The sequence below is a fragment of the Lolium perenne genome, chromosome 2 (assembly GCF_019359855.2).
Source record: "Lolium perenne isolate Kyuss_39 chromosome 2, Kyuss_2.0, whole genome shotgun sequence".
NCBI classification, from domain to species: Eukaryota; Viridiplantae; Streptophyta; class Magnoliopsida; order Poales; family Poaceae; genus Lolium; species Lolium perenne.
In genome coordinates, this window is record NC_067245.2 from 66,597,763 (window position 1) to 66,669,851 (window position 72,089).

A 72,089-nucleotide genomic window follows, 5' to 3' on the forward strand; every position below is an offset into this window, starting at 1 on the left:
TTGCCACTAGGGATAAAACATTAGTGCTATGTTCAAGGATGTAGTCACTAGTTACATTACGCACCATACTTAATGCAATTGTCTGTTGTTAGCAACTTAATACCGGAAGGGGTTCGGATGATAACCTCGAAGGTGGACTTTTAGGCATAGATGCAGCTTGGATGGCGGTCTATGTACTTTGTCGTAATGCCCAATTAAATCTCACTATACTCATCATGATATGTATGTGCATGGTCATGCTCTCTTTATTTGTCAATTGCCCAACCGTAATTTGTTCACCCAACATGCTGTTTGTCTTATGGGAGAGACACCTCTAGTGAACTGTGGACCCCGGTCCAATTCTCTTTACTGAAATACAAACCATCTGCAATACTTGTTCTACTCGTTTTCTGCAAACAATCATCTTCCACACAATACGGTTAATCCTTTGTTACAAAGCAAGTGGAGATTGACAACCTCACTGTTTCGTTGGGGCAAAGTACTTTGGTTGTGTTGTGCGGGTTCCACGTTGGCGCCGGAATCCCTGGTGTTGCGCCGCACTACATCCCGCCGCCATCAACCTTCAACGTGCTTCTTGGCTCCTCCTGGTTCGATAAACCTTGGTTTCTTTCGAGGGAAAACTTGCTTGCTGTGCGCATCATACCTTCCTCTTGGGGTTGCCCAACGAACGTGTGAAATACACGCCATCAAGCACATTTTCTCAAGGCGCCGTTGCTGGGAGATCAAGACACGCTGCAAGGGGAGTCTCCACTTCTCAATCTCTTTACTTTGTTTTTGTCTTGCTTAGTTTTATTTACTACTTTGTTTGCTGCACTAAATCAAAATACAAAAAAATTAGTTGCTAGTTTTACTTTATTTGCTATCTTGTTTGCTATATCTAAAACACAAAAAATTAGTTTACTTGCATTTACTTTATCTAGTTTGTTTTATTTACTGTTGCTAAAATGGCCAACGCTGAAAATACTAAGTTGTGTGACTTCACAACCACAAATAATAATGATTTCTTATGCACACCTATTGCTCCACCTGCTACTACAGCAGAATTCTTTGAAATTAAACCTGCTTTATCGAATCTTGTTATGCGAGAGCAATTTTCAGTGTTAGTTCCGATGATGCTGCTGCCCATCTTAATAATTTTGTTGAACTATGTGAAATGCAAAAATATAAAGATGTAGATGGTGATATTATTAAACTAAAATTGTTCCCTTTCTCATTAAGAGGAAGAGCTAAAGATTGGTTGCTATCTCTGCCTAAGAATAGTATTGATTCATGGACTAAATGCAAGGATGCTTTTATTGGTAGATATTATCCCCCTGCTAAAATTATATCTTTGAGGAGTAGCATAATGAATTTTAAACAATTAGATACTGAACACGTTGCTCAAGCTTGGGAAAGAATGAAATCTCTGGTTAAAAATTGCCCAACCCATGGACTGACTACTTGGATGATCATCCAAACCTTCTATGCAGGACTAAATTTTTCTTCACGGAATTTATTGGATTCAGCTGCTGGAGGTACCTTTATGTCCATCACTCTTGGTGAAGCAACAAAGCTTCTTGATAATATGATGATCAACTACTCTGAATGGCACACGGAAAGAGCTCCACAAGGTAAGAAGGTAAATTCTGTCGAAGAAACCTCTTCCTTGAGTGATAAGATTGATGCTATTATGTCTATGCTTGTGAATGATAGGACTAATATTGATCCTAATAATGTTCCATTAGCTTCATTGGTTGCACAAGAAGAACATGTTGATGTAAACTTCATTAAAAATAATAATTTCAACAACAATGCTTACCGGAACAATTCTAGTAACAACTATAGGCCATATCCTTATAATAATGGCAACGGCTATGGTAATTCTTATGGGAATTCTTACAACAATAATAGGAGTTCACCCCCTGGACTTGAAGCCATGCTTAAAGAATTTATTAGTACACAAACTGCTTTTAACAAATCTGTTGAAGAAAAGCTTGGGAAAATTGATATACTTGCTTCTAAAGTCGATAGTCTTGCTGCTGATGTTGATCTTTTGAAATCAAAAGTTTTGCCTAATGAGAATCATCATAATAAAATTACTACTACAGCAAATGCCATTCAAGTTAGAATTAATGAGAATATAAGATTAATGGCTGAACTGCGTGCTAGGTGGGATAGAGAAGAAAATGAAAAACTAGCTAAAGAAAAGAATATAGCTAAAGTTTGGACTATTACCACCACTAATAATGCTAATGCTACACATGTTGCTGCACCTCCCACTAATACTAATAAAAGAATTGGTGTTAGCAATGTTTCCACTTCTAATGCAAAGCGAAAAACTGCTGAAAGCTGCTAAAGCTACTTTGAAACTGCTGTGATAAAGCTGCTGAAATTTTTTCCAACATTGGGGATGATGATCCCATTGCTTTAGATTATAATGGTTTGAATTTTGATGATTGCCACATCTCTGAAGTTATAAAGTTCTTGCAAAAACTTGCTAAAAGTCCTAATGCTAGTGCTATAAATTTGGCTTTTACACATCATATTACAAATGCTCTTATAAAAGCTAGAGAAGAGAAACTAGAGCGCGAAGCCTCTATTCCTAAAAAGCTAGAGGATGGTTGGGAGCCCATCATTAAGATGAAAGTTAAAGATTTTGATTGTAATGCTTTATGTGATCTTGGTGCAAGTATTTCTGTTATGCCTAAGAAAATTTATAATATGCTTGACTTGCCACCGCTGAAAAATTGTTATTTGGATGTTAATCTTGCTGATCATTCTACAAAGAAACCTTTGGGTAAAGTTGATAATGTTCGCATTACCGTTAACAATAACCTTGTTCCCGTTGATTTTGTTGTCTTGGATATTGAATGCAATGCATCTTGTCCCATTATATTGGGAAGACCTTTTCTTGAATCTGTTGGTGCTATTATTGATATGAAGGAAGGTAATATAAAATATCAATTTCCTCTCAAGAAAGGTATGGAACACTTCCCTAGAAAGAGAATGAAGGTACCTTTTGATTCTATTATGAGAACAAATTATGATGTTGACACTTCGTCTCTTGATAATACTTGATACACACTTTCTGCGCCTAGCTGAAAGGCGTTAAAGAAAAGCGCTTATGGGAGACAACCCATGTTTTTACCTACAGTACTTTGTTTTTTATTTTGTGTCTTGGAAGTTGTTTACTACTGTAGCAACCTCTCCTTATCTTAGTTTTGTGTTTTGTTGTGCCAAGTTAAGCCGTTGATAGAAAAGTAAGTACTAGATTTGGATTACTGCACAGTTCCAGATTTCTTTGCTGTCATGAATCTGGGTCCACCTCCCTGTAGGTAGCTCAGAAAATTAAGCCAATTTACGTGCATGATCCTCAGATATGTACGCAACTTTCATTCAATTTGAGCATTTTCATTTGAGCAAGTCTGGTGCCATTTTAAAATTCATCAATACGAACTGTTCTGTTTTGACAGATTCTGCCTTTTATTTCGCATTGCCTCTTTCGCTATGTTGGATGAATTTCTTTGATCCACTAATGTCCAGTAGCATTATGCAATGTCCAGAAGTGTTAAGAATGATTGTGTCACCTCTGAATATGTCAATTTATATTGTGCACTAACCCTCTAATGAGTTGTTTCGAGTTTGGTGTGGAGGAAGTTTTCAAGGATCAAGAGAGGAGTATGATGCAACATGATCAAGGAGAGTGAAAGCTCTAAGCTTGGGGATGCCCCGGTGGTTCATCCCTGCATATATCAAGAAGACTCAAGCGTCTAAGCTTGGGGATGCCCAAGGCATCCCCTTCTTCATCGACAACATTATCAGGTTCCTCCCCTGAAACTATATTTTTATTCCATCACATCTTATGTGCTTTTTCTTGGAGCGTCGGTTTGTTTTTGTTTTTTGTTTTGTTTGAATAAAATGGATCCTAGCATTCACTTTATGGGAGAGAGACACGCTCCGCTGTAGCATATGGACAAGTATGTCCTTGGTTTCTACTCATAGTATTCATGGCGAAGTTTCTCCTTCGTTAAATTGTTATATGGTTGGAATTGGAAAATGATACATGTAGTAATTGCTATAAATGTCTTGGGTAATGTGATACTTGGCAATTGTTGTGCTCATGTTTAAGCTCTTGCATCATATGCTTTGCACCCATTAATGAAGAAATACATAGAGCATGCTAAAATTTGGTTTGCATATTTGGTTTCTCTAAGGTCTAGATAATTTCTAGTATTGAGTTTGAACAACAAGGAAGACGGTGTAGAGTCTTATAATGTTTTCAATATGTCTTTTATGTGAGTTTTGCTGCACCGGTTCATCCTTGTGTTTGTTTCAAATAAGCCTTGCTAGCCTAAACCTTGTATCGAGAGGGAATACTTCTCATGCATCCAAAATACCTGAGCCAACCACTATGCCATTTGTGTCCACCATACCTACCTATACTACATGGTATTTTTCCGCCATTCCAAAGTAAATTGCTTGAGTGCTACCTTTAAAATTCCATCATTCACCTTTGCAATATATAGCTCATGGGACAAATAGCTTAAAAACTATTGTGGTATTGAATATGTAATTATGCACTTTATCTCTTATTAAGTTGCTTGTTGTGCGATAACCATGTTCACTGGGGACGCCATCAACTTTTCATTGTTGAATTTCATGTGAGTTGCTATGCATGTTCGTCTTGTCTGAAGCAAGAGAGATCTACCACCATATGGTTAAGCATGCATATGTTAGAGAAGAACATCGGGCCGCTAACTAAAGCCATGCTCCATGGTGGAAGTTTCAGTTTTGGACAACAATCCTCAAATCTCAAATGAGAAAATTATTAATTGTTGGTATATGCTTATGCATAAAAGAGGAGTCCATTATCTGCTGTCTATGTTGTCCCGGTATGGATGTCTAAGTTGAAGAATAATCAATAGCGAGAAATCCAATGCGAGCTTTCTCCTTAGACCTTTGTACAGGCGGCATAGAGGTACCCCTTTGTGACACTTGGTAAAAACAATGCATTGTGATGACCCGGTAGTCCAAGCTAATTAGGACAAGGTGCGGGCACTATTAGTACACTATGCATGAGGCTTGCAACTTATAAGATATAATTTACATGATGCATATGCTTTATTACTACCGTTGACAAAATTGTTTCATGTTTTCAAAATCAAAGCTCTAGCACAAATATAGCAATCGATGCTTTTCCTCTATGGAGGACCATTCTTTTACTTTCAATGTTGAGTCAGTTCACCTATTTCTCTCCACCTCAAGAAGCAAACACTTGTGTGAACTGTGCATTGATTCCTACATACTTGCTTATTGCACTTATTATATTACTCTATGTTGACAATATCCATGAGATATACATGTTACAAGTTGAAAGCAACCGCTGAAACTTAATCTTCTTTTGTGTTGCTTCAATATCTCTACTTTGAATTATTGCTTTATGAGTTAACTCTTATGCAAGACTTATTGATGCTTGTCTTGAAGTGCTATTCATGAAAAGTCTTTGCTATATGATTCACTTGTTTACTCATGTCATATACATTGTTTTGATCGCTGCATTCACTACATATGCTTTACAAATAGTATGATCAAGATTATGATGGCATGTCACTCCAGAAATTATCTGTGTTATCGTTTTACCTGCTCGGGACGAGCAGAACTAAGCTTGGGGATGCTGATACGTCTCCGACGTATCGATAATTTCTTATGTTCCATGCCACATTATTGATGTTATCTACATGTTTTATGCACACTTTATGTCATATTCGTGCATTTTTTGGAACTAACCTATTAACAAGATGTCGAAGTGCCGATTCTTTGTTTCTGCTGTTTTGGTTTCAGAGAAATCCTAGTAAGGAAATATTCTCGGAATTGGACGAAATCAAAGCCCAGGGGCCTATTTTCTCACGAAGCTTCCAGAAGTCCGAAGGAGAGACGAAGAGGGGCCACGGAGGGGCCACACCATAGGGCGGCGCGGCCCCCCCTTGGCCGCGCCGGCCTGTAGTGTGGGGCCCCCGTGCCGCCTCTTGACCTGCCCTTCCGCCTATAAAAAGTCTCCGTGACGAAACCCCCAGTACCGAGAACCACGATACGGAAAACCTTCCAGAGACGCCGCCGCCGCCGATCCCATCTCGGGGGATCCAGGAGATCGCCTCCGGCACCCTGCCGGAGAGGGGAATCATCTCCCGGAGGACTCTACGCCGCCATGGTCGCCTCCGGAGTGATGTGTGAGTAGTCTACCCCTGGACTATGGGTCCATAGCAGTAGCTAGATGGTTGTCTTCTCCCCATTGTGCTATCATTGTCGGATCTTGTGATCTGCCTAACATGATCAAGATCATCTATCTGTAATTCTATATGTTGCGTTTGTTGGGATCCGATGAATAGAGAATACTTGTTATGTTGATTATCAAAGTTATGCTTATGTGTTGTTTATGATCTTGCATGCTCTCCGTTACTAGTAGATGCTCTGGCCAAGTAGATGCTTGTAACTCCAAGAGGGAGTACTTATGCTCGATAGTGGGTTCATGCCTGCATTGACACCTGGGACAGTGACAGAAAGTTCTAAGGTTGTGTTGTGCTGTTGCCACTAGGGATAAAACATTAGTGCTATGTTCAAGGATGTAGTCACTAGTTACATTACGCACCATACTTAATGCAATTGTCTGTTGTTAGCAACTTAATACTGGAAGGGGTTCGGATGATAACCTGAAGGTGGACTTTTTAGGCATAGATGCAGTTGGATGGCGGTCTATGTACTTTGTCGTAATGCCCAATTAAATCTCACTATACTCATCATGATATGTATGTGCATGGTCATGCTCTCTTTATTTGTCAATTGCCCAACTGTAATTTGTTCACCCAACATGCTGTTTGTCTTATGGGAGAGACACCTCTAGTGAACTGTGGACCCCGGTCCAATTCTCTTTACTGAAATACAAACTACTACAATACTTGTTCTACTGTTTTCTGCAAACAATCATCTTCCACACAATACGGTTAATCCTTTGTTACAGCAAGCCGGTGAGATTGACAACCTCACTGTTTCGTTGGGGCAAAGTACTTTGGTTGTGTTGTGCAGGTTCCACGTTGGCGCCGGAATCCCTGGTGTTGCGCCGCACTACATCCCGCCGCCATCAACCTTCAACGTGTTTCTTGGCTCCTCCTGGTTCGATAAACCTTGGTTTCTTTCTGAGGGAAAACTTGCTGCTGTGCGCATCATACCTTCCTCTTGGGGTTGCCCAACGAACGTGTGAAATACACGCCATCAGCGGCGTAGAGTCCTCCGGGAGATGATTCCCCTCTCCGGCAGGGTGCCGGAGGCGATCTCCTGGATCCCCCGAGATGGGATCGGCGTTGGCGGCGTCTCTGGAAGGTTTTCCGTATCGTGGCTCTCGGTACTGGGGGTTTCGTCACGGAGGCTTTAAGTAGGCGGAAGGGTAGGTCAAGAGGCGGCGCGAGGGGCCCAGACCATAGGGCCGCGCGGCCAGGGCAGGGGCCGCGCCGCCCTATACTCTGGCTGCCTCGTGGCCCCTCTTCGTTTCGTCTTCGGACTTCTGGAAGCTTCGTGGAAAAATAGGCCCCTGGGCTTTGATTTCGTCCAATTCCGAGAATATTTCCTTACTAGGATTTCTGAAACCGAAAACAGCAGAAAACAGCAACTGGCACTTCGGCATCTTGTTAATAGGTTAGTTCCAGAAAATGCACGAATATGACATAAAGTGTGCATAAAACATGTAGATAACATCAATAATGTGGCATAGAACATAAGAAATTATCGATACGTCGGAGACGTATCAGCATCCCCAAGCTTAGTTCTGCTCGTCCCGAGCAGGTAAAACGATAACACAGATAATTTCTGGAGTGACATGCCATCATAATCTTGATCATACTATTTGTAAAGCATATGTAGTGAATGCAGCGATCAAAACAATGTATATGACATGAGTAAACAAGTGAATCATAAATCAAAGACTTTTCATGAATAGCACTTCAAGACAAGCATTAATAAGTCTTGCATAAGAGTTAACTCATAAAGCAATAATTCATAGTAAAGGCATTGAAGCAACACAAAAGAAGATTAAGTTTCAGCGGTTGCTTTCAACTTGTAACATGTATATCTCATGGATATTGTCAACATAGAGTAGTATAATAAGTGCAATAAGCAAGTATGTAGGAATCAATGCATAGTTCACACAAGTGTTTGCTTCTTGAGGTGGAGAGAAATAGGTGAACTGACTCAACATTGAAAGTAAAAGAATGGTCCTCCATAGAGGAAAAGCATCGATTGCTATATTTGTGCTAGAGCTTTGATTTTGAAAACATGAAACAATTTTGTCAACGGTAGTAATAAAGCATATGCATCATGTAAATTATATCTTATAAGTTGCAAGCCTCATGCATAGTGTACTAATAGTGCCCGCACCTTGTCCTAATTAGCTTGGACTACCGGATCATCACAATGCACTGTTTTAACCAAGTGTCACAAAGGGGTACCTCTATGCCGCTTTGTACAAAGGTCTAAGGAGAAAGCTCGCATTGGATTTCTCGCTATTGATTATTCTTCAACTTAGACATCCATACCGGGACAACATAGACAACAGATAATGGACTCCTCTTTTATGCATAAGCATGTAACAACAATTAATAATTTTCTCATTTGAGATTGAGGATATATGTCCAAAACTGAAACTTCCACCATGGATCATGGCTTTAGTTAGCGGCCCAATGTTCTTCTCTAACATATGCATGCTTAACCATAAGGTGGTAGATCTCTCTTACTTCAGACAAGACGGACATGCATAGCAACTCACATGAAATTCAACAATGAATAGTTGATGGCGTCCCCAGTGAACATGGTTATCGCACAACAAGCAACTTAATAAGAGATAAAGTGCATAATTACATATTCAATACCACAATAGTTTTTAAGCTATTTGTCCCATGAGCTATATATTGCAAAGGTGAATGATGGAATTTTAAAGGTAGCACTCAAGCAATTTACTTTGGGATGGCGGAAAATACCATGTAGTAGGTAGGTATGGTGGACACAAATGGCATAGTGGTTGGCTCAAGTATTTGGATGCATGAGAAGTATTCCCTCTCGATACAAGGTTTAGGCTAGCAAGGTTATTTGAAACAAACACAAGGATGAACCGGTGCAGCAAAACTCACATAAAAGACATATTGAAAACATTATAAGACTCTACACCGTCTTCCTTGTTGTTCAAACTCAATACTAGAAATTATCTAGACCTTAGAGAAACCAAATATGCAAACCAAATTTTAGCATGCTCTATGTATTTCTTCATTAATGGGTGCAAAGCATATGATGCAAGAGCTTAAACATGAGCACAACAATTGCCAAGTATCACATTACCCAAGACATTTTTAGCAATTACTACATGTATCATTTTCCAATTCCAACCATATAACAATTTAAGGAAGGAGAAACTTCGCCATGAATACTATGAGTAGAAACTAAGGACATACTTGTCCATATGCTACAGCGGAGCGTGTCTCTCTCCCATAAAGTGAATGCTAGGATCCATTTTATTCAAACAAAACAAAAAACAAAAACAAACCGACGCTCCAAGAAAAGCACATAAGATGTGATGGAATAAAAATATAGTTTCACGGGAGGAACCTGATAATGTTGTCGATGAAGAAGGGGATGCCTTGGGCATCCCCAAGCTTAGACGCTTGAGTCTTCTTGATATATGCAGGGGTGAACCACCGGGGCATCCCCAAGCTTAGAGCTTTCACTCTCCTTGATCATGTTGCATCATACTCCTCTCTTGATCCTTGAAAACTTCCTCCACACCAAACTCGAAACAACTCATTAGAGGGTTAGTGCACAATAAAAATTAACATATTCAGAGGTGACACAATCATTCTTAACACTTCTGGACATTGCATAATGCTACTGGACATTAGTGGATCAAAGAAATTCATCCAACATAGCAAAAGAGGCAATGCGAAATAAAAGGCAGAATCTGTCAAAACAGAACAGTTCGTATTGACGAATTTTAAAATGGCACCAGACTTGCTCAAATGAAAATGCTCAAATTGAATGAAAGTTGCGTACATATCTGAGGATCATGCACGTAAATTTGCTTAATTTTCTGAGCTACCTACAGGGAGGTAGACCCAGATTCGTGACAGCAAAGAAATCTGGAACTGTGCAGTAATCCAAATCTAGTACTTACTTTTTCTATCAACGGCTTAACTTGGCACAACAAAACACTAAACTAAGATAAGGAGAGGTTGCTACAGTAGTAAACAACTTCCAAGACACAAAATAAAAACAAAGTACTGTAGGTAAAAACATGGGTTGTCTCCCATAAGCGCTTTTCTTTAACGCCTTTCAGCTAGGCGCAGAAAGTGTGTATCAAGTATTATCGAAGGATGGGGCTTCTACAGCGGGATGTGGAGTTTTCTCAATTATGCATATTATCTTTTCTATGTGAGTTTCAGAGGCTCTCTTTTCATTAGTCTTGGGCTTGCTACCCTCATCAAACAAATCTTCAGGAACAATCCAATCAAAATTCTTTTCTAATGCCTCACACATTCCCAAGAGCTTACAAGGTATTGATGTTTTAATATCCCCCTCACAATTAACTTTATTAGTGTACTTTTGTCTATCCTTTTCCATCTTCTCAAGGGTACTGGCAAAGTTGGTATGAGAGCCTAGCATATTATATTTAGTGAAAACTTTCCTAGCTTCTCTCGCTATTCCCCCAAATTCTTTAAGAAGGGTTTCTAATACAAAATCTTTCTTTTCTCCTTCTTCCATATCACTGAGTGTAAGAAACATATGTTGAATCACAGGATTAAGATTTTAACAAATCTAGCTTCTAACGCATGTACTAAAGAAGCAACAGCAATTTCATAAGTGGGGGCAAGTTCTACCAAGTGTCTATTGATACGTCTCCAACGTATCGATAATTTCTTATGTTCCATGCCACATTATTGATGTTATCTACATGTTTTATGCACACTTTATGTCATATTCGTGCATTTTCTGGAACTAACCTATTAACAAGATGCCGAAAGGCCAGTTCCTGTTTTCTGCTGTTTTTGGTTTCAGAAATCCTAGTAACGAAATATTCTCGGAATCGGACGAAATCAACGCCAAAGATCTTAGAATCCCCGGAAGCATCCAGAACACACGAGAGGGACCAGAGGGGGGGCACAGGCCCACCACACCATACCCTGGCGCGGCCTAGGGGGGGCCCGCGCCCCCCTATGGTTTGGCCAGCCCTTCAGCCTTCCTGCGCCGCCTCTTCGCCTATATAAAGCCCCTGGATCAGAAACCCTGATACGTTCGACGAAAACCACAGAAACCTTCCAGAGCCGCCGCCATCGCGACGCCAAGATCTGGGGGACAGGAGTCTCTGTTCCGGCACGCTGCCGGAGCGGGGAAGTGCCCCCGGAAGGCTTCTCCATCGACACCGCTGCCATCTCCACCGCCATCTTCATCACCGCTGCTGCTCCCATGAGGAGGGAGTAGTTCTCCATCGAGGCTCGGGGCTGTACCGGTAGCTATGTGGTTCATCTCTCCTATGTACCTCAATACAATAATCTCATGAGCTGCTTTACATGATTGAGATTCATATGAGTTTGTATCACAATTCATCTATGTGCTACTCTAGCAAAGTTATTAAAGTAGTTCTATTCCTCCTGCACGTGTGTAAAGGTGACAGTGTGTGCACCGTGTTAGTACTTGGTTTATGCTATGATCATGATCTCTTGTAGATTGCGAAGTTAACTATTGCTATGATAATATTGATGTGATCTATTCCTCCTACATATGCATGAAGGTGACAGTGTGCATGCTATGCTAGTACTTGGTTTAGTCCTTTGATCTATCTTACACTAAAGGTTACTAAAATATGAGCATTATTGTGGAGCTTGTTAACTCCGGCATTGAGGGTTCGTGTAATCCTACGCAATGTGTTCATCATCCAACAAAAGTGTAGAGTATGCATTTATCTATTCTGTTATGTGATCAATGTTGAGAGTGTCCACTAGTGAAAGTGTAATCCCTAGGCCTTGTTCCTAAATACTGCTGCGTTACTACTGCTTGTTTACTGTTTTACTGTGTTACTACTGCTGCAATACCACCACCATCAACTACACGCCAGCGAGCTATTTTCTGGCACCGTTGCTACTGCTCATACTTATTCATACCACCTGTATTTCACTATCTCTTCGCCGAACTAGTGCACCTATTTGGTGTGTTGGGGACACAAGAGACTTCTTGTTTTGTGGTTGCAGGGTTGCATGAGAGGGATATCTTTGACCTCTTCCTCCCTGAGTTCGATAAACCTTGGGTGATCCACTTAAGGGAAAACTTGCTGCTGTTCTACAAACCTCTGCTCTTGGAGGCCCAACACTGTCTACAGGAAAGGAGGGGGAACGTAGACATCAAGCACTTTTCTGGCGCCGTTGCCGGGGAGGAAAGGTAAAAGGTACTCACACTCCGGACCTCGGCTACCAAGCTATTTTTCGGCGCCGTAAGTACTCGAAGCTATTTCCTTTAGATCCTGCAATTGCATCTTTTTGTTTCTTGTTTACACTAGTTTGGCATAATGGACAACAATGAGCTTTTTATTCTATTTCCTGAGTTAAGACATGGATGGTTTGATTCAAAAATTAAAAAACCCATGGAACATGTTAGTATGAACACTTTGAATACCATTGTTGCTAATGATATGGAAAATTCTAAGCTTGGGGAAGCTGGTTTTCATGATCTTTTTAGTCCCCCAAGCATTGAGGAGAAAATTTTCTTTGATGATACTTTGCCTCCTATTTATGATGATTATAATGATATTGGTCTTTTAGTGCCGCCTACTATGGAGATTAATTTTTATGATGATAATACTATGCCTCCTACACTTGATGAGAATAATAATGATAGCTACTTTGTTGAATTTGCTCCCACTACAACTAATAAAATTGACTATGCCTATGTGGAGAGTAATAATTTTATGCATGAGACTCATGATAAGAATGCTTTATGTGATAGTTATATTGTTGAGTTTGCTCATGTTGCTACTGAAAGTTATTATGAGAGAGGAAAATATGGTTGTAGAAATTTTCATGTTACTAAAATGCCTCTCTATGTGCTGAAATTTTTGAAGCTATACTTGTTTTATCTTCCTATGCTTGTCGCTTTGCTCTTCATGAACTTGTTGATGTACAAGATTCCTTTTCATAGGAAGCATGTTAGACTTAAATGTATTTTGAATTTGCCTCTTGATGCTCTCTTTTGCTTCAACTACTATTTCTTGCGAGTGCATCATTAAAACTGCTGAGCCCATCTTAATGGCTATAAAGAAAAGAACTTCTTGGGAGATAACCCATGTGTTATTTTGCTACAGTACTTTGTTTTATATTTGTGTCTTGGAAGTTGTTTACTACTGTAGCAACATCTCCTTATCTTAGTTTTGTGTTTTATTGTGCCAAGTAAAGCCGTTGATAGAAAAGTAAGTACTAGATTTGGATTACTGCGCAGTTCCAGATTTCTTTGCTGTCACGAATCTGGATCTACCTCCCTGTAGGTAGCTCAGAAAATTAAGCCAATTTACGTGCATGATCCTCAGATATGTACGCAACTTTCATTAAATTTGAGCATTTTCATTTGAGCAAGTCTGGTGGCCTAATAAAATTCGTCAATACGAACTGTTCTGTTTTGACAGATTCTGCCTTTTATTTCGCATTGCCTCTTTTATTATGTTGGATGAATTTCTTTGATCCACTAATGTCCAGTAGCTTTATGCAATGTCCAGAAGTGTTAAGAATGATTGTGTCACCTCTGAATATGTTAATTTTTATTGTGCACTAACCCTCTAATGAGTTGTTTCGAGTTTGGTGTGGAGAAAGTTTTCAAGGATCAAGAGAGGAGTATGATGCAACATGATCAAGGAGAGTGAAAGCTCTAAGCTTGGGGATGCCCCGGTGGTTCACCCCTGCATATATCAAGAAAACTCAAGCGTCTAAGCTTGGGGATGCCCAAGGCATCCCCTTCTTCATCGACAAATTATCAGGTTCCTTCTCTTGAAACTATATTTTTATTCGGTCACATCTTATGTGCTTTACTTGGAGCGTCTGTTTGTTTTTGTTTTTTGTTTTGTTTGAATAAATTGGATTACATCATGCTTGTGTGGGAGAGAGACACGCTCCGCTGTTGCATATGGACAAGTATGTCCTTAGGCTCTACTCATAATATTCATGGCGAAGTTTCTTCTTCGTTAAATTGTTATATGGTTGGAATTGGAAAATGATACATGTAGTAATTTGCTATAATGTCTTGGGTAATGTGATACTTGGCAATTGTTGTGCTCATGTTTAAGCTCTTGCATCATATACTTTGCACCCATTAATGAAGAAATACATAGAGCTTGCTAAAATTTGGTTTGCATAATTGGTCTCTGTAAGGTCTAGATAATTTCTAGTATTGAGTTTGAACAACAAGGAAGACGGTGTAGAGTCTTATAATGTTTTCAATATGTCTTTTATGTGAGTTTTGCTGCACCGGTTCATCCTTGTGTTTGTTTCAAACAACCTTGCTAGCCTAAACCTTGTATCGAGAGGGAATACTTCTCATGCATCCAAAATACTTGAGCCAACCACTATGCCATTTGTGTCCACCATACCTACCTACTACATGGTATTTCCTGCCATTCCAAAGTAAATTGCTTGAGTGCTACCTTTAAACAATTCAAAATTTATCACCTCTGATTTGTGTCAATGTTTTATAGCTCATGAGGAAGTATGTGGTGTTTATCTTTCAATCTTGTTGGGCAACTTTCACCAATGGACTAGTGGCTTCATCCGCTTATCCAATAATTTTGCAAAAAGAGCTGGCAATGGGATTCCCAGTCCCAAACTAATTAACAAAAATAGACACTCCTCCATGGTATGTGATTGTTGGACGGCACCCGAAGGATTCGGTTAGCCATGGCTTGTGTAAGCAAAGGTTGGGAGGAGTGTCATCATAATAAAACTAAAATAAAAAGGCACTCCTTCATGGTATGAGATTGTTGGCAGGCACCCGAGGATTCGGTTAGCCATGGTTTGTGAAAGAAAGGTTGGAAGGAGTGCCACCCAAAAATAAAATAAAATGGGAGCCGCTCTTTGAAGGTTTGTCTGGCAAGGGGGTTAGAGTGCCCGCTACCATTCGTTGACAACAACATACACCTCTCAAAACTTTATTTTTATGCTCTCTTTATGTTTTCAAAATAAAAGCTCTAGCACAAATATAGCAATCAATGCTTTCCTCTTTGAAGGACCATTCTTTTACTTTTATTGTTGAGTCAGTTCACCTATCTCTCTCTACCTCAAGAAGCAAACATTTGTGTGAACTGTGCATTGATTCTGACATACTTGCTTATTGCATTTGTTATATTGCTTTGCATTGACAACTATCCATGAGATATACATGTTACAAGTTGAAAGCAACCGCTGAAACTTAATCTTCCATTGTGTTGCTTCAATACCTTTACTATGAATTATTGCTTTATGAGTTAACTCTTATGCAAGACTTATTGATGCTTGTCTTGAAGTGCTATTCATGAAAAGTCTTTGCTTTATGATTCACTTGTTTACTCATGTCATATACATTGTTTTGATCGCTGCATTCAGTACATATGCTTTACAAATAGTATGATCAAGATTATGATGGCATGTCACTCCAGAAATTATCTGTGTTATCGTTTTACCTGCTCGGGACGAGCAGAACTAAGCTTGGGGATGCTGATACGTCTCCAACGTATCGATAATTTCTTATGTTCCATGCCACATTATTGATGTTATCTACATGTTTTATGCACACTTTATGTCATATTCGTGCATTTTCTGGAACTAACCTATTAACAAGATGCCGAAAGGCCAGTTCCTGTTTTCTGCTGTTTTTGGTTTCAGAAATCCTAGTAACGAAATATTCTCGGAATCGGACGAAATCAACGCCAAAGATCTTAGAATCCCCGGAAGCATCCAGAACACACGAGAGGGATCAGAGGGGGGGCACAGGCCCACCACACCATACCCTGGCGCGGCCTAGGGGGGGCCCGCGCCCCCCTATGGTTTGGCCAGCCCTTCAGCCTTCCTGCGCCGCCTCTTCGCCTATATAAAGCCCCTGGATCAGAAACCCTGATACGTTCGACGAAAACCACAGAAACCTTCCAGAGCCGCCGCCATCGCGACGCCAAGATCTGGGGGACAGGAGTCTCTGTTCCGGCACGCTGCCGGAGCGGGGAAGTGCCCCCGGAAGGCTTCTCCATCGACACCGCTGCCATCTCCACCGCCATCTTCATCACCGCTGCTGCTCCCATGAGGAGGGAGTAGTTCTCCATCGAGGCTCGGGGCTGTACCGGTAGCTATGTGGTTCATCTCTCCTATGTACCTCAATACAATAATCTCATGAGCTGCTTTACATGATTGAGATTCATATGAGTTTGTATCACAATTCATCTATGTGCTACTCTAGCAAAGTTATTAAAGTAGTTCTATTCCTCCTGCACGTGTGTAAAGGTGACAGTGTGTGCACCGTGTTAGTACTTGGTTTATGCTATGATCATGATCTCTTGTAGATTGCGAAGTTAACTATTGCTATGATAATATTGATGTGATCTATTCCTCCTACATATGCATGAAGGTGACAGTGTGCATGCTATGCTAGTACTTGGTTTAGTCCTTTGATCTATCTTACACTAAAGGTTACTAAAATATGAGCATTATTGTGGAGCTTGTTAACTCCGGCATTGAGGGTTCGTGTAATCCTACGCAATGTGTTCATCATCCAACAAAAGTGTAGAGTATGCATTTATCTATTCTGTTATGTGATCAATGTTGAGAGTGTCCACTAGTGAAAGTGTAATCCCTAGGCCTTGTTCCTAAATACTGCTGCGTTACTACTGCTTGTTTACTGTTTTACTGTGTTACTACTGCTGCAATACCACCACCATCAACTACACGCCAGCGAGCTATTTTCTGGCACCGTTGCTACTGCTCATACTTATTCATACCACCTATATTTCACTATCTCTTCGCCGAACTAGTGCACCTATTTGGTGTGTTGGGGACACAAGAGACTTCTTGTTTTGTGGTTGCAGGGTTGCATGAGAGGGATATCTTTGACCTCTTCCTCCCTGAGTTCGATAAACCTTGGGTGATCCACTTAAGGGAAAACTTGCTGCTGTTCTACAAACCTCAGCTCTTGGAGGCCCAACACTGTCTACAGGAAAGGAGGGGGAACGTAGACATCATCTATCTTCAAAATCTTCGACCGTACTAATATGAGTGAAAAAATCTTCTATATTGTCTTTTCCAAGGATAGACCCTCGGCCTACCGGTACATCTTTAAGAACAAACTTAGGAGGAAACATGATGAAATAAGTAAAGTAAATGCAAGTAACTAATTTTTTTGTGTTTTTGATATAGCAAACTAGATAGCAAATAAAGTAAAACTAGCAACTAATTTTTTTGTATTTTGATTTAGTGCAGCAAACAAAGTAGTAAATAAAACTAAGCAAGACAAAAACAAAGTAAAGAGATTGAGAAGTGGAGACTCCCCTTGCAGCGTGTCTTGATCTCCCCGGCAACGGCGCCAGAAAATATGCTTGATGGCGTGTAACTCACACGTTCGTTGGGAACCCCAAGAGGAAGGTATGATGCGCACAGCAGCAAGTTTTCCCTCAGAAAGAAACCAAGGTTTATCGAACCAGGAGGAGCCAAGAAGCACGTTGAAGGTTGATGGCGGCGGGATGTAGTGCGGCGCAACACCAGGGATTCCGGCGCCAACGTGGAACCTGCACAACACAACCAAAGTACTTTGCCCCAACAAAACAGTGAGGTTGTCAATCTCACCGGCTTGCTGTAACAAAGGATTAACCGTATTGTGTGGAAGATGATTGTTTGCAGAAAACAGTAGAACAAGTATTGCAGTAGATTGTATTTCAGTAAAGAGAATTGGACCGGGGTCCACAGTTCACTAGAGGTGTCTCTCCCATAAGACAAACAGCATGTTGGGTGAACAAATTACAGTTGGGCAATTGACAAATAAAGAGGGCATGACCATGCACATACATATCATGATGAGTATAGTGAGATTTAATTGGGCATTACGACAAAGTACATAGACCGCCATCCAACTGCATCTATGCCTAAAAAGTCCACCTTCAGGTTATCATCCGAACCCCCTCCAGTATTAAGTTGCAAAGCAACAGACAATTGCATTAAGTATGGTGCGTAATGTAATCAACAACTACATCCTTAGACATAGCATCAATGTTTTATCCCTAGTGGCAACAGCACAACACAACCTTAGAACTTTCTCACATCGTCCTGTGTGTCAATGCAGGCATGAACCCACTATCGAGCATAAGTACTCCCTCTTGGAGTTACAAGCATCTACTTGGCCAGAGCATCTACTAGTAACGGAAAGCATGCAAGATCATAAACAACACGCAGATATAACTTTGATAATCAACATAACAAGTATTCTCTATTCATCGGATCCCAACAAACGCAACATATAGAATTACAGATAGATGATCTTGATCATGTTAGGCAGCTCACAAGATCCGACAATGATAGCACAATGGGGAGAAGACAACCATCTAGCTACTGCTATGGACCCATAGTCCAGGGGTAGACTACTCACACATCACACCGGAGGCGACCATGGCGGCGTAGAGTCCTCCGGGAGATGATTCCCCTCTCCGGCAGGGTGCCGGAGGCGATCTCCTGGATCCCCCGAGATGGGATCGGCGTTGGCGGCGTCTCTGGAAGGTTTTCCGTATCGTGGCTCTCGCACCGGGGGGTTTCGTCACGGAGGCTTTAAGTAGGCGGAAGGGTAGGTCAAGAGGCGGCGCGAGGGCCCAGACCATAGGGCCGCGCGGCCAGGGCAGGGGGCCGCGCCGCCTATGCTCTGGCTGCCTCGTGGCCCCTCTTCGCTTCGTCTTCGGACTTCTGGAAGCTTCGTGGAAAAATAGGCCCTGGGCTTTGATTTCGTCCAATTCCGAGAATATTTCCTTACTAGGATTTCTGAAACCAAAAACAGCAGAAAACAAAGAATCGGCACTTCGGCATCTTGTTAATAGGTTAGTTCCAGAAAATGCACGAATATGACATAAAGTGTGCATAAAACATGTAGATAACATCAATAATGTGGCATAGAACATAAGAAATTATCGATACGTCGGAGACGTATCAGCAAGCTCGAAGCAGTGCACGGTGGCGAAATCCTCAACAGAATCGGAGTACATAGCGGCTTCAGAGGCTTCATCAGAAGCGGTATGGATGAAGAGGTTCATTGTAGAGCTCGGTGTGGTTCTTAGTGCATTGGACCCACTAGTCATCTACTGTGACAACATGGGTGCCATCGCCAATGCACAAGAACCAAGGTCACACAAGAGGCTGAAGCATATCAAGCTGCGTTATCATTCGATTCGCGAGTACATCGAAGATGGAGAAGTAAAGATTTGCAAAGTACACACTGATCTGAATGTAGCAGATCCGTTGACTAAAGCTCTCCCTAGGGCAAAGCATGACCAACACCAGAATGCCATGGGTGTTAGGTACCTTACAATGTAATCTAGATTATTGACTCTAGTGCAAGTGGGAGACTGTTGGAGATATGCCCAAGAGGCAATAATAAAAGTGGTTATTATATATCTTTATGTTTATGATAAATGTTTATATACCATGCTATAATTGTATTAACCGAAACATTGATACATGTGTGTTATGTAAACCAACAAATGAGTCCCTAGTAAGCCTCTTAACTAGCTTGTTGATTAATAGATGATTAGTTTCATAATCATGAACATTGGATGTTATTAATGACAAGGTTATATCATTATATGAATGATGTAATGGACACACCCAATTAAGCGTAGCATAAGATCACGTCATTAAGTTATTTGCTATAAGCTTTCGATACATAGTTACCTAGTCCTTATGACCATGAGATCATGTAAATCACTTATGCCGGAAAGGTACTTTGATTACATCAAATGCCACTGCATAAATGGGTGGTTATAAAGGTGGGATTAAGTATCCGGAAAGTATGAGTTGAGGCATATGGATCAACAGTGGGATTTGTCCATCCCGATGACGGATAGATATACTCTGGGCCCTCTCGGTGGAATGTCGTCTAATGTCTTGCAAGCATATGAATAAGTTCATAAGAGACCACATACCACGGTACGAGTAAAGAGTACTTGTCAGGAGACGAGGTTGAACAAGGTATAGAGTGATACCGATGATCAAACCTCGGACAAGTAAAATATCGCGTGACAAAGGGAATTGGTATCGTATGTGAATGGTTCATTCGATCACTAAGTCATCGTTGAATATGTGGGAGCCATTATGGATCTCCAGATCCCGCTATTGGTTATTGGTCGGAGTGAGTACTCAACGATGTCCGCATAGTTCGCGAACCGTAGGGTGACACACTTAAAGTTGGATGTTGAAATGGTAGAACTTGAATATTGAATGGAATTCAAATATTTGTTCGAAGTCCCGGATGAGATCCCGGACATCACGAGGAGTTCCGGAATGGTCCGGAGAATAAGATTCATATATAGGAAGTATTTTATGTGATTTAAAATGATCCGGAAGGTTCTATGGAAGGTTCTAGAAGGTTCTAGAAAAGTCCGGAAGAAACCACTAAGGAAGGCGGAGTCCCGGAGGGACTCCACCTCCCATGGCCGGCCAACCCTAAGGGGGAGGAGTCCCAAGTGGACTCCCCTATGGGGGCCAGCCACCCCCCACATGGAAGGGGGGAATCCCACCCCAAGTGGGATTCCCACCTTGGGTAGGTTTCCCTATCACATGGAAGGTTTTGGGTTCGGGTCTTATTCGGAGACTTGTAGTCCAACACTTGGGGCTTCCACCTATATAATGAGGGGCCAAGGGGAGGGGGCCGGCCACCCAAAGACCACAAGGTGGCCGCACCCCTAGATGGCCGGCGCCCCCCTCTCCCCAAACCCTAGCCGCCCCACTCCTCCTTCTTCCCCGCACGCTTAGCGAAGCTCCGCCGGGATTCTCCACCGCCACCGACACCACGCCGTCGTGCTGTCGGATTCAAGAGGAGCTACTACTTCCGCTGCCCGCTGGAACGGGGAGGTGGACGTCGTCTTCATCAACAACCGAAAGTGTGACCGAGTACGGAGGTGATGCCCGTTCGTGGCGCCGTGATCAAGATCTTCTACGCGCTTTTGCAAGCGGCAAGTGAACGTCTACCGCAGCAACAAGAGCCTCATCTTGTAGGCTTTGGAATCTCTTCAAGGGTGAGACTCGACAATCCCCTCGTTGCTACCGTCTTCTAGATTGCATCTTGGCTTGGATTTCGTGTTCGCGGTAGGAAATTTTTTGTTTTCTATGCTACGTTATCCTACAAGCATATGATTGGATCATAAGAGATGACATACCGCGGTACGAGTAAAGAGTACTTGAGGTTGAACAAGGTATGGAGATACCGATGATCAAACCTCGGACAAGTTGAATATCGTGTGATAAAGGGAATTGGCATCGTATGCAAATGGTTCAATCGATCACTAAGTCATCGTTGAATATGTGGGAGCCATTATGGATCTCTAGATCCCGCTATTGGTTATTTCTCAGAGAGGAGTCTCGACCATGTCTGCATAGTTCGCGAACCGTAGGGTGACGCGCTTAAGGTTCGATGTCGCATAAGAAGATTTGAATATGGTATGGAGACGAAGTTTGTTCGGAGTCTCGGATGTGATCCAGGATGTCACGAGGAGGTCCGGAATAGTCCGGAGAATAAGATTCATATAAGGGAAGTTGATTTCTGGGTTTCGGAAAAGTTCGGGATTTTTTCGGCGATTGACTGGAAGGTTCTAGAAGGTTCCGGAGGGGTCCACCATGGGGCCCACGACCTAGGAGGGCCAGCATGGGCCGAGGGGATGCTCCCTAGCCTAATGGGCCGGGGGCACATGCCCCCCAAGGCCCAGGCCGGCCAACCCCTAGGGTTTCCCTAGGGGGGATCAACTTGGGGGGGAGGAAAACCCTCTCCCCCCACTTGGCCGCCGCCCCCATAACCCTAGATGGGAAAGGGGGCCACCCCACCGACCTGGCCCCCTATATAAAGAGGGGAGGGGGTGGCCGGCCACCCTACCCCATCATTAGCCCCTCCTCTGGTCGCGTCTCCCTCCACCATACGCTGCTCCGGCTTAGGAGAAGCCCTGCAGTTTTCTTCCTCCACCTCCACCACCACGCCGTCGTGCTGCTGGAATTTGGAGGAGATCTACTACACCTCCGCTGCCCTCTGGAACGGGGAGAGGAAGGAGCTTCATCGACACCGTACGCGCGACCGAGTACGGAAGTGCTGCCGGATTCCAGCACCGGAATGATCGTCTACACCAACAACGAGATTAATCTCGTAGGTTTTGGAATCTTCGAGGGTTAGTCTCATCTCCATCTCGTTGTTCAGATCTTATAGATTAGATCTTGGCTTTTCCATAGATTAGATCTTGGATTTATTCGTCTTTGCGGTAGGAAATTTTTTGTTTTCTATGCAACGATCCCCTTCAGTGGTATCAGAGCCATGTCTATGCATAGATCTGTTGCACGAGTAGAACACAATGGTTTTGTGGGCGGTGATGCTTTTGTTGATTTAGTTTGTGTACTTTACTTCTTGCGGGATGGTGGGATGAAGCGGACCGGGCTAACTTTACATGACCGCGTCTCATGAGACTTGCTCCACGCTTGACATGCAACTTGTATTGCATAAGTGGCTTTGCGGGTGTCTGTCTCTTCCACCATAGTGAAGATTGTAATTTGCACTTCTATTGTCAACACTAGTATCACCTTTGTGGTTCATGTTCGTAGGTAGATTGGATCTTACTCGAAAACCCTAAACCACGTAAAATATGCAAACCAAATTAGAGGCGTCTAAATTGTTTTTGCAGGGTTTGGTGATGTGATATGGCCATGATGTGATGATGATTATATTTGATGTATGAGATGTTCATTATTGTATTATGGCAACTGGCAGGAGCCTAATGGTTGTCCTCAATTTTTGTTAAAGACCTGCGTGTCTATTCATCATGTAATAGCTTTATTTCAAGTAGTTGTTATAGTAGCTATAAGTGATGGACAACCATGAAGCGGCGCCACTGACCTTGACGCCATGCTGGTGATGATGGAGATCATGTCCGTGCTTTGGAGATGGAGATCAAAAGCACAAGAAGAAAGGCCATATCATATCACACATTATGAATTGCATGTGATGTTAATCCTTTTTATGCATCTTATTTTGCTTAGATCGCGATGGTAGCATTATAAGATGATCCCTCTCACTGAATATCAAGATAATAAAGTGTTCATCCTTAGTATGCACCGTTGCTAAGACTTGTCATTTCGAAGCATCTCGTGATGATCGGGTGTGATAGACTCTACATGTGCATACAACGGGTGCAAGCCAGATTTGCACACGCGGATACCAAGGTTGCCTTGACGAGCCTAGCATGTACATACATGGTCTCGGAACACGGGATACCGAAAGGTAGAGCATGAGTCATATGAATGATATGATGAACACTTTGAGTGTTCGCCTTTGAAGCTACATCTTTTCTCGTGAAGATCGGTCTTGGTGTAGTGGATTTGGTTCGTGTAATCACTAAGACAATGCGAGGGATGTTGTTTTAAGTGGGAGTTCACCTAGTTAATTTAAGAATTAAAATTGAACTCATTTTATCATAAACTTAGTCTAAACTTTTTGCAAATATGTTGTAGATCATGGCGCCCCCCTCCATCAATTTTAACCAGTTCCTAGAGAAAGAAAAGCTTAAGGGCAATGGTAGCAACTTCACTGACAGGTTCCGTCATGTGAGGATTTCCTCACTGGTGGAAGCCTGCAATATGTGCTCGATGCACCGCTAGGTCCCCCACCACCTCCTGCAGTATCCGAGGACATAAAGAATGTTTATGAGATTCGGGCAACTCGGTACTCCGAAGTTCAGTGTGCCATCTTGTGCAGCTTAGAGGCAGAGCTCCAAAAGCGTTTTGAGCACCACGACCCCTGTGAGATGATGCGTGAGCTCAAACTTATCTTTGAAACTCATGCGGCCGTGGAGAGCTATGAGGCCTCGAAACAGTTCTTTAGCTGCATGATGGAAGAGGGCAGCTCCGTTAGTGAGCACATGTTCGCCATGTCCGGACATGCGAAGAAGCTCAGTGACTTGGGGATGATGATCCCTAACCAGCTGGGTATTCATCGTGTCCTTCAATCACTGCCACCAAGTTACAAGAACTTCGTGATGAACTACAACATGCAGAACATGAACAAACATTTACCTGAACTCTTTTCCATGCTGAAATCTGCTGAAGTAGAGATTAAAAAGGAGAACCAAGTGTTGATGGTCAACAAGACCACCGCTTTCAAAAAGCAGGGCAAGCCTAACAAGGGTAACTTCAAGAAGGGCGGCAAGAAAGTTGCAGCGCATCCTAAGAAGCCTAAGGCTGGTCCTAAACCTGAGACTGTGTGCTATTACTGCCAGGGAAGGGGCACTGGAAGCGTAATTGCTCCAAATACTTGACCGATCTGAAGAGCGGCCACGTCAAAAAGAAAGGTATATTTGATATACATGTTATTGATGTCTATCGTACTGGTTCTCGTAGTAGTGCCTGGGTATTTGATACTGGTTCAGTTGCTCACATTTTGTTATCACCAGATTTTGGCCAAATCAGGAAGTGGGCCGTAAGAGAGATGAGCTTGGAAGATCACACGTGGAAGATCTCTGAAGCGGCCTTGCACGAAGAGTTTGGGCTAGATTGCCCGTGTATCTTTAATTATGGTAGATTGTATCTTAGATTAAAGGTTAGAGTCTGTATCGTGCACGGTGGGGATTATTCCCACGTTAGAAAGTCCCCTGGACTATAAATATGTATCTAGGGTTTATGGAATAAACAACAACCAACGTTCAACCAACAAATCAATCTCGGCGCATCGCCAACTCCTTCGTCTCGAGGGTTTCTACCGGTAAGCAACATGCTGCCTAGATCGCATCTTGCGATCTAGGCAGCACAAGCTCCACGTTGTTCATGCGTTGCTCGTACTGAAGCCTTTTTGATGGCGAGCAACGTAGTTATCATAGATGTGTTAGGGTTAGCATAGTTCTTCGCGTAACATGCTATCGTAGTGCAACCCTTGCAAGTCTAGCCGCCCTCACACCTATCTTAGGTGTGGGGGCGGCACCCCGCTTGATCTTTATTTAGTAGATCCGATCCGTTACGGTTGCTCCTTGTTCATCAAGGATTAGTTTAATATCTGCAATAGTTAGGCCTTACAAAGGGCTGGAGGATCCAGTGGCACGTAGGGTATCGTTCGCTAGTCCTAGACAGGATGTTCCGGGGATCAACCTCGTGTTGGTTTTTAGGCCTTGTCTAGGATCGGCTTATGATCACCGTGCGTGGCCGCGAGGCCCAATCCTGAGTAGGATGATCCGATTATGCGGTGAAAACCCTAAATCGTCGTAGATCTCATTAGCTTTATCTTGATCAAGCAGGACCACCATATATTCGTGCACCTCGTACGAATCATGGGTGGATCGGCTCCTTGAGCCGATTCACAGGATAACCTGAGAGCCGATCGAGGCTCGTATTTAATGTTTATGTGTATGCCATGCAGGAAACTAAGCGAGGCATCTCCATCACCTTCCTGACCAGGTATAGGTCAGGTGGCACGCCCTTGCATCAGCATCGGACGTGTGTAACAGAAGGCTTTGCGGGCCGTCGCTCGGAGGGACCTCGGCCAGCCGCAGCCCTAGGTTGTTCCCGGCTCTACGGTGTTGCCCGTCACTGCCCGCCGGTGGGTTTTGGCAGCAACACATTCTGGCACGCCCGGTGGGACTAGCTTCTACATCAACCACATCGCCATCTACATCTGAGATGGCGGACGGCACGCCAGTCACGTACGAGGATCTGACCGACGAGCTCAAGAAGAAGTATGACGAGATCAAAGTCATCCTCGAAGCCGACCTCATCGGCTCTTTCCACAGAACCCGTTCACATGGCATCAGGTGGAAGGGGTTCTCACCTAATGGTGCACTAGATGGGATAGACCTCTCTGCCCCGTCGGAAGAACGAACCAGGTCCCTGCGGCAGGAGATCAACTACTTGGTGGCTCACTCGCTACACCGCCACTCTGAGAACCTGGTCAACACGTTGGAGCGTGTCGCTCTTCGCGTGATCCAGGAGATCATGAGGCACCAGTACTCGCCGTCAGGACCAGCTCTCGGGACGCATCAAGGAGAGTTGCCACTCCAGTCCCGTCCACCGCTGCCGTTTGCGTTGGCAGCACCAGAAGTGCCGGCTTCACCGGCATTCGTCGTCTACAAGATCGGTGGTGACCCTAGTGACTACCAGTTCTTGCCTGAGGCGCCTAAGGAGATCCCTCACGGGTACACGTGCATGTATGTGCCAGATTGCGGTAACTGGGCGCTCACAAACCAGGCCACAACATCAGGGACTTCTGGGAAAGCAGGAGGGATGTCAGCAACAGATCTTGAGAAGCAGACGTGGCTAACTAAGTACGCCACCCCGACGAACCTCCAGAGCTCAGCTCCTGCAGTTGGCTCAGAGCTAGAAAAGCACACATGGCTGGCTAAGTACGCCACCCCGGCGAATCTTCAGAGTTCAACTCCTGCAGCCAAGACAATGGCGGATCAGATCGGTACCATGCGAGAGATCAGTTCGGCATGGTGCCGAAAAGGAGGGCAATCGGCTATTCCAAGCCGTACCCCGACGACTACGAGATGATCCCGCTACCACCTAAATATCGGCTCCCTGATTTCTCCAAATTCAGTGGATCAGATGGTTCCAGCTCCATCGAGCACGTAGGCCGATATTTGGCACAACTAGGACCGGCCTCAGTGTCGGATCAGCTACGCGTGACGCTCTTCTCACAGTCCCTCACGGGATCGGCTTTCGGGTGGTACACCTCGTTGCCACCAGACTCCATCCGGACTTGGAAGCAGTTGGAAGAACAGTTCCATATGCAGTACCATTCAGAGGCTTCCGAGTCCGGCATTGCCGATCTAGCACAATTACGTCAGAAGCGTGGAGAAACTGTGACAGAATACATCCAGCGCTTCAAGAATCTTAGGAACCGATGTTATTCGGTTCGTATAACTGAAAAGGAAGCAGTCGAGTTGGCAGTAGCGGGCCTCGCAACACCGCTCAAGGACATGGCCTCCCAAGCAGACTATCCCTCACTGGCGCACATGGTTCAGAAACTATCGGCATATGAACAGCGCCACCCGGACCTGTACCAGGACAAATTCAAGCGTGCAGTAGTCCTGGTCGATGCAGAGGAAGACGAAGTTTCTGCGGGAGATCAAGAGGTAGCAGTGGCTGAATGGACTCGGGGAAGAACCCCCGTGTCCTGCAAATGGGTAAAGCCACCAGGCCCGCCCCGGGGGTTTGATTTTGACGTGACCAAAACTGAGCAAATCTTCGACCTCCTGCTCAAGGAGAAGCAGTTGACGATTCCCGAAGGTCTCAAATTCCCCACGGTGCAAGAGCTGAACGGAAAGCCATACTGCAAATGGCATAACTCGCTCTCCCATGCCACCAACGACTGCAGGGTATGGCGTCAGCACATCCAAGCGGCGATAGAAAAAGGGCGTCTGATTTTCAACCAGTACGCCATGAAGGTCGACACCCAGCCCTTCCCCGCCGTTAACATGGTGGAATGCACTTACCCTGAAGGTTGCCAGCCAGGACCCTCGTTCAGCATCAACATGGTAGGACCTGGGCACCACTCTGGCAAAGATGGAGACGAGGGCAGCTGCTCTCGTAGCAAGGACACAGAGGAGGCCGCTCCACGCGATCGGCTCCGTCATGATGGCAAGCGCTACGTCACAGAGGGAGAAGTGAAGAACATGAGATATCAGCGACCCCTCTCTGATCACCTCCTCAACAAGTATGTGAGTCAGTATGACCGACGCCGACGATCCAGTGATGATGATGAAAGAGATCGTCTGGCTAGAGAAGCCAGAAGACATCGTCGGCATGATCGCGATGAGGAGGAGCACGAGCGCCGTGCCAAAGAAAAATCAAGGGAGCAAGACGACAACGACAGGCACTGGGACTGCCCCTTCTTCAGACACTGCTGGGATTCAGGAATGAGCCGATTGCCCACAATCGGCAATTGCCCAGAATGCAACCAGAAGAAGAAGGAGGCAGCCAATGTGTCCGTGTTCAAGCGCTTAGGGCCTCTCCCGCCACAAAGCAAATGCGCTGAGTCCCCTCGGTGGGTAGATCTCGAGGGTTCAGAAGACGAGGGACAAGAAGAAGAAGACAGGTACCACCGGCCAAGGTGGTGCCCTGATGGACTCAGCCGTTCACAAAAGCGCAGGGTTCAACGACTGCGCGGTCTGGAGGAAGCCGAAAGGTTATACTTGCATACGCTAAGAAAGGCACGACCTGATCTGGCTACGAAAGTTCAGCGAACCCTGGACGAAGAGGGTCGTCCACGGAAGATGGAGTGGCGTCCCAAGCAAAGGAAAGCCGATGATGAAACATCGGCTGGTACAAACATGGTGCTCGTCCTTCCGACGGAGCTTAGTGCTCCACGATTATACGATGCACTCAAGGTGGACGACAGCAAGCGCATCAACATGATAAAGTCAGAGGTTGGGTTGGTTCTGTCCAGCCTGACCGAGTAGCAAGAACAAACCGATGAGCAAACGTGGCGAGGCTGATCCTTGTGATCGGCCCCAAAAAATTATGAAGGGGCATTACAGAACCTTGAGTCAGCGCTTCAATCGATGTGGAGGCCGATTCCAGCAATCGGCCAAAATTATCTTCACCACATGTTCTGCTTGTGCTCAACATCGATCTACTGGGCAGCGGCCACGTCGGCGGATGAAAGTCAGCACGAATCCTCGCGGAGCCGACGTGCCAGTACAGTGCCTTGGCTAACCACAAAGCCGATATCTGCAGTCACCTGGCAGATTCGGCTCGGGGGGCATATAGTCAGATGAACATGTGCAGATAAACATGTGTAAACATGTGTGCAGTGAAACACTAGGAGCCGATTAGGAAAAATCGACCAGTAAAAAAAAAATTACAGCCGATGCGAGGGCATCGACTTTAGAACTGAGAAACGAAGCCGATGCGCAGCCATCGACTCTAGTACAGTTACACAAGACCAAGACCTACTGGCTATGTGCTCAAAGTTCACATCAACATCGACGTTCAGTGGAAGAAAGCTGATCAACGATCTGTGCATCCTCGCCGGTATTCTCGCCTTGATTAAGGCTCGGGGGGCAGCTAACTTGGTAGATGTTCTGTTTTGGGAGCCGATTGGAGTCGCATCGACTGACCCTGCATCGTGATCTTCTCTGAAAGCAGTTCAGGTGTTGCAAAAGAAAACTGCTAAAGCTACGGAGAGGAACCGGAAAAGGAGGCCGCCGGCTTTACAGGTTTTGGACCGTCCTGTCGCTGCAAGAAAAGGAAAGGGACTGGATTCTCAAAATAGCCGATGAGTAGTCATCGGCTAAGGGATTGCGAAAATTATGGTCAGATATCAAATCGCAGCCTGAATTTGAGAAGTGCTAGACTGACGGGCTAATCGACATGTGAGTCCGGCTCCACGGGCGTCCAAAAGAAAAGGAATCCGATACGTTGCTATCGGTCTTGGCATGACAGGCGGAAGGAATGAAATTGGATTAATTGAAAGAACAATTTTCATTAATTCAAAGGAGCGGCTTTACAAGAAAGAGCCGATGGCTCTCAAAAGAAGGATCTAGTGCCTAGTGCACTGCTACTACTAGTCCTACTCTACTAGTCGTCGCTGTCCTCATCGTCGCCGTCGTCGATGTCGTCGGCGCTGCTCCCAGGAAGCTCCTCGTCGCTGCTACCCCAGCCTTTGGCCGGAGCTTCGTCTTCCTCGCCATCATCGTCATCCTCGTTGTCCGCCCAGGAGCGGAAGCGCTTGGTCGGCGGATACCCGATGGAGGAGGAGGATTCATCCTCCTCCTCTTCCTCCTCGTCATCATCATCGTCCTCACTGTCCGCCCAAGCACGGAATCGCTTGGCCGGCAGAAGCTTAGCGGGGGAAGGGGGGCTGCCCTCCTCTTTTCCTTCCTCTTCCTCTACTTCTTCCCCCTTCTCGTCGGGGGAGGTGGGTTTCGCCCAAGGATGGAGGTCGTCTTCACTTTCACTTATCAGCTCCCCATCGATGAGGAACTTGAGGTCCTCTTCCCCATCGGTCAGAGGCAGGTCGCCCACTGGCGCGTGGTCGGAGTTCCACTCCGGCTCGCTCGAAGAGAAGGACTGGAGGGAGAGGCCGGAGGAGACAGAGGAAGAGGAGGGCATCGCTATAGAGGAAGAGGGTTTTTTTGGTGCCGATGGCTGGAACAGAGGAAGGGGATGAAGAGGGCTAATCAATCGGCACGGTTAAATAATGAGAAGCCTGGTGGAAATTTAATGCCATTGCAGTTTCCGAGGAAGTGATGCCAAAGCTATCGAATTTTGCAGAGTAGCTCAAAATACATGGCATCATGAGGAAGAATACTGCGACAGTGCACTTTCTGCCACGACATGACCCTTCGAAGGAAAAACAGAGTGGTTTTGAAATTATCATTGCCAAAACCAGGGGGGCATGTGTTATCACCAGATTTTGGCCAAATCAGGAAGTGGGCCGTAAGAGAGATGGGCTTGGAAGATCACACGTGGAAGATCTCTGAAGCGGCCTTGCACGAAGAGTTTGGGCTAGATTGCCCGTGTATCTTTAATTATGGTAGATTGTATCTTAGATTAAAGGTTAGAGTCTGTATCGTGCACGGTGGGGATTATTCCCACGTTAGAAAGTCCCCTGGACTATAAATATGTATCTAGGGTTTATGGAATAAACAACAACCAACGTTCAACCAACAAATCAATCTCGGCGCATCGCCAACTCCTTCGTCTCGAGGGTTTCTACCGGTAAGCAACATGCTGCCTAGATCGCATCTTGCGATCTAGGCAGCACAAGCTCCACGTTGTTCATGCGTTGCTCGTACTGAAGCCTTTTTGATGGCGAGCAACGTAGTTATCATAGATATGTTAGGGTTAGCATAGTTCTTCGCGTAACATGCTATCGTAGTGCAACCCTTGCAAGTCTAGCCGCCCTCACACCTATCTTAGGTGTGGGGGCGGCACCCCGCTTGATCTTTATTTAGTAGATCCGATCCGTTACGGTTGCTCCTTGTTCATCAAGGATTAGTTTAATATCTGCAATAGTTAGGCCTTACAAAGGGCTGGAGGATCCAGCGGCACGTAGGGTGTCGTTCGCTAGTCCTAGACAGGATGTTCCGGGGATCAACCTCGTGTTGGTTTTTAGGCCTTGTCTAGGATCGGCTTATGATCACCGTGCGTGGCCGCGAGGCCCAATCCTGAGTAGGATGATCCGATTATGCGGTGAAAACCCTAAATCGTCGTAGATCTCATTAGCTTTATCTTGATCAAGCAGGACCACCATATATTCGTGCACCTCGTACGAATCATGGGTGGATCGGCTCCTTGAGCCGATTCACAGGATAACCTGAGAGCCGATCGAGGCTCGTATTTAATGTTTATGTGTATGCCATGCAGGAAACTAAGCGAGGCATCTCCATCACCTTCCTGACCAGGTATAGGTCAGGTGGCACGCCCTTGCATCAGCATCGGACGTGTGTACCAGAAGGCTTTGCGGGCCGTCGCTCGGAGGGACCTCGGCCAGCCGCAGCCCTAGGTTGTTCCCGGCTCTACGGTGTTGCCCGTCGCTGCCCGCCGGTGGGTTTTGGCAGCAACACATTCGTAACTCGAAACAGGAACTTTGGAATAGACGAAGCCTGGCGAGGGACGAGGTGACGATGCACGTTGGAAATGGATCCAAAGTCGATGTGATCGCCGTCGGCACGCTCCCTCTACATCTACCTTCGGGATTAGTTTTAAACCTCAATAATTGTTATTTGGTACCTGCGTTGAGCATGAACATTATATCTGGATCTTGTTTAATGCAAGACGGTTATTCATTTAAGTCTGAGAATAATGGTTGTTCGATTTATATGAGTAATGTCTTTTATGGCCATGCACCTGAGATGAATGGTTTATTCTTGTTAAATCTCGATAGTAGTGATACACATGTTCATAACATTGATGCTAAGCGAATTAAATTGAATGATAATTCTACTTATATGTGGCACTGTCGTCTTGGTCCTATTGGAGTGAAGCACATGAAGAAACTCCACTCCGATGGACTTCTTGAGTCACTTGACTTTGAGTCACTTGACAGATGCGAGGCATGTCTAATGGGAAAAATGACTAAGACTCCATTTTCTGGTACAATGGAGCGAGCTATAGACTTATTGGAAATCATACATACCGATGTGTGCGGACCAATGAGTGTAGCATTGCACGGTGGTTATCGTTATGTTCTAACCTTCACGGATGATCTGAGTAGATATGGATATATTTACTTTATGAAACATAAGTCCGAGACTTTTGAGAAGTTCAAGGAATTCCAAAGTGAAGTAGAAAATCAACGTAACAAGAAGATTAAGTTTCTGCGTTCTGATCGCGGAGGCGAATATCTGAGTTATGAGTTTGGCATGCATTTAAAGAAATGCGGAATACTTTCACAGTTGACACCGCCGGGAACACCACAGCGCAATGGTGTGTCCGAACGTCGTAATCGAGCTCTCTTAGACATGGTTCGATCTATGATGTCTCTTACCAATTTGCCATTATCATTTTGAGGTTATGCATTAGAGACAACCGCATTCACTTTAAATAGGGCACCGTCTAAATCCGTTGAAACGACACCGTATGAATTATGGTTTGGGAAGAAACCTAAGCTATCGTTCCTTAAAGTTTGGGGTTGCGAAGCTTATGTAAAGAAGTTACAACCTGACAAGCTAGAACCCAAAGCGGAGAAATGCGTCTTTTTCATAGGTTACCCTAAAGAAACAATTGGGTACACTTTCTATCACAGATCCGAAGGCAAAATCTTTGTTGCCAAGAACGGATCCTTTCTTGAGAAGGGGTTTCTCACTAAAGAAGTGATTGCAAGGAAAGTAGAACTCGACGAGGTTGATGAACCTTCTCTCATAGATCAGAGTAGCGCAGTGCCGGAAGAAGTTTCTGCGCAGCCAACGCCGATAGGAGAGGAAGCAAATGATGATGATCATGAAACTTCGAACGAGGAAGCTACTGAACCTCGCAGATCGACGAGGGAACGTACCACTCCTGATTGGTATGATCCCTGTCTAAATGTCATGATTGTGGACAACAATGATGAGGACCCTGCGACGTATGAAGAAGCAATGATGAGCCCAGATTCCAACAAATGGCAAGAAGCCATGAAATCCGAAATGGGATCCATGTATGATAACAAAGTATGGACTTTGGTAGACTTACCTGATAGCCGCAAGGCTGTCGAGAATAAATGGATCTTCAAGAGAAAAACAGATGCTGATGGTAATATTACTGTCTATAAAGCTCGACTTGTCGCAAAGGGTTTCCGACAAATTCAAGGAGTTGACTACGATGAGACTTTCTCACCTACAGCGAAGCTAAAGTCTGTGAGGATTTTGTTAGCAATAGCTGCATTTTTCGATTATGAGATTTGGCAGATGGATGTCAAAACGACGTTCCTCAATGGTGATATTGAGGAAGAGTTGTATATGGTACAACCCAAAGGTTTTGTCGATCCTAAAAATGCTGACAAGGTATGCAAACTTCAGCGTTCCATTTATGGACTGAAGCAAGCATCCCGGAGTTGGAACCTACGCTTTGATAGAGTGATCAAAGACTTCGGTTTTATATGGACTCATGGTGAGGCCTGTATTTACAAGAAAGTGAGTGGGAGCTCTGTAGCATTCCTGATATTATATGTAGATGACATATTATTGATTGGGAATGATATAGAACTATTAAGCAGTGTTAAAGGTTATTTGAATAAGTCTTTTTCAATGAAAGACCTTGGTGAAGCAGCGTATATTTTAGGCATCAAGATTTATAGAGATAGATCAAGACGCCTAATAGGCCTTTCACAGAGTACATACCTGGACAAGATTCTAAAGAAGTCTAGAATGGATGAAAGCAAGAAAGGGTTCTTGCCTATGTTGCCAGGTAAGGTCTTGAGCAAGACTCAAGGTCCGGCTACGGCAGATGAAAGAGAAAGGATGAGCAAGATCCCCTATGCTTCGGCAGTAGGCTCTCTCATGTATGCCATGTTGTGTACTAGACCGGATATTGCACATGCTGTTAGTTTGACCAGCAGATATCAAAGTGATCCAGGAATGGAACACTAGACAGCGGTCAAGAATATCCTGAAGTACCTGAAAAGGACTAAGGATATGTTTCTTTGTTATGGCGGTGACCAAGAGCTCGTTGTAACCAGTTACACCGATGCAAGTTGGAACACTGATCCTGATGACTCTAAGTCTCAGTCTGGGTACGTGTTTATATTGAATGGTGCGACAGTAAGCTGGAGCAGTTCCAAGCAGTGCACGGTGGCGAAATCTTCAACAGAATTTGAATATATAGCGGCTTCAGAGGCTTCATCGGAAGCGGTATGGATGAAGAGGTTCATTGTTGAGCTTTGTGTGGTTCCTAGTGCATTGGACCCGTTGGTCATTTATTGTGACAACACGGGTGCCATCGCCAATGCAAAGGAACCAAGGTCACACAAGAAGCTGAAGCATATCAAGCTGCGTTTTCATTCGATTCGCGAGTACATCGAAGATGGTGAAGTAGAGATTTGCAAAGTACACACAGATCTGAATGTTGCAGATCCGTTGACTAAAGCTCTCCCTAGGGCAAAGCATGACCAACACCAGAATGCCATGGGTGTTAGGTACCTTACAATGTAATCTAGATTATTGACTCTAGCGCAAGTGGGAGACTGTTGGAGATATGCCCAAGAGGCAATAATAAAGTGGTTATTATAATATGTTTGTGTTTATGATAAATGTTTGCATACCATGCTATAATTGTATTAACCGAAACATTGATACATGTGTGTTATGTAAACAACAAGGAGTCCCTAGTAAGCCTCTTGTATAACTAGCTTGTTGATTAATGGATGATCATGGTTTCGTGATCATGAACATTGGATGTTATTAATAACAAGGTTATGTCATTGGTTGAATGATATAATGGACACACACCCAAATGAGCGTAGCATAAGATCAAGTCATTAAGTTCAATTTGCTATAAGCTTTCGATACATAGTTGTCTTAGTCCTTCGACCATGAGATCATGTAAATCACTTACACCGGAAGGGTACTTTGATTACATCAAACGCCATTGCGTAAATGGGTGGTTATAAAGATGGGATTAAGTATTCTGAAAGTGTGAGTTGAGGCATATGGATCAATAGTGGGATTTGTCCATCCTGATGATGGATAGATATGCTCTGGGCCCTCTTGGTGGAATGTCGTCTGATTAGCTTGCAAGCATATGATTGGATCATAAGAGATGACATACCGTGGTACGAGTAAAGAGTACTTGAGGTTGAACAAGGTATGGAGATACCGATGATCAAACCTCGGACAAGTTGAATATTGTGTGACAAAGGGAATTGGCATCGTATGCAAATGGTTCAATCGATCACTAAGTCATCGTTGAATATGTGGGAGCCATTATGGATCTCCAGATCCCGCTATTGTTTATTGCTCGGAGAGAAGTCTCGACCATGTCTGCATAGTTCGCGAACCGTAGGGTGACACGCTTAAGGTTCGATGTCGCATACGTAGATTTGAATATGGTATGGAGACGAAGTTTGTTCGGAGTCTCGGATGTGATCCAGGATGTCACGAGGAGGTCCGGAATAGTCCGGAGAATAAGATTCATATAAGGGAAGTTGATTTCTGGGTTTCGGAAAAGTTCGGGATTTTTCCGGTGATTGACTGGAAGGTTCTAGAAGGTTCCGGAGGGGTCCACCATGGGGCCCACGACCTAGGAGGGCCAGCATGGTCCGAGGGGATGCTCCCTGGCCTAATGGGGCGGGGGCACATGCCCCCCAAGGCCCAGGCCGGCCAACCCTTAGGGTTTCCCTAGGGGGGATCAACTTGGGGGGAGGAAAACCCTCTCCCCCCACTTGGCCGCCGCCCTCCCTAACCCTAGATGGGAAAGGGGGCCACCCCACCGACCTGGCCCCATATATAAAGAGGGGAGGGGGTGGCCGGCCACTCTACCCCATCATTAGCCCCTCCTCTGGCCGCCTCTCCCTCCACCATACGACGCTCTGGCTTAGGCGAAGCCCTGTGATACGTCCAATTTGCATCACTATTTTATGTCATAATTTGCTGTTATTCATTGATATATTTCATATTGGGACACAATACTTATGTTATTTCATCTATTTTGCATGTTTCATCATTATTGGAGGATCAAGCACCGGAGCCAGGATTCTGCTGGAAAAGGCACCGTCAGAACGCGATATTTCGGAAGATCAACTGTGGAAGGAAATTATACCAAAAATCCTATTTTTCAAGATGACGAAGGAAGCCAGAAGGAGGAGCCAGGAGGACCCAGGGTGGGCCCACACCCTAGGGCGGCGCGGCCCATGCCCTGGCCGCGCCGCCATGTGGTTTGGGGGGCCCACGGCCCCTTTCGCCTCATTTTCTTCGCGAAATCCTTCGTCCCGAAAACCTAAGCCACAGAGGGTACCTCGCGAAGAGTTACAGCCGCCTCTGCGGGGCGGAGAACACCAGAGAGAAAAGAGCTCTCCGGCGGGCAGGAATCCGCCGGGGAAATTCCCTCCGGGAGGGGGAAATCAACGCCATCGTCACCGTCATCGAGCTGGACATCATCTCCATCACCATCATCATCATCTACACCATCATCACCGCCGTCTCCACCGCTGGACACCGTCACCGCCGTAGCAATTTGGGTTTGATCTTGATTGTTTGATAGGGGAAACTCTCCCGGTATCGATCTCTACTTGTTGTTGATGCTATTGAGTGAAACCATTGAACCAAGTTTATGTTCAGATTGTTATTCATCATCATATCACCTCTGATCATGTTCCATATGATGTCTCGTGAGTAGTTCGTTTAGTTCTTGAGGACATGGGTGAAGTCTAAATGCTAGTAGTGAACTATGGTTGAGTAATATTCAATGGTATGATATTTAAGTTGTGGTGTTATTCTTCTAGTGGTGTCATGTGAACGTCGACTACATGACACTTCACCATTTATGGGCCTAGGGGAATGCATCTTGTATTCGTTTGCTAATTGCGGGGTTGCCGGAGTGACAGAAACCTAAACCCCCGTTGGTATATCGATGCAGGAGGGATCGCAGGATCTCAGAGTTTAAGGCTGTGGTTAGATTTATTCTTAATTACTTTCTTGTAGTTGCGGATGCTTGCAAGGGGTATAATCACAAGTATGTATTAGTCCTAGGAAGGGTGGTGCATTAGCATAGGTTCACCCACACAACACTTATCATAACAATGAAGATTATTTAGCCGTATGTAGCGAAAGCACTAGACTAAAATCCTGTGTGTCCTCGAGAACGTTTGGTCATTATAAGTAAACAAACCGGCTTGTCCTTTGTGCTAAAAAGGATTGGGCCACTCGCTGCAATTGTTATTCTCGCACTTTACTTACTCGTACTTTATTCAACTGTTACATCAAACCCCCCTGAATACTTGTCTGTGAGCATTTACAGTGAACCCTTCATCGAAACTGCTTGTCAACACCTTCTGCTCCTCGTTGGGATCGACATTCTTACTTATCGAAAATACTACGATACACCCCCTATACTTGTGGGTCATCAAGACTATTTTCTGGCGCCGTTGCCGGGGAGTGAAGCGCTATTGGTAAGTGGAATTGGTAAGGAAAACCTTTACTGTTGTGCTGATTTTATTTCTGCCTGCTGCTATAAGTCATTATGGAGAGATCTTCTCTTCAATTTTTATTTGGGAAATCTACTACTACTGCAACGGTAGTGGATGAGGCGCCAGGTGAGGAAGTGATACCATATAAAATACCTATGAAAATTATTGAACGTGTTATGGATAACCGCTATGAAGGGGATGGAACTGTCCACCCTGGAGATCATTTATTGTTCTTGCATGAATTATGCGGTTTATTCAAGTGTGCAGGTATTGCTATGGATGAAGTGAGGAAGAAACTATTCTCTTTATCGCTGGTAAGGCGGTGCATTGGTATAAATTACTGGATAATGGGGATTCTCTTGAATGGAATGATATTGTGCCCCGGTTTTATTCTAAGTTCTATCCTCCAAGTGAAATTCACAAGGATCGGAATCGCATATATAATTTTTGGCCTCATGATGGAGAGAGTATTGCCCAAGCTTGGGGGAGATTGAAGTCTTTAATGCTCAAATGCCCCATTCATGAGCTTCCTAGTAATGTTATTATTGATAATTTCTATGCAAGACTTTCTTTTCAAGACAAGACCTTGCTGGATACTTCCTGTTCTGGATCATTTACTCGCAACAAAGAAGAGTTTAAGAGGGACCTTCTTGATCGGATCCAAGAAAATACTGAAGGTTGGGAGAACGACAAGGATAGAGAATCAGGTATAATTTATGATTATAAATGCATTGAAGCTTTTATGGATACTGATAAATTTCGTAATATGAGTGCTATATATGGTCTTGATTCTCAAGTTGCTGCAAATCTTTATAAAGCTTTTGCCTCTCATTATGAATTGCCAAAGAAGAATTTTGATAAGTATCATGAACCGTATAAAGATAAAATTGATTCATCTATTAATAAATGCGTTGTAGTTGAAACTGCTGATCATGTTATTCCTGAAGCTTATATTGAAAAAACTCCTTTCCCTGCTAAAATGAAGGAGTACTCTGTTATAAATAGTGCGGTTCATAAAAGTGAAAAGAAACCTGTAGAACCTGAAGAACAAATAAAAGTTGAACCTGCTGTTGCAATAGTTAAAGATCTTGTGACTGAAAATGTGGAGGATGGTCATATTATTTTCTGTGAAGATGCTTCTAATATTGTTTCACATCCTAATAAACCCAAACAAGCTAGTGTTCCTATGCTATCTGTTAGAATTGGTGATCATTGCTATTATGGATTATGTGATATTGGTGCAAGTGTTAGTGCTATTCCTTATGAGCTTTACACGGAGATTATGCATGAAATTGATTCTTGTGAACTTGAAGAAATTGATGTGGTTATTCAGCTAGCTAATAGAGAAACTATTTCTCTAATCGGTATTGTTCGAGATGTGGAAGTATTATGCGGTAAGATTAAATATCCTGCTGACTTTTTGGTACTTGGTTCTGCTGCTAGTGATTATTGTCCTATTATTTTTGGTAGACCTTTTCTAAATACTTGTGGAGCTATTATAGATTGCAAGAAAGAGAAAATTTTGACTAAATTTGCTGGTGAATCTTATGAGTTTAACTTCTCTAAATTTACCAAAACTCCTTATAAAGCTGATTTGCCTAGTGATGATTTTAAAATGGAGCAATGTGCATCTATTGTTCTTGTTCCTAACAATCCTTTGCAGCAACATTTGGAGGATAGCGAGAGTGAAGTTTTTAGGAAAGAAAGAGATGAGCTTGAGGAAATTTTTCTTCGCCAACCCATTCTCAAGCATGATTTACCGGTGGAAGATTTGGGTACAACACCTCCACCAAAGGAAGATCCTGTTTTTGATTTAAAGCCTTTGCCTGATAATCTTAAATATGCTCATATTGATGATAAGAAAATATATCCTGTTATTATTAGTTCTAAGCTTTCAGAGATTGAGGAAGAAAGGTTATTGGAAATATTGAAGAAGCACCGAGGAGCTATTGGCTACACTCTTGATGATTTGAAAGGGATTTCTCCTTCTATTTGCAAACATGCTATTAATATGGAAGATGATGCAAAGCCTGTTGTTGAACATCAGCGTCGTCTAATTCCGAAGATGAAGGAAGTGGTAAGGAATGAGGTATTAAGACTTCTTGAAGCAGGTATTATATATCCTATTGCTGATAGTAGATGGGTTAGTCCTGTGCATTGCGTTCCCAAGAAAGGAGGAATGACTGTTGTGCCTAATGATAATGATGAGCTCATTCCTCAAAGAGTAGTTGTAGGGTATAGAATGTGCATTGATTTTCGAAAAGTTAATAAAGTTACTAAGAAAGATCATTACCCTTTACCATTTATTGATCAAATGCTAGAAAGATTGTCTAAAAATACTCATTTTTGTTTTCTTGATGGTTATTCTGGGTTTTCACAAATTGCTGTTAAAGCTAAAGATCAAGAGAAAACCACTTTCACTTGTCCCTATGGAACTTATGCTTATAGACGTATGCCTTTTGGTTTATGTAATGCTCCTGCTACTTTTCAAAGATGCATGTCTGCTATTTTTCATGGTTTTTGTGAAAGTATTGTAGAGGTATTCATGGATGATTTTTCCATCTATGGGAATTCTTTTGATAGTTGCTTGCGAAACCTTGATAAAGTTTTGCAGAGATGTGAAGAAACTAACCTTGTTCTTAATTGGGAGAAATGCCACTTTATGGTTAATGAAGGAATTGTATTGGGACATAAAATTTCTGAGAGAGGTATTGAAGTTGATAGAGCTAAAGTTGAAGCAATTGAGAAGATGCCCTATCCGAGGGATGTTAAAGGTATTCGTAGTGTTCTTGGTCATGCTGGGTTTTATAGGAGATTTATTAAAGATTTCTCCAAGATTTCAAAGCCTCTTACTAATCTTCTTCAAAAAGATGTACCATTTGTTTTTGATGATGATTGTAAGGAAGCTTTTGAAACTCTTAAGAAAGCCTTAACAACTGCTCCTATAGTTGAACCTCCTGATTGGAACTTACCCTTTGAGATTATGTGTGATGCTAGTGATTTTGCTGTAGGCGCTGTTCTTGGACAGAGAGTAGATAAAAAACTGAATGTTATTCATTATGCTAGTAAAACTCTTGATGCTGCTCAAAGAAATTATGCTACAACTGAAAAAGAATTATTAGCTGTAGTCTTTGCTTGCGATAAATTTAGATCTTATATTGTTGATTCAAAAGTTACTATTCATACTGATCATGCTGCAATTAGATACCTTATGACAAAGAAAGATGCTAAGCCCAGGCTTATTAGATGGGTACTTCTTTTGCAAGAATTTGATTTACATATTGTAGATAGGAAAGGTGCTGATAATCCTGTTGCTGATAACTTGTCTAGATTGGAAAATATTGCTTATGATCCTGTTCCTGTTAATGATAGTTTTCCAAATGAACAATTGGCTGTAATAAAGGTGAGCTCGCGAGACAGTCCTTGGTATGCTGATTATGCTAACTTTATTGTTTCCAAGTACTTGCCTCCAACCTTTTCAGCTCAGCAAAGGAGGAAATTCTTTTATGACTTGAGGCATTATTTCTGGGATGACCCACACTTATATAAATAAGGAGTGGATGGTATTATGTGAAGATGTGTTCCCGAATATGAACAACAAGAGATATTGAGTAAATGTCATGGTAGTGCTTATGGAGGACATCATGCCGGAGAAAGAACCGCGCAAAAGGTTCTACAATCAGGTTTTTATTGGCCAACTCTCTTCAAAGATGCGAGAAAGTTTATTTTATCTTGTGATGAATGCCAAAGGGTTGGTAATATCTCCAGACGTAATGAAATGCCTATGAATTATACTCTTGTTATTGAACCGTTTGATTCTTTGGGGATTTGACTTCATGGGACCTTTTCCGTCTTCAGAAGGTAACACTCACATACTTGTTGCTGTTGATTATGTTACTAAATGGGTGGAAGCTATACCTACAAAAAGTGCTGATGGTGAAACCTCTTTAAGAATGCTTTTAGATATTATTTTTCCTAGATTTGGAGTGCCTAGATATATTATGACTGATGGAGGTTCTCATTTTATTCATGGAGGTTTTAGAAAAACTCTTGCTAAGTATGGTATTAATCATAGAATTGCTTCCGCTTATCATCCTCAAACTAGTGGTCAAGTAGAATTATCAAATAGAGAGATTAAATCTATTTTGGGAAAGACCGTTAATAAAACTAGAAAGAATTGGGCTAGTAAATTGAAGGATGCACTTTGGGCTTATAGAACTGCTTACAAAAATCCCATGGGAATGTCACCTTATAAAATGGTTTATGGGAAAGCTTGTCATTTACCTTTAGAACTAGAGCACAAAGCTTATTGGGCTGTTAGAGAATTAAATAAAGATCCTAAACTTGCCGGTGATAAGAGGTTGCTGCAATTAAGTTCTCTAGATGAATGGAGAAGTGAAGCTTATGAAAATGCTAAACTCTTTAAAGAGAAAGTTAAAAAATGGCATGATAGGAGGATTATCAAAAGAGAATTTAATATTGGGGATAAAGTCCTATTGTATCGGTCTCGTCTCAGATTCTTTGCAGGGAAATTACTCTCGAAATGGGAAGGACCATATGTTGTCGAGGAGGTGTATCATTCAGGAGCAATCAAAATTAGCTCTCTCCAAGGCAATGCTATGCAAGTGGTGAATGGACAAAGACTCAAGCATTATATCTCGGGTGATTCTTATAATGTTGATGTTGATATTATTCAAGTGGAAACACCGGAGGCTTTCATCAAAGGGCAAATTGACAGTCCGCCAGAACTCGACTTTGAATAGGTAACAGTACTGGTAATGAAAAGTACGCAATTTACTTTCCAAACAATATTTTCGCTGTTTTTGGAAAATATGAAAAATTACGAGTTCGAAACGGAGTGGAAAGGACGCACGAGGGGGCGCCACCATAGGTCGGCGCGGCCAAGCCTGGGCCCGCGCCGCCCTATGGTTTGGCCGCCTCGTCGCCCCTTTCCGACTCTAGTTCGATCTGGTACTTTCCTTTTATCGTGAAATTTTTTGCTATATAATCCCCCGGACCCCTGGAGGTCCGTATATCGTGTTCTCGACGTGTTTTGTTTCGAGCTGTTTCTGCCAGGATCTGTTTTCGGTCTAGAAGCACCATGGTCTCCAAGAACAAGGGCAAGGAGTTTCCGGATGAAGATGATCGAGATCTTGGGTGGAAAGAGGAAGACAAGGACGTCAAGGAAGAGGATGAAGAAGAGGGGGAGGAAGATTCGCGCGCACACCCGCTTGCTACCATCGCAAGCATCAAGTTGGTGGACAACCCTTTTAGTGCAAACAAGAGCGCAAGAATTCGCACTGGAGGAGGGGTTCCACGTCATTACCTAGCTTCGAAAACATCTCTATCAGGCATTCACCATCCCTTCCACAATCTAATTTTCAATAATCAAATTGAAGGGACTCCAAAGGCAACATTGCCTAGCCGGTGAGATATAGATCGTTCTAACACTGTAGGAGAAAAGGAGCCTGAGGCTGAAGAGTGGGGAAATAACTCCAAGAGCTGGGACTCGCCGTCGGACAGACTCCTTAACCGCGTCGAGCACAATTCAGAGATGATTCGCAATCTCATATACAGGATTGATGAGCTTCAGGAGCTTATTGAGAAGCTTGTCAGGAATTCTTCACCACCATCGCCAAAGGAGTAATTCATCATCGGTATTGGCATCCCCTTGGTTTGTTCCAAGCTTGGGGGAGTGCCGCGGTATCACATTATCACTACCTTTTACTTTTATTGTCAAGTAGTGTCATATCATGAGTAGGGAAGTTATCATATAAGATGGGTTGCGTTTGGAAGTATCTCTCCTTTAGTTGGTTATCTATGTATCCCTTGGTGTGAGTTATCGTTATGGAATATTAATGAGAAGTCTTATCATTTACATATTGCACATCTTATTCTAGTTTGCAATCTCTATTATATGATTTACTTTGTTGTTAGTATTGGTATCACTTTGGGAGCATTGAATAAATCTATTTGGTTTTGGCAAACTTAGCATTGGTCAATAGCAACAACACTTTGAGGTTTAAATAGAAAAGAGAAATACATGTATATGTTTCATTGTCTTTCTTTCTTGTTAGCTCATAGCTTATTATTCTGAAGATTAAAATTGTTTGCGCTTACAAGGAAGATGCATGATTGTTTCTATCACATGTATATTTGTTTGTTTCCCTCGACTCTTATGCTTGCTAATTAACCTTGCTAGCCAAAGACCAGACCGAGAGGGAATACTTCTCGTGCATCCAAACCTTAACCCAAACCTATGTCATTTGTGTCCACCATACCTACCTACTACATGGTATTTTCTGCCATTCCAAGTAAATACTTTATGTGCTACCTTTAAACAATTCAAAACTTAGTATCTCTTATTTGTGTCAATGTTTCATAGCTCATGAGGAAGTATGTGGTGTTTTATCTTTCAATCTTGTTGGGCAACTTCCACCAATGGACTAGTGGCTTCATCCGCTTATCCAGTAATTTTGCAAAAAGAGCTGGCAATGGGATTCCCAGTCCCAAATTAATTAAACTAAATAGACACTCCTCCATGGTATGTGATTGATGGACGGCACCCGAGGATTCGGTTAGCCATGGCTTGTGTAAGCAAAGGTTGGGGGGAGTGTCATCATCATAATAAAGCTAAAATAAAAAGGCACTCCTTCATGGTATGAGATTGTTGGCAGGCACCCGAGGATTCGGTTAGCCATGGTTTGTGAAAGAAAAGGTTGGAAGGAGTGCCACACAAAATGAAAATAATATGGGAGCCGCTCTTTGGAGGTTGTTTGGCAAGGGGGTTAGAGTACCCGCTACCAGTCGTTGACAACAACAAACACCTCTCAAAATGTTACTTTTATTCTCTTTATATGATTGCAAAACTGAAAAAGCTCTAGCACATGATTTAATCCCTGCTTCCCTCTGCGAAGGGCCTGTCTTTTACTTTATGTTGAGTCACTAAACCTATTTCCCTCCATCTCAAGCAAGCATTTGAGTAGTTGTGATCAAACCATTATATTGTGATTTGCTTCATCATGTCTTTTATTCTTCCTTGTTTAGTACAAGTTTTATCTGAATGAATATAGCTTTGCAAGTTATCAATGATTATGAAAAGACCATTATGATTGAGTATGCAAGTTGTGCCTTATAAACTTTAACATGAGAGCGCTGCTCAATGAGATAAATATAATCTGTTAATTGTTCTCTGACCAAGAACGAAGTTTGCCATCACCAATTATGATTTATTATGCACCTTTACTTGTGATTACCTTATACTTGTTTCAAGTTGAGATATAAGAGGTTGTTTACTATAATGTCTTGTGTGAAAGAATATGATGCTTCTTGTCCGTATTTTATTTATCGACTCTTCACTCCATAAACATGTGGTCCTGTCTATCGAGCTCAGTTTCGCTTGGGGACAAGCGAAGTCTAAGCTTGGGGGGAGTTGATACGTCCAATTTGCATCACTATTTTATATCATAATTTGCTGTTATTCATTGATATATTTCATATTGGGACACAATACTTATGTTATTTCATCTATTTTGCATGTTTCATCATTATTGGAGGATCAAGCACCGGAGCCAGGATTCTGCTGGAAAAGGCACCGTCAGAACGCGATATTTCGGAAGATCAACTGTGGAAGGAAATTATACCAAAAATCCTATTTTTCAAGATGACGAAGGAAGCCAGAAGGAGGAGCCAGGAGGACCCAGGGTGGGCCCACACCCTAGGGCGGCGCGGCCCATGCCCTGGCCGCGCCGCCATGTGGTTTGGGGGGCCCACGGCCCCTTTCGCCTCCTTTTCTTCGCGAAATCCTTCGTCCCGAAAACCTAAGCCACAGAGGGTACCTCGCGAAGAGTTACAGCCGCCTCTGCGGGGCGGAGAACACCAGAGAGAAAAGAGCTCTCCGGCGGGCAGGAATCCGCCGGGAAAATTCCCTCCGGGAGGGGGAAATCAACGCCATCGTCACCGTCATCGAGCTGGACATCATCTCCATCACCATCATCATCATCTACACCATCATCACCGCCGTCTCCACCGCTGGACACCGTCACCGCCGTAGCAATTTGGGTTTGATCTTGATTGTTTGATAGGGGAAACTCTCCCGGTATCGATCTCTACTTGTTGTTGATGCTATTGAGTGAAACCATTGAACCAAGTTTATGTTCAGATTGTTATTCATCATCATATCACCTCTGATCATGTTCCATATGATGTCTCGTGAGTAGTTCGTTTAGTTCTTGAGGACATGGGTGAAGTCTAAATGCTAGTAGTGAACTATGGTTGAGTAATATTCAATGGTATGATATTTAAGTTGTGGTGTTATTCTTCTAGTGGTGTCATGTGAACGTCGACTACATGACACTTCACCATTTATGGGCCTAGGGGAATGCATCTTGTATTCGTTTGCTAATTGCGGGGTTTCTGGAGTGACAGAAACTTAAACCCCCGTTGGTATATCGATGCAGGAGGGATCGCAGGATCTCAGAGTTTAAGGCTGTGGTTAGATTTATTCTTAATTACTTTCTTGTAGTTGCGGATGCTTGCAAGGGGTATAATCACAAGTATGTATTAGTCCTAGGAAGGGCGGTGCATTAGCATAGGTTCACCCACACAACACTTATCATAACAATGAAGATTATTTAGCCGTATGTAGCGAAAGCACTAGACTAAAATCCCGTGTGTCCTCGAGAACGTTTGGTCATTATAAGTAAACAAACCGGCTTGTCCTTTGTGCTAAAAAGGATTGGGCCATGATGACCCACAAGTATAGGGGGTGTATCGTAGTATCTTCGATAAGTAAGAATGTCGATCCCAACGAGGAGCAGAAGGTGTTGACAAGCAGTTTCGATGAAGGATTCACTGTAAATGCTCACAGACAAGTATTCAGGGGGGTTTGATGTAACAGTTGAATAAAGTACGAGTATGTAAAGTGCGAGAGTAATAATTGCAGCGAGTGGCCCAATCCTTTTTAGCACAAAGGACAAGCCGGTTTGTTTACTTATAATGACTAAACGTTCTCGAGGACACACGGGATTTTAGTCTAGTGCTTTCGCTACATACGGCTAAATAATCTTCATTGTTGTGATAAGTGTTGTGTGGGTGAACCTATGCTAATGTACCGCCCTTCCTAGGACTAATACATACTTGTGATTATACCCCTTGCAAGCATCCGCAACTACAAGAAAGTAATTAAGAATTAAATCTAACCACAGCCTTAAACTCTGAGATCCTGCGATCCCTCCTGCATCGATATACCAACGGGGGTTTAGGTTTCTGTCACTCCGGCAACCCCGCAATTGGCAAACGAGTACAAGATGCATTCCCCTAGGCCCATAAATGGTGAAGTGTCATGTAGTCGACGTTCACATGACACCACTAGAAGAATAACACCACAACTTAAATATCACACCATTGAATATTACTCAACCATAGTTCACTACTAACATTTAGACTTCACCCATGTCCTCAAGAACTAAACGAACTACTCACAAGACATCATACGGAACATGATCAGAGGTGATATGATGATGAATAACAATCTGAACATAAACTTGGTTCAATGGTTTCACTCAATAGCATCAACAACAAGTAGAAATCGATACGGGAGAGTTTCCCTATCAAACAATCAAGATCAAACCCAAATTGCTACGGCGGTGGCGGTGTCCAGCGGTGATGACGGCGGTGATGATGGTGGAGATGATGATGATGGTGATGGCGATGATGTCCAGCTCGATGACGGTGTCGATGGCGTCGATTTCCCCCTCCCGGAGGGAATTTCCCCGGCGGATTCCTGCCCGCCGGAGAGCTCTTTCTCTCTGGTGTTCTCCGCCCGCAGAGGCGGCTATAACTCTTCGCGAGGTACCCTCTGTGGCTTAGGTCTTCGGGACGAAGGGTTTGGCGAAGAAAAGGAGGCGAAAGGGTCGTGGGCCCCCAGACCATAGGCCGGCGCGGCCAGGGCCTGGGCCGCGCCGCCCTAGGGTGTGGGCCCACCCTGGCTCCTCCTGGCTCCTCCTTCTGGCTTCCTTCGTCATCTTGAAAAATAGGATTTTTGGTATAATTTCCTTCCAGAGTTGATCTTCCGAAATATTGCGTTCTGACGGTGCTTTTTCCAGCAGAATCCTGGCTCCGGTGTTCGATCCTCCAATAATGATGAAACATGCAAAATAGATGAAATAACATAAGTATTGTGTCCCAATATGAAATATATCAATGAATAACAGCAAATTATGATATAAAATAGTGATGCAAATTGGACGTATCAACTCCCCCCAAGCTTAGACTTCGCTTGTCCCCAAGCGAAACTGAGCTCGATAGACATGACCACATGTTTATGGAGTGAAGAGTCGATGAATAAAATACGGACAAGAAGCATCATATTCATTCACACAGGACATTATAGTAAACAATCTCTTATAACTCATATTGAAACAAGTATAAGGTAATCACAAGTAAAGGTGCATAAGAAATCATAATTGGTGATGGCAAACTTCGTTCTTGGTCAGAGAACAATTAACAGATTATATCTCATTGAGCAGCGCTCCCATGTTAAAGTTTATAAGGCACAACTTGCATACTCAATCATAATGGTTTTCTCATGATCATTGATAACTTGCAAAGCTATATTCATTCAAATAAAACTTGTACTAAACAAAGAAGAATGAAAGACATGATGTAGCAAATCACAATATAATGGTTTGATCACAACTACTCAAATGCTTGCTTGAGATGGAGGGAAATAGGTTTACTGAATCAACATAAAGTAAAAGACAGGCCCTTCGCAGAGGGAAGCAGGGATTAAATCATGTGCTAGAGCTTTTTCAATTTTTGCAATCATATAAAGAGAATAAAAGTAACATTTTGAGAGGTGTTTGTTGTTGTCAACGATCGGTAGCGGTACTCTAACCCCCTTGCCAGACAACCTCCTAAGAGCGGCTCCCATATTATTTTCATTTTGTGTGGCACTCCTTCCAACCTTTCTTTCACAAACCATGGCTAACCGAATCCTCGGGTGCCTGCCAACAATCTCATACCATGAAGGAGTGCCTTTTTATTTTAGCTTTATTATGATGATGACACTCCCCCCAACCTTTGCTTACACAAGCCATGGCTAACCGAATCCTTCGGGTGCCGTCCATCAATCACATACCATGGAGGAGTGTCTATTTAGTTTAATCAATTTGGGACTGGGAATCCCATTGCCAGCTCTTTTTGCAAAATTATTGGATAAGCGGGTGAAGCCACTAGTCCATTGGTGGAAGTTGCCCAACAAGATTGAAAGATAAAACACCACATACTTCCTCATGAGCTATGAAACATTGACACAAATAAGAGATACTAAGTTTTGAATTGTTTAAAGGTAGCACATGAAGTATTTACTTGGAATGGCAGAAAATACCATGTAGTAGGTAGGTATGGTGGACACAAATGGCATAGGTTTGGGTTAAGGTTTGGATGCACGAGAAGTATTCCCTCTCAAGATGTCTTTGGCTAGCAAGGTTAATTAGCAAGCATAAGAGTCGAGGGAAACAAACAAATATACATGTGATAGAAACAATCATGCATCTTCCTTGTAAGTACAAACAATTTTAACTTCAGAATAATAAGCTATGAGCTAACAAGAAAGACAATGAAACATCTACATGTATTTCTCTTTTCTATTTAAACCTCAAAGTGTTGTTGCTATTGACCAATGCTAAGTTTGCCAAAACCAAATAGATTTATTCAATGCTCCCAAAGTGATACCAATACTAACAACAAGGTGAATCATATGGTAGAGATTGCAAACTAAAATAAGATGTGCAATATGTAAATGATAAGACTTCTCATTAATATTCCATAACGATAACTCACACCAAGGGATACATAGATAACCAACTAAAGGAGAGATACTTCCAAACGCAACCCATCTTATATGATAACTTCCCTACTCATGATATGATACTACTTGACAATAAAAGTAAAAGGTAGTGATAATGTGATACCGCTGCACTTGCCCCAAGCTTGGAACAAACCAAGGGGATGCCAATACCGATGATGAATTACTCCTGCGGTGATGGTGGTGATGAACTCCCGTCATCAAACTTCCAAGGAAGAGGCTCTCCATCAAGAAACGACATCTTGGTCTCTGGGATCCACGAAACTAGCAAAGACGGCTTATGTATTTAAACCCGTTTTCATACTCACGGTTCTGATTCTGAAAATCATAGAGTTGTGCTTGGAGCTTGTTGGTGGTGTCGTGAAGTGAGAGGATATCGCTCCAAAGCTTTGCAGTTTCCTTCTCATGTTCAGCAATGAGTTCAGACACAATCCTGTGGAAAATATCCACCTCACGCTCAGCCATCTTCTTGTATTTGAAAACCTCTTGTTCTAGCTTCTCCATCCTGTCTTCCAGTGCTTCCTTCTCCTTTAGGACCCTGGACATCCTTGACCTGCAGTTCTCCTTCAACGAGCAGCAACTCCTTGGGGTGCATCCTCAGCTCCTCCATGTACAAATTGCCAACATCCTTGCTGGAGCTGTCCTTCGGAGTTTCCGACGAAGACATGATGGCTCTAGATCCGAAGCAAATCCTGGCAGAAACAACTCGAAACAAAACACGTCGAGAAAACGATATACGGACCTCCAGGGGTCTGGGGGGATTATATAGCAAAAATTTTCTCGACAAAAGGAAAGTACCAGATCGAACCAGAGTTGGAAAGGGGCGACGGGGCGGCCAAACCATAGGCCGGCGCGGGCCCAGGGTCAGCCGCGCCGCCTATGGTGGCACCCCTCGTGCGTCCTTTCCACTCCGTTTCGAACTCGTAATTTCTCATATTTTCCAAAAACAGCAAAAATATAGTTCGGAAAGTAAATTGCGTGCTTTTCATTACCGATCGTTACCTATTCGAAGTCGAGTTCGCATCGTCAATTTGCCCTTTGATGTAGGCCTCCGGTGTTTCCACTTGAATAATATCAACATCAACATTATAAGAATCACCCGAGATATAATGCTTGAGTCTTTGTCCATTCACCACTTGCGTAGCATTGCCTTGGAGAGAGCTAATTTTGATTGCTCCTGAACGATACACCTCCTCGACAACATATGGTCCTTCCCATTTCGAGAGTAATTTCCCTGCAAAGAATCTGAGACGAGACCGATACAATAGGACTTTATCCCCAATATTAAATTCTCTTTTGATAATCCTCCTATCATGCCATTTTTTAACTTTCTCTTTAAAGAGTTTAGCATTTTCATATGCTTCACTTCTCCATTCATCTAGAGAACTCAATTGCAACAACCTCTTATCACCTAAGTTTAGGATCTTTATTTAATTCTCTAACAGCCCAATAAGCTTTGTGCTCTAGTTCTAGAGATAAATGACAAGCTTTCCCATAAACCATTTTATAAGGTGACATTCCCATGGGATTTTTATAAGCAGTTCTATAAGCCCAAAGTGCATCCTTCAATTTACTAGCCCAATTCTTTCTAGTTTTATTAACGGTCTTTCCCAAAATAGATTTAATCTCTCTATTTGATAATTCTACTTGGCCACTAGTTTGAGGATGATAAGCAGAAGCAATTCTATGATTAATACCATACTTAGCAAGAGTTTTTCTAAAACCTCCATGAATAAAATGAGAACCTCCATCAGTCATAATATATCTAGGTACTCCAAATCTAGGAAAAATAATATCTAAGAGCATTCTTAAAGAGGTCTCACCATCAGCACTTTTTGTAGGTATAGCTTCCACCCATTTAGTAACATAATCAACAAAGAACAAGTATATGAGTGTTACCTTCCGAAGACGGAAAAGGTCCCATGAAGTCAAATCCCCAACAATCAAATGGTTCAATAACAAGAGTATAATTCATAGGCATTTCATTGCGTCTGGAGATATTACCAACCCTTTGGCATTCATCACAAGATAAAATAAACTTTCTCGCATCCTTGAAGAGAGTTGGCCAATAAAAACCTGATTGTAAAACCTTTTGCGCGGTTCTTTCTCCAGCGTGATGTCCTCCATAAGCACTACCATGACATTTACTCAATATTTCTTGTTGTTCATACTCAGGAACACATCTTCGCATAATACCATCCACTCCTTCTTTATATAAGTGTGAGTCATCCCAGAAATAATGCCTCAGGTCATAAAAGAATTTCCTCCTTTGCTGAGCTGAAAAGGTTGGAGGCAAGTACTTGGAAACAATAAAGTTAGCATAATCAGCATACCAAGGACTGTCTCGCGAGCTCACCTTTATTACAGCCAATTGTTCATTTGGAAAACTATCATTAACAGGAACAGGATCATAAGCAATATTTTCCAATCTAGACAAATTATCAGCAACAGGATTATCAGCACCTTTCCTATCTACAATATGTAGATCAAATTCTTGCAAAAGAAGTACCCATCTAATAAGCCTAGGCTTAGCATCTTTCTTTGTCATTAGGTATCTAATTGCAGCCTTATCAGTATGAATAGTAACTTTTGAATCAACAATATAAGATCTAAATTTATCACAAGCAAAGACTACAGCTAATAATTCTTTTTCAGTTGTAGCATAATTTCTTTGAGCAGCATCAAGAGTTTTACTAGCATAATGAATAACATTCAGTTTTTTATCTACTCGCTGTCCAAGAACAGCGCCTACAAAGAAAATCACTAGCATCACACATAATTTCAAAGGGTAAGTTCCAATCAGGGGGTTCAACTATAGGAGCAGTTGTTAAGGCTTTCTTAAGAGTTTCAAAAGCTTCCTTACAATCGTCATCAAAAACAAATGGTACATCTTTTTGAAGAAGATTAGTAAGAGGCTTTGAAATCTTGGAGAAATCTTTAATAAATCTCCTATAAAACCCAGCATGACCAAGAACACTACGAATACCTTTAACATCCCTCGGATAGGGCATCTTCTCAATTGCTTCAACTTTAGCTCTATCAACTTCAATACCTCTCTCAGAAATTTTATGTCCAAATACAATTCCTTCATTAACCATAAAGTGGCATTTCTCCCAATTAAGAACAAGGTTAGTTTCTTCACATCTCTGCAAAACTTTATCAAGGTTTCGCAAGCAACTATCAAAAGAATTCCCATAGACGGAAAAATCATCCATGAATACCTCTACAATACTTTCACAAAAACCATGAAAAATAGCAGACATGCATCTTTGAAAAGTAGCAGGAGCATTACATAAACCAAAAGGCATGCGTCTATAAGCATAAGTTCCATAAGGACAAGTAAAGGTGGTTTTCTCTTGATCTTTAGCTTTAACAAAGAATTTGTGAAAACCAGAATAACCATCAAGAAAGCAAAAATGAGTATTTTTAGACAATCTTTCTAGCATTTGATCAATAAATGGTAAAGGGTAATGATCTTTCTTAGTAACTTTATTAACTTTTCGAAAATCAATGCACATTCTATACCCTACAACTACTCTTTGAGGAATGAGCTCATCATTATCATTAGGCACAACAGTCATACCTCCTTTCTTGGGAACGCAATGCACAGGACTAACCCATCTACTATCGGCAATAGGATATATAATACCAGCTTCAAGAAGTCGTAATACCTCATTCCTTACCACTTCCTTCATCTTCGGAATTAGACGACGCTGAGGTTCAACAACAGGCTTTGCATCATCTTCCATATTAATAGCATGTTGGCATATAGACGGAGAAATCCCCTTCAAATCATCAAGAGTGTAGCCAATAGCGCCTCGATGCTTCTTCAATATTTCCAATAACCTTTCTTCCTCAATCTCTGAAAGCTTAGAACTAATAATAACAGGATATATTTTCTTATCATCAATATGAGCATATTTAAGATTATCAGGTAAAGGCTTTAAATCAAAAACAGGATCTTCCTTTGGTGGCGGTGTTGTACCCAAATCTTCCACCGGTAAATCATGCTTGAGAATAGGTTGGCGAAGAAAAATTTCCTCAAGCTCATCTCTTTCTTTCCTAAAAATTTCGCTCTCGCTATCCTCCAAATGTTGGTGCAAAGGATTATTAGGAACAAGAACAATAGATGCACATTGCTCCATTTTAAAATCATTACTAGGCAAATCAGCTTTATAAGGAGTTTTAGTAAATTTAGAGAAGTTAAACTCATAAGATTCACCAGCGAATTTAGTCAAAATTTTCTCTTTCTTGCAATCTATAATAGCTCCACAAGTATTTAGAAAAGGTCTACCAAAAATAATTGGACAATAATCACTAGCAGCAGAACCAAGTACCAAAAAGTCAGCTGGATATTTAATCTTACCGCATAAAACTTCCACATCTCGAACAATACCAATTGGAGAAATAGTTTCTCTATTAGCCAGCTGAATAACCACATCAATATCTTCAAGTTCACAAGAATCAATTTCGTGCATAATCTCCGTGTAAAGCTCATACGGAATAGCACTAACACTTGCACCAATATCACATAATCCATAATAACAATGATCACCAATTTTAACAGATAGCATAGGAACACTAGCTCGTTTAGGTTTATTAGGATGTGAGACAATATTAGAAGCATCTTCACAGAAAATAATATGACCATCCTCCACACTTTCAGTCACAAGATCTTTAATTATTGCAACAGCAGGTTCAACTTTTATTTGTTCTTCAGGTTCTACAGGTTTCTTTTCACTTTTATGAACCACACTATTTATAACAGAGTACTCTTTCATTTTAGCAGGGAAAGGAGTTTTTTCAATATAAGCTTCAGGAATAACACGATCAGCAGTTTCAACTACAACGCATTTATTAATAGATGAATCAATTTTATCTTTATACGGTTCATGATACTTATCAAAATTCTTCCTTGGCAATTCATAATGAGAGGCAAAAGCTTTATAAAGATTTACAGCAACTTGAGAATCAAGACCATATATAGCACTCATATTACGAAATTTATCAAGATCCATAAAAGCTTCAATGCATTTATAATCATAAATTATACCTGATTCTCTATCCTTGTCGTTCTCCCAACCTTCAGTATTTTCTTGGATCCGATCAAGAAGGTCCCTTTTAAACTCTTCTTTGTTGCGTGTAAATGATCCAGAACAAGAAGTATCCAGCAAGGTCTTGTCTTGAAAAGAAAGTCTTGCATAGAAATTATCAATAATAACATTACCAGGAAGCTCATGAATGGGGCATTTGAGCATTAAAGACTTCAATCTCCCCCAAGCTTGGGCAATACTCTCTCCATCATGAGGCCAAAAATTATATATGCGATTCCGATCCTTATGAATTTCACTTGGAGGATAGAACTTAGAATAAAACCGGGGCACAATATCATTCCATTCAAGAGAATCCCCATTATCCAGTAATTTATACCAATGCGCCGCCTTACCGGACAGCGACAACGAGAATAGTTTCTTCCTCACTTCATCCATAGCAATACCTGCACATTTGAATAACCCGCATAATTCATGCAAAAACAGTAAATGATCACCAGGATGGACAGTTCCATCCCCTTCATAGCGGTTATCCATAACACGTTCAATAATTTTCATAGGTATTTTATATGGTATCACTTCCTCACCTGGCGCCTCATCCACTACCGTTGCAGTAGTAGTAGATTTCCCAAATAAAAATTGAAGAGAAGATCTCTCCATAATGACTTATAGCAGCAGGCAGAAATAAAATCAGCACAACAGTAAAGGTTTTCCTTACCAATTCCACTTACCAATAGCGCTTCACTCCCCGGCAACGGCGCCAGAAATAGTCTTGATGACCCACAAGTATAGGGGGTGTATCGTAGTATCTTCGATAAGTAAGAATGTCGATCCCAACGAGGAGCAGAAGGTGTTGACAAGCAGTTTCGATGAAGGATTCACTGTAAATGCTCACAGACAAGTATTCAGGGGGGTTTGATGTAACAGTTGAATAAAGTACGAGTATGTAAAGTGCGAGAGTAATAATAGCAGCGAGTGGCCCAATCCTTTTTAGCACAAAGGACAAGCCGGTTTGTTTACTTATAATGACTAAACGTTCTCGAGGACACACGGGATTTTAGTCTAGTGCTTTCGCTACATACGGCTAAATAATCTTCATTGTTGTGATAAGTGTTGTGTGGGTGAACCTACGCTAATGTACCGCCCTTCCTAGGACTAATACATACTTGTGATTATACCCCTTGCAAGCATCCGCAACTACAAGAAAGTAATTAAGAATTAAATCTAACCACAGCCTTAAACTCTGAGATCCTGTGATCCCTCCCCGCATCGATATACCAACGGGGTTTAGGTTTCTGTCACTCCGGCAACCCCGCAATTGGCAAACGAGTACAAGATGCATTCCCTTAGGCCCATAAATGGTGAAGTGTCATGTAGTCGACGTTCACATGACACCACTAGAAGAATAACACCACAACTTAAATATCACACCATTGAATATTACTCAACCATAGTTCACTACTAACATTTAGACTTCACCCATGTCCTCAAGAACTAAACGAACTACTCACAAGACATCATACGGAACATGATCAGAGGTGATATGATGATGAATAACAATCTGAACATAAACTTGGTTCAATGGTTTCACTCAATAGCATCAACAACAAGTAGAAATCGATACCGGGAGAGTTTCCCCTATCAAACAATCAAGATCAAACCCAAATTGCTACGGCGGTGGCGGTGTCCAGCGGTGATGATGGCGGTGATGATGGTGGAGATGATGATGATGGTGATGGCGATGATGTCCAGCTCGATGACGGTGTCGATGGCGTCGATTTCCCCCTCCCGGAGGGAATTTCCCCGGCGGATTCCTGCCCGCCGGAGAGCTCTTGTCTCTCTCGGTGTTCTCCGCCCCGCCGAGGCGGCGGTAACTCTTCGCGAGGTACCCACTGTGGGTTAGGTCTTCGGGAGTAAGGGTTTGGCGAAGTACAGGAGGCGAAAAGGGTCGTGGGCCCCTGCACCATAGGCCGGCGTGGCCAGGGCCTGGGCCGCGCCGCCCTAGGGTGTGGGCCCACCCTGGCTCCTCCTGGCTCCTCCTTCTGGCTTCCTTCGTCATCTTGAAAAATAGGATTTTTGGTATAATTTCCTTCCAGAGTTGATCTTCCGAAATATTGCGTTCTGACGGTGCTTTTTCCAGCAGAATCCTGGCTCCGGTGTTCGATCCTCCAATAATGATGAAACATGCAAAATAGATGAAATAACATAAGTATTGTGTCCCAATATGAAATATATCAATGAATAACAGCAAATTATGATATAAAATAGTGATGCAAATTGGACGTATCAGGCCACTCGCTGCAATTGTTACTCTCGCACTTTACTTACTCGTACTTTATTCAACTGTTACATCAAACCCCCCTGAATACTTGTCTGTGAGCATTTACAGTGAACCCTTCATCGAAACTGCTTGTCAACACCTTCTGCTCCTCGTTGGGATCGACATTCTTACTTATCGAAAATACTACGATACACCCCCTATACTTGTGGGTCATCACCCTGGAGTTTTCTTCCTCCACCTCCACCACCACGCCGTCGTGCTGCTGGAATTTGGAGGAGATCTACCACACCTCCGCTGCCCGCTGGAATGGGGAGAGGAAGGAGCTTCATCGACACCGTACGCGCGACCGAGTACGGAACGATCGTCTACACCAACAACGAGATTAATCTCGTAGGCTTTGGAATCTTCAAGGGTTAGTCTCATCTCCATCTCGTTGTTCAGATCTTATAGATTACATCTTGGCTTTTCCATAGATTAGATCTTGGATTTATTCGTCTTTGCGGTAGGAATTTTTTTGTTTTCTATGCAACGATCCCCTTCAGAGTCTTCCTCTTCCTCCTTTCTCCTTGCCGTGGGTAAGTGGTTAACTCCATATCTCCATCTTATCTTCTCTTGTCTTATTGACTAATCATATCACCAGTAACAGATGGGGCCTTCGCAGATGATGCCGAACATACCGCCACCGTCCACTCAGAGCCCGGTGACACCTTTCACCGTGAACAACACGAACATCATCCGGAGCCTGATCCCCGGTGAGTCCTCCTACACTTGTGCCCAACCCGCTTCTTGTACTTGTTCAAGTGTAGCCATGGATCCATGCTTGTTCAATACCATGTCAACATGCAAATGCTACTACTTGTTCAATTCCATGTCAATATGCAAATGCTAATTCCATCAACCTTGTAGGAAGAGGACACACTAGTAGGAAAAGGCTCATTAGTGGCGCACCAAAAATAGATTCTGTGGCGCATGGATGGTGTGCCACAGAAACTTCGCCACAAAAATAAGGTTTCTGTGGCGCACCTTCTCATGCGCCACATAATTAAGGTTTCTGTGGTGCACCAGTACTTCGGTGCGCCACAGAAAAAGGTGCTCCACAGAAGTTTGTTTCAGTGCGCCATAGAAATTGCTCGTATTATACAAGATTTTGTGCTGCCTGCCATACACATACAGGTTATACACAACAATATACATATATTATACAGATTATATACAGTTGCAGATATAATATAAATAGCATGTACATTGCACAGATATAACATAGACATCATCATCACATTACTTAGAGCCCGATCGAGATACATATATAGTGGCAAGTGTCAAATGTTTTGCATACAACTCTTAAATCCTTCAAATTTCACCATTTCGAGATACAAAGCGGTCTTCATCCGGTTCCTCCTTTGCTCCCTCCTCTCTACCCGCCAGGCTCGCTTGCATCAGATAACATATACCAATTTGTTGGAACTTCAAATGCGAAGTGTTGCAACAAATGGCTCTTTCTTCGCAAGAAAGACTGAGGCCAATTATCGAAAACAACAATTTTAAAGTCACCCTCTCATATCTATAGTTCCTAAATAGGCCATCCGAACTACTATTTCTCTTGACATGCAGCCTATCCACCTCATCTAATTGTTGTGACGCCCCGGAACCGGTACCATGAGGATTCCAGCGATCCCGCTGAAATCCGCACGATATCGATTCAGAGATGCCCTCTGACACGACGTTCACGATGAATCATACACGTGATGCCAGAGGAATTACCACGAGCAGTAACATTACAACAAGTTTACAATAGAGCCCACAAGAAACATATATTACAACAACGACTCCAACGAGTCAAGTTACAAATATACAATACGAATATCCAAATCATACAGAAGATCGAATACATCCGAGTACAGACAAGGTATAAATTGGACTAAGAGTCCTGAGGATAACCAGTGGGGTCCATAACCCTGCCCAGGCCAAGCTAGAAGGGTAACCTTACTAACATCATCTTCATCGAACATATCTTCATACCTGCCCGGTTATGTCCCAAAGCAGCAATAAGTACGGGTTCGTACTTAACAAGACTTCAAAACGTATAAGCATTCGTCAACTAGTCGTCCTTTGTACTTGAGGCGCGCAGGGGACTTAGAGGACACAAGAGAAACGTCATAGGCAATATGGTGGGGTTAAGCGGCAGCGCGCAAGCACTAAAAAAACCTATAGAGACACTCTACAACATTCGTCTATCAGAGAAGGTGAGAGAGCGCATAAACTAACAGTTCTATACTCTGTAGACATAAAACAACCGATGTGTTCCCCCCTTCGCAAAGGAAGTACTTACAAAGGCACTCACACGGTTGACAAGTTTTATTAAGTAACCGTTGTAGTTTTGCTAAATTACTATGCAAGTTATTAACATCAACATAAATGTGTAAGTTGTTCTATGATCGAGCTATACAATTCCAAGTCGTCCATAACCACGGACACGGCTTTTCGGAAAGATGTACACCCTGCAGGGGTTGCCCAAATGTAACCATACGCATGCTCTAACCCGCGTAGCAAGTGTGGAGTCTCACAAAAAGACCGTTCCCAGTTCAACAAGAAAGTCTAAGGGGGTCACCCGACTAAGCTACCCGTGATGAAGTCCGGCCGTACTCCGAGATGGACTCAGGGTTTGAGTCGGCAGCTAGGCATGCATACCACACGCTTCGCTAAACGTCCCGCGGGGTACAATACAGAATATAAACACCCAAAGGCAAAAGAATGTAAACACCCGAAGGAAACAGTAAGTAAAGCATGGCATACATGGCATAGGCAAATAAAACCAAGGTTGTGGCCCCCTTTTCAACTCACTTGAGAAAAGGTAAAGGGTGAGGGGGGTCCCAGTAGTAATCCCCACGTACGAGTAGAGCGCTCAATCTTGGAATAGATAACAAGAACTCAGGTCCTAGGGGACATTAGCGAGTCCAAATTCCGATGCTTTCGCAAAGGGGCTCACAGATGTCGCTCCTTACATTTTTAGTTGTTAACATTAAGTAAAGCATGAGTATCTCCAAAAAATATGTCCATAAACCATGTGTCATGATTCCCCAACAGATAACCCGATAAGATAGCGATAACGGTAACAAGATATAAACGACACTAGCATGCACTACGACTCGCAAGGCAGACCCGATAACCAAACAACAGCTGTAGGAGGGTGGTGGAGGCAATATGGACTGCTTGAGGTAACAAGTGGATAGGACACATGACAAGAACGCAACTCAAGGCTAGCATAAGGGAGAAGGTAAAATAAAATATGTGAGCGACTCCTGCAGAGACAGGAGTTTAGGAAATGCTTATCTGTTAAGATTGTCGAAGATCAACCGGAGAACTTGTCGTATCTCACCACACCACTTCGTGATCCTATCCGGGAAGAAGCAAATGCTAGAACAAACAACGCATGCAAGTCTTACTACTACAGATAAAGAGTCGGCATGCTCAAGATGCAGGCTGCACGACATGGCAACGATGATGCGATGCAACTTATCCAATTTAAGCGGGGTTGGAATCCAGACAAGAATTTATTAGGTTTGAGTTGCATTTATACCGACAAAGTTAAAGCATGGAATGTCATGGGAGGGGTGCGCTACTTCAAAGTTAAGCGGAGCGGGGAAAACCACGTCGGTGTTCCGAAATACTCTGCATATATGTGAGGTGAATTGCACAACTATCAACGCATGACCTGCAGCAAGATGCAAACATGCATATGGATGGCATATTCATGTTCCTTGCATTTTTCTGATCAAAATTCATATACAAAACATTTTCATTTGAATTACCAATTAAAAGTTATTAACACATTAGTTTTATTATCATTTTAAAATAGAAATAGGTTTTGTTTAAATAGGAAAGGATCCGAAACAAATTTTATTCCAGGGGAGGGCCCCGAGTTTATTTAACAGAGATGCATGGGGTTATCGTATAAATGTTTAGAGACAAGGACCGTGGGTTGAGAATGATAAACGGGTAAAGAGGTTTTCGCAAAGTTTCAGATCTGGATCTGGTGAGAACAATTCTCACCGAGGGGGATGCCAGCCCGAGCGGCTGACGGGTGGGCCAGTGAAAGCCAGCATGGCGCTGACGAGGCGGACGACGTGGCAACCATCTGCTGCTGGTGCTGAACCTGACGGAACTGAATACGAACACCTGCGCGGCGAAGAGAAAAGCGTCGGTGACCAAACTTCTGTGGCGTTTACGGTCGAGTTCGATCGAGTGAAGAAGGGGAAGACGAAGGTGGTGGCTCACCAAGGTCGGAGTCAGTCTTGGCCTCGACGGAGACGACCTGGAGGCGAGAGGGACGACGGCAGCGTTGGGGCGGTATCAGATCACGCCGCGCCAGAGACAGTTCGAGGGTGGCGTTCACGTTGAAGAGCAAGCGGGGACGTGGTTGAGGCCGTTGCAGATATGTTTCGAGGCCACGAACTAGAAGCGTGCATCGCGGGGAGCGAGGACCACCGGAACAACGACAACAGCGAGCACCTGCAGTGGTCACCGACGAGAGATGGAAGCAGAGGGGGAACGAGACGAACACGAGGTCCAGGAGGTCGAGGACATCACCTGGAAGACGTTGGCGAGGTTGATTTGGCCGGAGAAGAACCACATCAGCCGAAATCGGAGGATTAAGTGGCTGGTGCTGATGAAGAAAAAGGTTTGGTGCCATCGATTTCTTGCTCGATTCGAGGTGTTGTGTCGAGGAGAATCAACGCGAGGAGATGGAGCTGGTGGTGTCCTTGGTTCTTCGAGCAGTGGTCGTTAGCGGCGGTACCATGGCGAACTCGTGGTGGTGGCGTTCTTGGTGGCTTGCAGAGAAGAAAAAGAGAAAGAGAGGGGAGGTTGCTGGCGACGCGAGGGAGAGGGGAAGGTTTGGTGGGCGCTAAGGTTTTCCGGGGAGAGGATTTAAGGGGAAGGGGAGGGAGCAGGTGAGGGGGGAGGACCACGCCATGCCATGGAAAAAGGGAGGCACGCCTCCTACTTGAGGGAAAACGACGAACCTGAAAAGGAAAGGAGACTCTCGTGTGTGAAGGGTTACACGGGCTGGAAGGAGGTGGGCTGCCAAGGAAGAGAAAGGAGGCTACCGAGATGGGCTGCTGGTTCTGGGTTGGGCTGCGGGAGAGGGTAAGAGAGAGAGGCCCGGGGTAGGTTAGAATTTGGTTTTATTTTATTTCGAAAATATTTTTCCTCTTTGATTTTAAAACTGGTTTTGAAAGCAACTTTATAAACCACACCAGAACAAGTGCAACTTTAATTGAAATTTGAAAAACATTGGAAATAGTTTCATATGTTAGATAGTTTTGGTGTTAGGGTTTTGTTTAAAATAATAGACAAGAGGAGGTTATATATAAACCATATCAGAGGGGGGAACTCAAAATAGTTTTTATTCAAAATAATTTTTATTTGATAAAATCTTGTGGATGATATGATGCATGATGCATAAAAGAAAAGGAACAAACAAAATCTAATAGTGGTACTATACCCTGGGCCGTTACAATTGACACCACTAACAAGGAACTTCGCCCCGAGGTTCCACCACAAGGTACGGGGGAGAGAGGTGAACTAGCGGACCTTCTAGCATCTGTCGATCTCCTCGACACCACTAACAATAGTTCTTGCTCCATGCTGATCGGTCAAAACCACTAACAAGAAGTCGTTGTTCAGTTGTTGATGATGCGCTTCCATCGGGATCCTCCGAAGATCGGACCTAACAGGATAAAGGCAAAGATCGTCCAACCCACGTCGAAACCTAAGACTCGGAAAACTCAAATAAGATAGGAGACTCAAAACTCGCATAGGTAAGAAAATAAAGAATGGAATAAGGAGAAAAATTAGAGCTAATCAGATCTATCCAACGAATTTTAGAAAATAGTTTTGACACTAGACAAAACGTCCGTTAACAAGGTTATCCTACAGGCTGGACTAGTGGGGTACCGTCAACCTGAGCTTTGATACCAACTTGTGATGCCTTGGAACCGGTACCATGAGGATTTCAATAATCCCACCGAAATCCGCACGATATCGATTCAGAGACGCCCTCTGACACGACGTGCGCGACGAATCACACACGTGATGCCAGAGGAATTACCATGAGCCGTAACATTACAATAGGTTTACAATAGAGCCCACAAGAAACATATATTACAACAACAACTCCAACGAGTCAAGATACAAATATACAATACGAAGATCCAAATCATACAGAAGATCGAATACATCCGAGTACGAACAAGATACAAATTGGACTAAGAGTCCTGAAGATAACCAGTGGCATCCATAACCCTGCCCAGGCCAAGCCGAAAGGGTAACCTTGATAACATCGTCTTCACCAAACATATCTTCATACCTGCCCGGTTATGTCCCAAAGCAGCAATAAGTACGGGTTCGTACTTAACAAGACTTCAAGACGTATAAGCATTGGTCAACCAGTCGTCCTTTGTACTTGATGCATGCATGGGACTTAGAGGACGCAAGAGGAACGTCATAGGCAATATGGTGGGGTTAAGCGGCAGCGTGCAAGCACTAAAAAAACCTATAGAGACACTATACAACATTCTTCTATCAGAGAAGGTGAGAGGGCGCATAAACTAACATTTCTATACTCTGCAGACATAACACAACCGATGTGTTCCCCCTTCACAAAGGAAGTACTTACAAAGGCACTCGCACGGTTAACAAGTTTTATTAAGTAACCGTTGTAGTAATGCTAAATTACTATGCAAGTTATTAGCAAGTTATTAACATCAACATAAAGGTGTAAGTTGTTCTCTGATCGAGCAAGCGGGGATGTGTTTGAGGCCATTGCAGATATGTGTCGAGGCCACGAACCAGAAGTGTGCGTCGCGGGGAGCGGGGACCACCGGAACAACGACAACAGCGAGCACCTGCAGGAACCGGCAGTGGTCACCGACGAGAGATGGAAGCAGAGGGGGAACAAGACGAACATGAGGTCCAGGAGGTCGAGGACAACACCTGGAAGATGTTGGCGAGGTTGATTTGGCCGGAGAAGAACCACATCGGCTGAAATTGGAGGATTAATTAAGTGGCCAGTGCTGAGGAAGAAAAAGGCTCGGTGTCGTCGATTTCTTGCTCGATTCGAGGTGTTCTTGTGTCGAGGAGAATCAGCGCGAGGAGACGGAGCTGGTGGTGTCCTTGGTTCTTCGAGCAGCGGCCGTTAGCGGCGGCGCCATGGCGAACTCGTGGTGGTGGCATTCTCGGTGGCTTGCAGAGAAGAAAAAGAGGAAGAGAGGGGAGCTTGATGGCGGCGCGAGGGAGAGGGGAAGGGTTGGTGGGCGCTAGGTTTTTCCGGGGAGAGGATTTAAGGGGAAGGGGAGGAAGCAGGTGAGAGGGGAGGACCATGCCACACCATGGAAAAAGGGAGGCACGCCTCCTACGTGAGACCTGAAAAGGAGAGGAGACTCTCGTGTGCGAAGGGTTACGCGGGGTGGAAGGAGGTGGGCTGCCAAGGAAGAGAAAGGAGGCTACCGGGATGGGCTGCTGGTTCTGGGTTGGGCTCCGAGAGAGGGGAAGAGAGAGAGAGGCCCGTGGTAGGTTAGGGTTTGGTTTTATTTTATTTCAAAAATATTTTTCCTCTTCGATTTTAAAACTGGTTTTGAAAGCAACTTTATAAACCACACCAGAACAAGTGCAGCTTTAATTGAAATTTGAAAAACATTTGAAATAGTTTCATATGTGTCGTTGCCTAATCGACGGTACCTCGGAGGAGGGATCCTCACGAGGGGGAAAAGAAGTAGGGGCCATAGGGCGGAGTGCACACGGGACGGTGGTACGCGAGTTACCCAGCTTCGGAACACCTGCACGATGACAGGGCCTACTGCTGCTTGTCTGGAATTATCTGGGCGCTTTCGCGTTGTTACAATGAGTTGTGGTTGTGCCTCTAGGGCTCCCGGGATCCGACTTATATAGGCGCACGGATCTAGGGTTTACATGGAGAGTCCTAGCCGGAATACAAGTTGCCTAACTACGGTACAATGTCTTGCCGTGTACGTTAAGGATCCGCCTTCCTTCTAGGTCGTGCTGGATCCGGATACTTCATGGGCCTCCACGGATCCGGCCTCCTTCGTAGGTCGGTTGAGATCCGGCTTCCTGTTCCTGGGCTGGACTTCATCCTTCATGATCTACTGAATCGGGCCGCCCGATGGGCCTCATGACTGACCACCTACTATGGGCCACCCGGGCTTGCCGGATCTAGGCCATGCCGTTGATATACCCATAAAGTATACCCACAACAGTAGCCCCCGAAGTTCTCCGAGATTCATCATTCCTCCGACTTCATTCAGCTCGGATCCGAAGAGAATCTTGAAGAGCTTCAAAACTTTTACTTGATTCCGGGTTCATTCACTCGAAAGTCCTTCATCTTCAGATTGGGTATGGCAACGGAGATTCCACTTTTCCCGCGTGCAACCTCCTTATTTCCCGCGCTAAATTTTCGCAGATGCAAATCTTTAGCCGGAATTTTCGGGAGTGCATGGTTAAGTTACCTCCACGTTGTTTTACCGCACTTGACCTAAGACACGTGTCATCCATCCAATGGTGTGACCGTTCCGTTTCCACCGTCGGATCCGAATCCCGAATCTCCGCGTGTGGCCTATAAATACCCCGCGGCTCGGTAATTCTTCATTCTTTCACCTTTCCTCACCACTTCATCTTCCTCCTCGTGCCGCGCCGCCCGACGGATCTAAACTCCGGCGAACCTCGCCATGGTGAACTCCACGCGCCGCCAGTCCAAGCCTCTCCTCGCACCAAGACCCCTTCGGTTGAACGGGAAATCCTTCCCGCCGCCGATTCGTGGTCACGCGAGGTGATTCCCTGCAAGTCCGGCGACCTCGACTTCACCGGAGCTCCGTCGAGCCACCGCGCCATTAACGGTACGTGCGCCGGCCTTGTAGAAGACAAACTTAGTGTAGATCCGGATACTCAAATAATTTGCATGGGCGCAGCCGGAAGCATGCCACTTGATTCATCGCACTGTACTGGTAGCTCTCCGAGTAGCCCGGATCCCAATCCATTAGAACCAATATGTCCGGATCCCATAGCATACCTGCCACCATATGTTTCCGACATTAGGTTAGCTCAACCGTTTTCCGCATCCTCCAGCACCGCTCCAGGCCGGATCCCCTCCCTCAAAGAGCTTCAAGAAGAACTCGAGGGACAAGCTAGGATGGCAGCCAAAGTACAGGAGGCGGAAAACAAGAGGGCGTCCAAGGCCCGGATCCGTGAAGGAGAGCGGGGTCAGTGGTGGCCCTGCGCAACTACTGATGTGGAGCTTAGAGAGCTCCAGAACGAGGGTATGATCTCCACTCACTGGAGCTTCACACGCGATTCCGACGACCCCAAACCCGAAGCCGGAGAAATCGTCATGACTAAGGCTTGGGTGGAATGCGGATTATCACTCCCTTGCTCGGAGTTTTTCCTCTCCATCCTCGACACATACGGGCTCCAGCCCCACAACATCTGCCCAAACTCATACCTCCTCCTCTCCAACTTCGTAACTCTTTGCGAAGGGCACCTTGGGATCCGACCAGATGTCAAACTATGGCAGTTCTTCTTCCGGGTGAAGAAGGAAACAAAAGACAAAGCAATGGTGAACTGTGGGAGCATGACGTTCATGCTTCGACCTAGCCGCATGTATCCTCCTCACGATTCGCACGAATCCGTCCGGTACTGGAACGCCGGATGGTTCTATGAGAAGAACGCCTCAGTTCTGGATGTCCATGATGGCTTGCCCAAGTTCATCAACGAGCCTCCGGAAGAGCTCGCAAGCTGGAGCTTTGTTCCCTCGCTCGCCCAAACTCCTATCTTGGAGAAGGCAGCGCGGAGAATCTCCTGGCTAGTCCATGACGGGCTAACCGGAGCTCAGCTTACCCTTGGCTGGTTCAGCCGGAGGATCCAGCCCCTGCGCTACAACGCACGCTTGATGTGCGCCTACACTGGGGCGGACGATCTCCCCCGAGTCACTCGCCACGATCTTCTGGCCGACTCCCTCAAGAGAAGGTTCAAGACGTTGGTGAAGATTCCTAGGGGCCAACAGGTCCCGGAACTGATCAAGGATATCTACACAAACGACCAGTGTCCTCCGGTAAGCTCTGTTCTTTTCGTTGCTTCAAACTTCACAAGTTTTTGGAGGTTAACTCTGACTTTTATTCATATTCCTCCCAGCTCAACACTTTGGCGGAGGAAAACTTCCGCACCATTCTTCGTGTCCCTGTCAGCGGCGACGCGGCAGAGGAGGTTCCGGAAGACGAAGAGGAGGAAGAGGAACAGGCACCCCGCAAGGCGGCCCCTCGACCTTCGAAGCGTCCCCGCGCCATAGCTTCCGGCTCAGAAGCCGGAGCCAGCGGCGAGGCCTCCGCCAAGAAGTCCAAGACCGTAAGGCCACCTCCGCTAGACTCGAGGAAAGCGGAACGTGCACGCCTGAAGATGCTTTCAACTGCTGGCAAACGCACGCGCCCCATCATCCCCGGCGCCCCGTAAGTTTCCGAATATGGTGCACCTCTATTTGGCGAAATTATTTCTTATTCGATCCCTTTCACTTGTTTGCAGGGATCCGAGTACCACTGCCACGCGGACCATCAGCCAAGAGCCTATTACTAAATACATGAAAAAGTCTCCGGCAGTTGGTCCTACTACTCCAGCTCCGCCAAGTACCTCCCACCCTACTCCTCGGCCGTCTCCCCCTCAGGCTGATCAATCTCCCCCTCCTGCCGCAAACACTCCACCGGAAATAATTCCGGTTAGCAGCGAGAAAGTGGGCGGAGAAGATCCTAAGGCCAAAGGCCCTGCCCAAGAAGACGCAGAAGAACAAGGCCAAGGAGAGGCTGAAGTTACTTCTTCTGAGAAGGCCGGAAATGGCGCTGGCGACATCGTCGTTTTTCCGAAAAACTTTGGAGATCCGGCTGACACCACTTCCACCCCCAAGGCATATGCTACCAAGTTTTTCAACAAGTTAACCGAGGCAGATAAATGGGAGCTTGAACAAGACTTGCTCAACACCATGCTGAACAACGCCTGGGGGAAGCCCGACGTCGCGACATCGGAAATCCAGGATTTTAAGAAGAATGTCGGCCAGTTCTTCGACAAACTCATCTGCAAGCAAAAGGTACTCCCCAGTAGCCCCCAAGCATGTAGGCGGAAACTCAAAGAATAGTTAGCGCTTAGATGCTTAGAGAGAGATTACTTCCGGGAAAGTTTTTAAATTGGATCAGTAGCCCCCAAGCATTACGGCGGAAAGGTTCCAGCAATAATGCTTTGGAGGAAACCACTGTTACAGGCCGAATTTTTACTCCTGTCCTGTCTATGTTTTACAGGAACAGCAGGCGCTGCATTACGAGCTGCACAAGAACATTGCCCTTCAGCGCCGCGTTACTCTGAATCAGGCGGAAAGTATCCGGACTCTGAAGGATGCGAATGCGGAACTGACCAAACAACTGGCGGACGCCCAAGGTTGGTTTCCGGCTTTTTCGTCATTAGTTCATATTCCGACTTAGAACTTGCTTTTGACTTATGCTATTATAGGCGCATCCTCTTCCCTTGCTACAGCCTCGTCGGAACTTGAGAACCTGCGCTCCTCGTACCAAGAATTGGAAACGAAACTAAAGGAGGCGGAACTGAAGAGGGAGCAGGCCGAGAAACAGCTGGCGGAGAAAAACTCCGAGCACATCAGGGAAAAGGGCGAATTTATATTGAAAAGAATTGCTGACAGCGAGACCATCAAGAGGCAGCAGAAAGAGCTCTATGGGTTCCAGAAATATATGGAGACCGCGGAACACCAATGGGACTTGCTCAACGAGAACATCTTGGGTACTATGCTGAAACCTTGTCCAGATGTTTGCTCCGACTTTTTTCTTTGTGCTCAAATTGCATGCTTATATCCTGATTATCTTATGCAGAGCCGCTTGGGTATCCGGAAAAGCGTCGGAATTTGTTCCCACGAGACGACCTTCTTCAACTTGCAGGCGATGATTGCAAAGATCTCATCTCCGCCTCCCGCAAGATATGCTACAACTTATCCATCAAGAGGAGTCGCACTTGCAACGTTCGCAAACTTGTTAGAAAAGTGGACATTCTTCCGGAGCTGGTGACGGATCTACAAGCATCATCAGCCCGAGGCGCAGCTGCAATGACCTTAACTATGTGCTTAGCACATAACCCGGAGCTTGATCTTGAGCAGGTAACCACGGGCGTTCCTCCGAATGCGGATGTTAACGCGCTCCTGGATGCAGTGAGCGGCTACGACACCCGTATCGCGCGCAGGATCCGGCATAATGAATTCTACGACAAGGTCGTTCTTCCTGCGGACGAGCCCTTGGAAGCCGAACTTCAAAAGGAGCGCGACGCGGAGGCGCGACCTGCGGAATCCGGAACCCAATTTACCTGGACCAGCTCCAAGGACGCTCCCCAAGAGGAACCCAAGACCAGCGCTGCAGCTTCTGAAGAAGAGGAAGAAAGTGATGAAGACGTGTCATCTCCGGCCGAAGACGCCAGGGAAAAAGATCCAGAGGGCAAGACTTCTCCGGCTAAGGGGGAGTGAAAACTTTTATTCCTGCGGGAGAAACAATGCATCATTTTGGCCCCAGCGAGGGTTTATAATATAACTTTAATTCTTAAGTATCTAGGGACGAAACAATTATGCGTGGGCGGAAAACTTATCCTGCTATCCGTTAGAATTATTTGCATGTTTCGTTTATTAAAAGCAAGTGCTGGTTTGTTAATTTTCCGGCTTACTCATTTGACCTTCCGCGAGCCGGAAAACCTTTGGCCGGAAACGCTCGCCTGCGGTGACGAAGCCCAATGGCGTCCGTCCATAACCGCGGAAACAAGCCCCCAGCCCAGGTGCCGGAAGTCGCTACCAGGAATCCACAAGTTCGCAACGAAAAAAATTTCCACCAGAAAACTTAAGCTTACGTCCTAAAGGACGATTTTGAAAAATCACAACTTTCATACACGCCTAGGCGGAAACATCCAGCTCTGCGGTTTTAGTCGGAAAAACATACACGATCTAAAATGAACAAGTAAAGGAGGTAAAAGACTCAAAGAGTGAACCATAAGCTTTATTTCATTGATCATGTATAACTATTACAGAGTTTGTAACTCGGAAAAAATATGCTAAGTGTAGAAAGGACGTAGCTGTGCGATGTTCCAAGGGCGATCTGTCTCGTCGTAGATGTCATCCGGATCCTCACGCTTGCGTTTCCGGTGCCAATTAGCAGGTCTATCCTTCAGCTCGCGGAAATCAACAAGGTAGTACGACCCGTTATGAAGCACTTTGCTAACGACGAAGGGTCCTTCCCATGGAGATTGCAGCTTATGGTCTTTCACCTGTCGAAGGCGGAGGACCAGGTCTCTTGCCATGAAGGAGCGATTCCAAACTCGACGACTGTGATAACGTCGGAGCTTCTGCTGGTAGATGGCGGAGCGCTGGTCAGCTAAGTTCCGAGCTTCCTCGATCAGGTCCACAGATAGCTGTCTGGCCTCGTCAGCTGTTTCTTCATTGTAGGCGGAAACTCGCGGTGAATCGTGGATGATGTCGGAGGGGAGCACGGCTTCGGATCCGTATACCAGGAAAAATGGGGTAAACCCTGTTGACCTGTTAGGGGTAGTTCGTAAACTCCACAAAACAGCTTCCAACTCATCAGCCCAAGCTCCAGCTGCTCGTCGCAGCGGTTCTTTAAGGCGCGGTTTAATTCCTGATAATATTAGGCCATTAGCCCTTTCGACCTGACCATTGGATTGTGGGTGAGCCACAGAGGCAAGGTCCAGCCGAATCCCTACTGTCTCACAATAATCCCTCAACTCTCCTTGAGCGAAGTTTGTGCCATTGTCTGTGATTATGCTGTGTGGGATGCCGAATCGCATCACGAGGCTGCAGACAAATTTTAGTGTCGTAGCACCATCGGCTTTCCTCACTGGCTTTGCCTCGATCCACTTGCTGAATTTGTCAACAGCGACCAGAAGGTATTCAAAACCGCCAGGAGATGATCTTTTTAACTTACCAACCATATCGAGCCCCCAAACCGCAAATGGCCAGGTGATAGGTATGGTCTTCAGCTCTTGGGCTGGAGCGTTTGGTTGAGTAGCGTAGTACTGACAACCTCGGCAGGTCTTGACTATTTTGTCAGCATCTTCTTTAGCTGTGAGCCAGTAAAAACCTAGCCGAAAAGCTTTTGCAACGAGTGACCTGGGGGCGGCATGATGCCCGCAGTCCCCTGCATGGATCTCTCTGAGGATTTCAATGCCATCTTGATTGGAGATGCATTTGAGAAATACCCCTGTTGCACTTCGTTTGTAGAGCTGTCCATCAACAATTGTGTAGGATCTTGCTCGTCTGACGATCTGTCGCGCAAAGACCTCGTCCTCTGGTAACTTCTGATCGATGAGGTAGTCCAGGAAAGGCTGTGTCCAAGCCGGAATGATAGCCATCACTTCCCTGGCCGGAGATACTGCCACTTCTGGGTTTTTCGGGTTAGCGCCTTTAACTGAGGGTATCCGGAGATGCTCCAGGAAAATGCCAGGCAGAATTTTCTTCCTGCCGGATCCGAGCTTGGATAGCATGTCTGCCGCTGTGTTATCGTCTCTCCTGACGTACTTGACTTCGTATCCGAGGAAGCACTTGGCGATCTCATCAACTTCGTCTCTGTAGGCCGCCATGACGGAGTTTCTGGCGTTCCAGGTTCCGGCTACTTGTTGTGCCACCAGGTCGGAATCTCCACAGCATATGATGTGCTTGATCCCGATTTCCTTAGCGATGCGCAGACCGTGTAGTAGAGCCTCGTATTCCGCCATGTTGTTTGTAGCCTCGAAGTGGATCTGCAGAACATACTGCAGTTCTTCTCCGGTAGGGGACTTCAGGGTGACTCCGGCTCCTGAGCCTTGATGCTGCTTGGATCCATCGAAGTGCATGACCCATGTTTCTGGTTCCGGCTCCAGACTTGCATCCGGAGCTTCTGTCCAATCTGCGACGAAATCTGCCAAGACTTGGGATTTAACCGCAGTCCTAGGCTTGTAAGCGATGTCGAAGGCG